The sequence below is a fragment of the Impatiens glandulifera genome, chromosome 5, assembly GCF_907164915.1.
Source record: "Impatiens glandulifera chromosome 5, dImpGla2.1, whole genome shotgun sequence".
In the NCBI taxonomy this organism is placed as follows: Eukaryota; Viridiplantae; Streptophyta; class Magnoliopsida; order Ericales; family Balsaminaceae; genus Impatiens; species Impatiens glandulifera.
In genome coordinates, this window is record NC_061866.1 from 27,650,054 (window position 1) to 27,722,142 (window position 72,089).

General features: G+C 33.7%; 4 protein-coding genes and 1 pseudogene across 5 annotated transcripts in view; 4 read left to right on the plus strand and 1 right to left on the minus strand.

The window, feature by feature from the left end:
- Nucleotides 1-22,762: 22,762 nt before the first annotated feature.
- Nucleotides 22,763-31,405, plus strand: LOC124938678 (AUGMIN subunit 7-like). Its single transcript, XM_047479162.1, has 10 exons — nucleotides 22,763-22,945; nucleotides 27,263-27,561; nucleotides 27,636-27,721; nucleotides 27,951-28,012; nucleotides 28,239-28,330; nucleotides 28,444-28,569; nucleotides 28,695-28,785; nucleotides 29,839-29,946; nucleotides 30,396-30,494; nucleotides 31,142-31,405. Exons 2-10 carry the CDS (start codon nucleotides 27,428-27,430, stop codon nucleotides 31,337-31,339), a joined length of 996 nt encoding a protein of 331 aa, XP_047335118.1. The 5' UTR covers nucleotides 22,763-22,945; nucleotides 27,263-27,427; the 3' UTR covers nucleotides 31,340-31,405.
- A 3,669-nt stretch (nucleotides 31,406-35,074) lies between these two features.
- Nucleotides 35,075-36,878, plus strand: LOC124939165 (annotated as a pseudogene).
- Nucleotides 36,879-38,269: 1,391 nt separating this feature from the next.
- LOC124938065 (ATP-dependent zinc metalloprotease FTSH 12, chloroplastic-like) lies at nucleotides 38,270-51,793 on the plus strand. Its single transcript, XM_047478435.1, has 19 exons — nucleotides 38,270-38,798; nucleotides 38,888-39,072; nucleotides 40,017-40,243; nucleotides 41,210-41,487; nucleotides 42,084-42,161; nucleotides 42,283-42,525; nucleotides 42,607-42,747; nucleotides 42,841-43,008; nucleotides 43,689-43,801; nucleotides 44,044-44,260; nucleotides 48,783-48,854; nucleotides 48,926-49,045; nucleotides 49,310-49,426; nucleotides 49,523-49,699; nucleotides 49,757-49,876; nucleotides 50,016-50,090; nucleotides 50,547-50,654; nucleotides 51,168-51,248; nucleotides 51,426-51,793. Exons 1-19 carry the CDS (start codon nucleotides 38,370-38,372, stop codon nucleotides 51,501-51,503), a joined length of 3,027 nt encoding a protein of 1,008 aa, XP_047334391.1. The 5' UTR covers nucleotides 38,270-38,369; the 3' UTR covers nucleotides 51,504-51,793.
- A 16,939-nt stretch (nucleotides 51,794-68,732) lies between these two features.
- On the minus strand, nucleotides 68,733-70,988 carry LOC124939166 (coiled-coil domain-containing protein 1-like). The gene is made up of 6 exons (XM_047479672.1): nucleotides 70,889-70,988; nucleotides 70,624-70,716; nucleotides 69,804-69,995; nucleotides 69,287-69,702; nucleotides 68,981-69,199; nucleotides 68,733-68,912 (listed from the first exon to the last, which is right to left on the minus strand). Exons 1-6 carry the CDS (start codon nucleotides 70,986-70,988, stop codon nucleotides 68,733-68,735), a joined length of 1,200 nt encoding a protein of 399 aa, XP_047335628.1.
- Nucleotides 70,891-72,089, plus strand: part of LOC124938245 (protein KTI12 homolog) — a 3,311-nt gene continuing 2,112 nt past the window's right edge. For both annotated transcript variants that reach the window (XM_047478654.1, XM_047478655.1), the window contains exon 1: nucleotides 70,891-71,117. The gene's annotated coding sequence lies outside the window, so the exon portion shown is untranslated. The remainder of the gene's footprint in view (nucleotides 71,118-72,089) is intronic.

The window sequence follows — 72,089 nt, forward strand, 5'->3', positions numbered from 1 at the left end:
CACTATGTTCTTTCTTTTCTCTAGTCTTCACCGTATCATTTGCTTTATCATTTTTAAATTTCCAGCACTCGTTTTTCCAATGACCCATTTTTCCAATGACCCATTTTTCCAAAGTAATGGAAAACACCATCTTTCTTTGTAGCTCTAGACTTACTTCTAGACTTGCCCTTGCTCGAACCACTTCTATTATCCTTTGATCTTCCTCTATCTGTCACCAACATATCAAACTTAGAGGGTTTATCCCTCTTTCGATTCTCCTCATCAAGTAAGGAACTGGTGACAAATGTCATGTAGGCAAAGTTCACTTTACCATTTGGTGCTGAGTTGCTGAGAGTGATAATAAGTGTCTCCCAACTTGTAGACAAAGATCCAAAGACTAAAAGTGCTTGCACCTCATCATCAAAGTTTATCTTCATACTACTCAGTTGATTCAAAAAATTTTGAAATTAATTCAAGTGCTCAACAATTGATTTATTATCAATATACTTTAGATTCACCAACCTTCGTATCAGTGCTGCTTTATTCCCTACTGACCTCCCAGCATAGAGAGCTTCAAGTTTGTTCCACACACTATACACTGTAGTTTCATTCTCAACATGATGCACAACATTTATACCAACCCGGGAACGAATAAAGTTGCAGGCCTTTTTATTTGTCTTTTTCTAATCAGCTTCTTTTGTAGTCTCAGGTCTAACACCCTCATTTTCAATTGCTTCATTCAAATCATCTGACCTAACAAATCACTAATCATCAGTTTTCATTGCATGTAGTTTGTACCATTCAAACTCACCATATCAGGTCTAGATTTCCCCATTATTACTGCCTTAACAACTGACAAAACCCTAGCAAAGAAACTAGTTGATCTCTTCTTTGAATTTCGTCAAATAACTAGCAAAGCACTCTACTCTAATATTAAAACAGATAACCAATCAATACTGCTCTGATACCACTATTGGGTTTTGCAACAACAACACTACATATCTTCTTAGAAATCTAACATGCCCTGCTCTCAAATGAAAAAAGTGATTACACTAAGAATGATTGGAATACTCCACAATAAAAAAATTCCCCCAATATTTCTCTCTAGATCAGGCAAAGAACAAGAAGGAAACTAGAAAACCCTAGATTTGGTCACTCTCTCTCAATATTACGGTGTTATAAGAAAAATACTAAAAACATGTATTTATACTCTAACTCGTTTTCATAACAAAAACCCTGACCCGTTTACTCGGAATTTAAAACCCGCTCGCAATGGCAAGGAACACCTCAACATCTAGTGTATCAATATTTACATCGATTTTGTTATGTTTTGTGGGAATCAATAAACCTTAATATGTATGCATATATTGGTTCAATCTTAATTAGAAGTAATTAAATATTAAGAGATTAAGGGAGGTAAAGAAAATAAAATTCATGTATTTAAAACTTTAAAACTATCTTTTAAGTTACAATAATTGTCTATGTTTGAGAAAATGGATGGATGATAATGTTCTCCACTATGTTAGTGAAAAAAAGATAATTGTGAATGCTCTATGGAGCAAACTTGAAGAGTTATATGTTCGTAAGGCTGGAATGTAATGTTGATTCCATAAAATCTATTTCAGGAATTTTCTAATAACTTTTGTAGGGTAGTTATTTCATGGAAATCAAAGCTAAAAAAATGTGTTGCGTTGTCCACCACAGAAGCTGTGTACATTGCAATCATTGAAGGTTACAAAGAAACTTTGTGGATGAGAAACTTTTCGAAGAGTTGGGTTTGAACCAAGAGAAATTTGTTGTGTTTATCGTAGCTAGAGCGCTATCAAATTATTCAAGAACTCATCATTTCATGACAGGTAAAAATATTGATGTGAGATACCACTTAATTCGAGGCATGCTTAAAATAAAACAATTACATTTGGTAAAAGTGCACACTAGTGAGATCAGATCGGACAAATTGACAAACACTTTGTCGAGTGAAAAACTTGAGACTTATCGACAAAGAGCGGACCTATTGGAGCCCACCATATGATTTAGAGGAAGAATTTGTTGGAGTGTACGGTCTATTGGGCTTGGAATAATAATATATTATATATTATTATATACTATATTATACAAAGAAACAAGATAGAACAAAGAAGACAAAGGCAGCTAGAAATATTTTTTTCAACTACTTTATATTCTTTTCCTAGATACCTAGGTTTAGATATCTTCATCATTGGTGAAGATACATTCTATATATACTATCTTTAATGATAATGTTATTTTTTAAAGTTAAGTTAATCGATTAGATTGTAAACATCAATGTGTAAAACCATTGTCTAACATATTATAAGTGATATAATGGATAGTTTAAGCGACTTAATAATCCCATTTTATTTTTGTTGAAATGTTTTTCACGCTAAAGTCCGTGTGTTTTATGTTATCTTATTTGATTGAATACTTATTATTTATAAACATGACACTAAAATAGAAAAAATAATTTTCACATTATTATTTATGTGCTTCTTTTTATCAACAAATATGTTCTACAATTTGCTTAGTAATCTTCAAAATGATGTATACAAATATGGACAACAAAAACTTTTTCAGAAGTTATTAAATTTGCAATCCTTACCTACTTATCTAATGAATGTTTATAAATTCTCACATACATGCTTAAGAAAATCAATTATATTGTTAACCAATAATGGTAGAGGTTGTGTATGTGGCTTATATACATAGTTAATTTACTACTCTATAAATACCATGTAATATAGGGTTTTAACTCTAAGAGTGAAATAACATATTTGACGATACTCCCGAAGACGTAGATAGTTTGACCAAATCTTGTTAAATCTTGTGTTATTTCTTTTACTTTCTCTATTTTTATTAGTTTACATGGTTACTCGAATCAACAATTGATATTAGAGTGTCATTGAGATTTAACCTAAACTAATTAGAGGAGGAAGGGGTTGTGTTATGTGTTCGGGTTCGGATACAATTTTACCTTCCAATTGTTTGGTCATGTACGGTGGTGCATCCTATATCCAATTTTGTATTTCATGAAGGTGTGTCTCTAATGCCTTGTTTGATATAGGCTATGAATAATAAGATTAATCATAATTATTAGAGTAAAAGGACATTAGGTGTATAAATATATAATGAATGCATAATTTATAAAAAAAACATATAACTTATTTTAGTATTTTGGGTAATGATTCAGAATTATTTGTTAGTTTTCCAGTGAACTGTTCATTGGATAGTGGGTTATTTGGAAATATCTCAAACAACATCAACAAGCTCTAATTTATCAAATCAATGTCCATGAGGAACAATCACCATTGAGGAATCTATAAAACATCCAAGATGGAAATCAAATGTCCATGAGGAGATCACAACAGTTTAGAAGAAGGGTACATGAAACATCTCACACTTACCAAAGGGAAAGAATGTTGCTCAATCATAAATATATCTTCAAATTCAAACATAAGTGAGATTGTACTATTGAGATATTGAAATCTTGACTTATAACAAAATGGTTCTCACATTCTTAGAATATTGTTTATGATCCATTTTCCAAATTCAACACTGTCACGGTACTTATCTCACTTGTAGCCAACAAAACCGACATTTGCATCAACTGAATGTGAAATGTACTCTTCTAATAAAAAAATTAAGAAGTTTATATAAAGGTTCCTCCTTACTTTAAAACCTTTTTTCCCATCAACAAAGTTTGCAAACTCCAAAACTATTATATGGCTTGAAACAGTCTCTTAGTGCTTTCATGGATTGCCAAATTCACAAAGAATAACTAGTAAACTTAAAATGGCTTCTCAGACAGTAATTTGATATCAAAGATATTGGAAGCCCGAGCTTTTACTTACCATGGAATTGGCCTTGCCAAAACAGGAATATTGATTCACAATGTAAGTACAACGTGGACTTACTAAAAGAACAAAATGATGGGTTTAGGCCGACCCACTCTCGAATGGATCCATACAAAAGGTTCTATAGAGATAAAGATTCACTCTAATTGATAGAATAGATATAAAGGACTTTTGGTTGCCTCATGCATTTGTCTTATACACAACCTAACATGGAATTCTCAACTAGTTTTGTAAGCCATTTATAGAATTTTGAGATACCTCAATATGACTCTAGGCAATTGGGTTACTTTTTTGGAAAGAATGTGTCAAGGAATCAATGTATATTCATTTGTTGATTGGACAAGATATAACTTAGATTGATGATCAACTTTAGGCCATTGTGCATTTTCTACCACAACATCTCACTGCCATAACGATTATAGTGTTGGTGTTTTGAGAGAGAATCAAACTTGAGAATTCAACCTTTTAATTTCAAGACTCTTACCAATTAAGTTGTTCTAGATGTGTAGAATATAGTACTTATGTATGGACTAATCTTATCACTTAGAGAAGCAAGAAGTAACCAGTTGTTTCAATAAATTATGTGTGGAAATACAAACTAGGTATATTCCTAAAGTTCATTTTCCTTCGAGGCAATTATTAGGGTAGAATCTAGGTACATGGTAAAACCTAGGGGTGATCAAATGGGTAAAATCAATCCGTTTTGTCCGATCCGTATTAAATCCAAACTAAATTTATTCAATCCGTAATCCAAATCATTTTACTAATTAATACGGATTGGATACAGATTGGATTTAAAATGGTTTGGATAATCCAAATTAAAAAATATTTATATATATCAACTTGAAATTAGTCAACAATTTTTTATTTATTTATTTTTATTTATTTATTTTTATTTATTTATTTATTTTTTATTATTATTATTTATTTTTTAAAAATTCCGAATTTTTTTTATTATTATTAAATTTGAATTTAAAAAAAAATAATAAATATCGTTGTTAAAGTGATCATAAGTAAAATATATATTATATTGAGATGAAATTTAATTTAAAGAAAAATAAATTAAAAAAATATTTTTATTTAGATAGTTTGGATAATTTGGATAATCCTAATCCAATCCGATTTAATCCAATCCGAACTCAATCCGATCTGATCTCAATCTAATCCGAAATATCCAATCCGAATTAGTATTGAGGATTCGGATTGGATTGAATTTCGGATTAATCCAGTTAATGTTCACCCCTAGTAAAACCTAAGTACCTATTGTTGTTGGGGTGACAGACCCCGTGAGATGGACTATTGTGAGAGTGAAATATTATAAATAAAAATTTATAAATAACTAGAGTTTTTTTTATTTTATTCTTTTTCAAAATAACAATGTCCCCAACATAGTCTCCAAGAAAGTTGTAACCCCCACGATCTTAGTCCCGTTTCATAGCTTAACACGCGTCGAAGGACTCGTGGTAATATGGAGGGACTATCGCTGGGAGGCTCGAGGTTCGCTGCGTTTCAACCTTTATTTGTGTGACAAACATCTTTTAAAATGAAACATTTAGTTTTGAAAGATATTGAAAATACCTGGAGCGGTAAGAAATTAAATTATGTAAAAATAATTAATCTTTTGTTTATAATTTTAAATAATTTGGGAGGCTAAATAACAATTTAACCTGAGCCTGATTTAAATTAATTAAACATAACTAATTTAAAGATTATTTATTTGAAAATCAATAAAATGATATGTGTACAAACGTATTAGACTAGAATTTCTAAAAAAATGGTGATTCGTTGTCTGTTTACGCTCGGGAAAGGGCTTTTGTGCTATATCCACTACGCCCGCCTAAGAAAGGTTTTTGAATTTTTTTCTAAAATAAACAAAGTCTGACTTTTATAAATCTCATTATAATATTCATTACCTTTAATTAGTAGTCTAAGTGTCCTAAGTAAGGATGGACTTTAAATAATTGTACAAAATAATTTAAAAGGGGTGTATATTTGTTGCGCTGGTATTCAGATTTAATAAAACCTGAAAATATCATAAGAGAGTGTTTGAATTTAAAAATAAAATCCAAACAGGGCCTTATCCAAAATATTAGTTTAGGAAATATCTCAAAAATAAAAAATAAAATATCAGTTTATGACATTTTAGAATTATTTGAAAATGGGTTCAGGTTCCAAAATTATAAAAATAATTTTGGATTTTTAAAAGTGGAACTAAACGGGTCTTAGGATCGGAGTCGTAGGGATTGGGTTCGGTTTGGCCGATCTATGCTCGGTCGGGCTCGGTCAAGACCTGGGTGGTCCAAACTAGGGCTCGATCGCATGGTTCAAGGGAGTGGAGAGCTTGGTCATGGGTTCGGGAGGCTCAGTTCTAAACTCGGGTGGCTCAGTCGTGGACTTGTGAGGTTTAGTCCCATGTCAAGTCTACTAGTCTACATGCTCAGTCATAGGGTTAGGTCTACTAGTCCTAGGATAAGTGAGGGATTGATCCTAGGGTTAGAAACACCGGTCATAGGTCTAGGGTTAGGGTCAAGTTTACCGGTCCTAGGTTAAGTGAGAGCTCTATCCTAGGGTTAGAAACTTAGAAACATCGGTCCAAGGCTAAGTGAGGGCTCAGTCTTAGGGTTAGAAACATCGGTCCTAGGTCTAGGGTTAGGGTCAAGTTTATTAGTCCTAGGTCAAGTGAGGGTTCGGTCCTAGGGTTAGAAATATCGGTCCTATGCTAAAGGGAGTTCTCAGTCCTACCTGAAGAACACTAGTCCTGGTCATCGGTCTTAGCTGAAGAACACCGGTCTTGGGTCAAAAAACTTGGTCTTGGGATTCTCGGTTTTATGTGCATTTTCTCGGTCCTAGGTCAGAAAACTTGGTCTTGGAATTCTCGGTTCTATGTGCGTTTTCTCGATCCTAGGTTTTGACTTGGGGATCATTTTCTCGGTCCCTACTGAAGAATAAGAACGAGAATCACCGGTCCTAGGTTAAAACCTTAGGACCGTGTGTTCTTATTTTGGTCTAAATTTCAGAAATCCATAACTTTTGATTGGGATCATGAAATTATGATCCGTAAGGTATAGTAAGTTCATATGATCATGAAGAACAAAAGCCTTAACATAAATCACGATTTTTAAGTTCTTACAAAGATCGATTTTAAAACACCATTTATAGGTCAAATTTTGGGATCTTTCAAATTAAGTCGTTTCAAGGTCAGATTTTTATCCATTAGCTTTGAAATGATGAATATAGTTGAACACAACCAAAACAAGAACATCATAACATTATTAAATTAGTTTTTGAAGATTGAATCAAAATCCAAAAAGAAAATCAAAAATAAGATTTGATCATACATTATCAAAGTGATGAAACAACTGCTTGGAATTCATTCTAACATGTTAAAAAACATGTATAACAGCTAATTAGATCGACAAATCCGGATTAAAAACAAGAACACGAAATTTCAAAATTTTAATTTTTAAGCTTGAATTTTAAAATTTCAATTTGATTAAACTTGATCAAAACGTGATTACAATTACTTGGGATTCATTCTAACATGTTAACAAACATGTATAGAAACTAACTGAATCAAAAAATCGGATTAAACTCAAGAACACATAATTTTTTAAAAATTCAGTTTTAAGCTCAAATTTCTGAAATTTTTGATTTAAGTGAATTTGATCTGATTTTTTCGACATAAAGTTTATATATGATATATAGAATGATTCTAAACAAAGAAATTCCATAATAAAGCTTAAGAATGATATCAAACCGATCAAACTTAAGAAATCTAGAAAAATTCAAATCACAAATAATGATACAAATGATTTTGAAGCATACCAACAGTTAGAGAACACTCCTAGGAGATGTTGGATGCTTTCCCGAAGCTTGGATCACGATTGGGATCGATGAAGATAGTTTTCAAATAAACTGTCCTTGGCCGGAGTTTGAATCCCTCGTTTAAAGTGGTAAGGAGCTATGATTATTTAATGATTTGGTAGTGAAAGGGTGAGGGAGTATTTATACTGCCCTAATGCCGGTCGAGGATAACAATCCAAGTCAAATTTACCCTCCGACGAGCTTATCTTCAAAGTTCTATCCAGCAGCTAGCAACCTTATCCAAGGCAGGTTAAGGTTGGAGGATAAGGGCGAAACGTAGGCGTCGATGAGGGGATCACGTGGCCAAAAAATCAATAGATTTGATTGCCTGTGGAGGTAGCTATAGCTTTTGGAATATTGCACACTGGCGAGTTGCGAGTTCAGTAAAGACGACGAAGGAAACGGCGTCATTTCGGCTAACGGAATGCGGGGTTCCATTGGAGCTCCGTTGACGATCCGCATTGAAGACTAACGGGTGTTAGCTTGCCCATTAGTTGATATAGTAAGGGAGCGCGCGTGGCTCCGCTACATCCGGCTGCGTGGGAGTGTCTGGGTTGTTGGATGAAGCTTGGGAGCTCATCTGATGGTCCAGATTCCTACTGCAAAGATTAACAGTAATTTTTATGCTGCATCAGATCATTAGATTTTATTTTTATTTAAAATGTTATTAAAATTTGATTTTTAATTACTTTTAAATTTATTTCTTCACAAAAAATATTTCAAGAATCATAATAAAAATTATGATTATAATTTTATTTTTGTATTTTTGAGAATTTTTGGGTATTTTATTTAATTTCTTTAAGTCATAAATTAAACATAACTCATGATAAATCACAATTAAATATTTTTAACCTTTTGTTTAATTTAGGTAAAATAAATACAATATTTTATCTTCAAATTAATTTTTGAATTTAAAATAATTTCCTTAATTAGAATTTAATTATCACAATAATTAACCCTTAATTAGGTTTTAATTCCTTCTTTAAGTTATTTTGAATATAAAAATTCAAAATATTATTTTAATATTATTAAAAATAATAATATGATTTGAAAATAGAGTAAGTCAAATTTTCATGTTTACAATAATATTAAAATAATATTTTGAATTTTTAAATTAAAAATAACCCAAAAAGAAATTAAAAATCAAATTAAGAATTAATTATTGTGATAATTAAACCCTAATTAGAAAAATTAAATAAAAATCTAAAAATAATTTGAGGTTAAAATATTATATTTATTTTACCCAAATTAAACCTAAGAAGTGGTTAAAAATATTTAATTGAAATTTAATCATAAATTATGTGTAGTTTATGGCTTAAAAAATATTAAATAAATATCCCAAAATTCCCAAAAATACCAAAAAAATAAAAATATGAACATAATTTTTATTATGTTTCTAGAAATATTTTTGTAAAATTTTTGTTAAAGAAAAACGTAAGGATTAAAATTCAATTTCAAATAACACTTTTATTAAAAATTAAATTGATAATCTGGTGTAGCCAAAATTATGTTTAATAGGTTACAGTAGGATTCTCAACTATCACATCAGCGCTAGATGATGCACATAGGAACGCGCCACACATCCATTGTAAATAAGCTAGCGTGCGCCCGCTCCACCAAATCAACTAGCAGGATGAACTAACCCCGTTAGCTAAGATCGTCGAACACAGACGGAATGCCAAACAACGCCATGAAACGACGTCGTTTTGGGTCTTCTTCTTCGCTGAATAGGGACTCTTGCCGGAATCGCGACCCTCACCGGCGATTCTTCTAGAAGATCTAGCTCCGCCTACAGTCAACCTTATCTTTTGATTTTTCTACCCTTATCATCGCCTTATCCTCACCAGCACAACCCCTTTACTTATTGATCTTATCCTACCCTAGATCTATGCTGCCACGAATTAGATAAGTTTAGGAATAAGAACTTCGATCATCAAATTGGAGTTGAATTCGTCCATCCCCAACCGACCTAACCCACTATAAATAGTCCATATGTCCCCCTCTACCAAAACATCAAACAATCACAGCACATTACACTATAAATCGAAGAATCTAAATTCCGGCCAAGAATAGTTTTTGTAAAAACTTTCTTCGGTGATCACAGCTTCGATCGAAGCTTCGGAAAAGCTTCCAACGTATATAGGGAGTGTTCTCTAGCTGTTGGTATGAATCCAAAACCTTTGTATATCGATTAGTGATTGAGAATTTGAATTTTTTTACAAAATTTTCAAGTTTGATATGTTCTAGGTCTTAGTTATGTGTGTTATTTATTTAGAATCACTTCTCATGTCATGTATGAACTTTCTATTGAAAGAGAATTAATCAAATCAACCTAAAATAAAAATTTCAAAAAATTAGTTTGAAAATTTGGATTTTTTGAAATTGATGTTCTTGAGCTTTTAAGCTTAATTTTGATTCAAATAGTTGTCTAACATGTTTTTAAACATGTTAGGATGATTTCCAGATGATTGTAACATCATTTCGAACATGTTTGATCAAATTGTATTTTTGAAATTTTTGAGTTTGAATTTCATCTTAAAAAATCGTTGTAATGATGTTCTTGTTTTGGTTGTGTTCAACTATATTTATAATTTCAAAGCTAATGGAACAAAAATCAGACCTTGAAATGGCCTAATTTGAAATATCTCAAATTTTGACCTAAAAAATGGTTTTTAAAAATTGATCTTTGTAAAGATCGAATGTTCGTGATTAAGGTTAGGGTTTTTGTTCTTCATAATCATATGAACTAACTGCAACTTACATTTCACAATTTCATGATCTGTATATAAAGTTATGAGACCTGCAATTTCTTCACCAAATGAAGAACACTCGATCATATGACCGAGATCGAAAACTAGTGTTCTTCAGCTAGGATCGAGGATTGAGACCGATGTTCTTGAGCTATGACCGAAGATTATGACCAATGTTCTTGAAAAAGTACCGAGCAATCCCTTTAGACTATGATCGATTTTTCTAACTTATGACTAAGTTCCATCCCAACCCTAGGACCGAGTTCTATCCTGACCTAGGACTGAGAACCATTTAACCCTAGGACTGAGGACCTAAACTGATAAACTAGACATGGGACTGAGCCTCCTAGGCCTATGACTGAGCAACCCGAGTTTGGGACCGAACCTCCCGAACCCAAGACCGAGCCCTCTAGTCCTTTGACCCATGCTCCCGAGTCCTAGTCTAGAACACCTCGGTCTTGATCGAGCTTATCCGAGCCTAGATCGGTTAAACCGAACCTAGACTCTAGGACTCCGGTCCTAAGGCTTGTTTGATTCCACTTTTCAAATTCCAAAATTATTTTTGTAATTTTAGAACCTGAATCCATTTTTAAATAATCCCGAAAGGTTAGAAAATAATATTTAAATATTTTCAAGATATTTCCTAAACTAATATTTTGGCTAAGGCCCGGTTTGGAATTTATTTTTAAATTCTAACTCTTTTCTGATATTTTTTAGGGTTTTCACTTAGTATTATATCAACGCAATCGCAGGTACTCCCTTCTAAATAATTTTGTATAATTATTTACGCAATCTAAACATATCATTGTTTAGGACTCCAGACTACTAATTAAAGAAAATAAATGTTATAAATAAATTTTAAATATACAGCCTTTGTTTATTTTAAAATTTTTAAAACCGTCATTTGAATGACGCGAAGGATATAGCGTAAAAACCATTTCCCGAGCATAACCAAAAATACAAACCCCTTATAGAAATTCTGGTATAAATATATTTATACACGTATCATTTTATTGATTTTACTAAAATCATTTGGCGACTCTGATTTTAAATAAATAATCTTTTAAATTAGTTATGTTTAATTAATTTAAACTGATTTTTTTAATAAATTATTATTTAGTTTCCAGATTATTAAAATTTGAACAAAAATTAATTATTATTAAATGATTAATTTCAAAGCTCCCATGTATTATTTTAAAAATCTTTTAAAATAAAAGATGTCTAACACGCAACCAAGGTTGAAACGCATCGAACTTCGAGCCTTCACGTGATATTCCTCATATTGTTACGTGTCTACGACACGTGCTAAGCTACGGAGGGAGCGATTCCTGGGGGTTACAAATTTTAAATTTTAAAATTCAAACTGTAAATATGAATTAGAGGTTGATTGAAACTTTACCAAGTATTTGAGAACACTCTTTGATCCTTAAGAAAGCTTTCTGGATGCACAGATTCAAGTTTTAAGGCCTTAAATAGAAAATTAGAAAAATCTGAACCTTTGAAGCTTTAATGATGGATTTTAATTTTCTTCGATTTAAGGTTTGTGTGTTCCTTAGTTTCGAAAAGACTTGAGGGTGGTATTTATATTACTCCTAAGTCGGTTGAGGAAGCCAAGTGAGCTGAATTAGTCAAAAGCCAATATTGGGTTGTAGTTGTCGGAGTAGGGAGAATACTCACCATCGTAGGGTGATCATTCCGGGCTTTGAATCAGTCAAAACCATCTACCAATGGCCGAGTTCCAAAAATCCAAAATCATCACGGATCTTCAGAGCTTATCTGCTCAGCCTCGCGATGAAGACGAAGATTTGAGCCAAAACGACGTCGTTTTGATGGCATCATGGCATTCTGTCTGCGTTGCGTCCAACGCCGTTAGCGTTTGGGCGTTTTCGGCTAATGGGGTTGACGTTCCTTAGTTGATTCGGTGCTCATCAGCGCGCGCTTCCTTCGGTTACAACCGGCTACGCGTGCGTTCTTGGGCGCTGAATGAAAATTCAACGTTGATTCAATGGTCCTAGCGTGCGCTGCAACCAATTTTCTGGGTTTCGGTCATACAATATCACAAATATATTTTTTTTTTATTAAATTCTTATGGGTTTATTTGAAATTAATTTTTTCTTTCACCCTTATAGGTTTAATTTTGATCTTTTTAAACACAAAATATTAAAAATAAATATGAAAAATATTTTACTAATTTATTATTATTATTATTTTTATTTTTAAAATTTAAATAAATAATTCGTTTTAAATTAAATGGATACAACAATTCATTAAAATTATTTATTTTTGTCCTTTAATTTTCTAAAATTATTTTAAGACACTACCAGTACCACATTCATCCAAAATAATTTTAATATTTATCCAAAATAATTTTATATTTTATTTTGACCTTAATTCTTAATTAATTTGATTATTTAAGGCAATATAGTTTTTGACTATATGATTAATTATTTTAATTGTATTTATTTAAAAATATTATAAATTATAGCTTAGAGTTTACCCTCACATTTTAAACTTAAATTTTATAATTTAATCTTCTAATTAAATTTAAAGAAAATTAAATTTAAATAAATCAAAATTTAAGATCATAAGATGTACTTAAAAGTGAATTTTATTTGAAACACACCATGCTTTCATCCGGTAATTCCAAAAACACATCATTTCTTTACTCGATTTATTCATGTTTTTGTTCATTTTTGGGTTTTGTTTCTTATGGTCTTCGAGCCGTTTTCGTTCATTTCTCATTAATAGATTTTGAGATTCACGGTGATTATGATGTTTATGACTACCCGATTCAGTAAAACCCTTGAAAATTTCGAATAATTAGGTTTATGGGTTTCATTTTGATTTTATGTGGTGTTATCACTTTCATTCTGATTCTATTTCTGGTTCTTGAAACTTCTGCTAGGACATTGTACCATCTTCCTAAAAAGGGCGGAGCCAGGATTTAAAATCTACCCGAACTAAATTTTATTTTTTATAGAACCAATATAACACAATAATAAAAACTGCATACATTTATAACTGAAGTTAAGATCTACGATTTTTGTAGTATATTAGAGTACTAAAACCATTAGATTTTTTTAAACCAATATTATTGAAATTGACGTTATTGTTTTCGAGATCAGATCTCGAATAGGTTGATATGACCACATTTCAACTTAAGCTCGTCTAAATTTATCATGAATTAACAAGATGTTGTCACATAGAAATACGTAAATCAATATCTTTGTTCAAGTAGTTTCATCAAAACTTAACTCTTTGAGATTTAGAATAAGATTCTAGATTCTCATTAGAAATTACTATATTTGTTTTGATCGGCTCAAATAATGAATGATTGTCAAACTTTTTAATTTAAATAAAAATAAAATATTATTTTTTCTCTTCCTTTTTTAATTTAATCTTAAAAATTATTGAATTTTAAGATTCTGTATATATTTGATACTAAAAAATTTATTATCTAACCATAAAAGAAACATAAAGAGTATAAAAATAATTCACATAGACACATAAACACTAATCGTTATAATACTACAAATATCAATAAAATAATAGATAAAAAAATATTGCCTTACAAATTATACAAGTTTAGTTAGAGAATAATTTCAATAATGTAGAACCGACAAATTAAAACTTTTAATTTTAGCTCTAGAAATTATAGGAATATTAAAATAATAAATTTTAAAATTTTAAATTAGGGCTATTTATTAATATTATAGTTAGAGTGTTAATATTTATTAATTAAAAATCATTTATATAAGGACAATTAACTGTTTTATTATTATATAATAGTTATATAATTCTTTGTTATGGGTCATTTGAATTACTTTATTATTATATAATTTTTAGTTATGAGCCATTTAGATTGCTTTATTATTATAAATGAAGTTAATACTATTTTTGGATAAAAAGCCCATTTACTCTATTTATGAAATCAATATTTCTGCATAGGTTTGTTTTAATCTTACAAAACATCATCCGGGCTGTCCTCTCGGGAAATTTGAGGAAATGACCCCAAAATAGGGGCTAAATGCGTTTGGTGTGGGCCCATGTTTTTTATAGCGCTGGTGACCCCCAAACTTTTTAATGACCATTAAACCCATGCGTCACGCACCCTCCAGATGCGTGACGCACCCTGAACCCTATAAAGACTTAATTTTTTTTCATTTTCGATTCATTTTCTCTCTCATCCAGCCCCTTTCTTCCCCGTCTTCTCCGCTCCGCCGTGAACCCTAATGGTGGAAGAGAAGATTTTCTCTTCTTTTTCAGCGCTGAAGAACGAATCGAAGAGGCACCGTCGACCATGGCACCATATTCAACGACCTATAGCTTCGAAGAACTTCCAACGGAGACGAGTTTGCACAGCGCTGAGGATTTCGAACAAATTGACATTTCATTCGACCATTCCACTATATTTTGTGTTTATTTTGTTATTGTTTGTTTCGATTTCCTATTCAGTTCGTGTATATTTCCTTTATAGAACGTTCCTCATTGATTCGCTGATTCGTTGAATGCAGGTTGTTTGTTTGGTAGGATGCGTCACGTAGGATGCGTCAAGATGGATGCGTCAAGATGGATGCGTCAAGATGGATGCGTCATCTCGGATGCGTCAACATGGATGCGTCAACATGGATGCGTCATCTCGGATGCGTCAACTAGGATGCGTCAACTCGGATGCGTCATCTCGGATGCGTCATCTCGGATGCGTCAACTCGGATGCGTCAAGTAGGATACGATGCGTCACATTTATTTTTATTTTATATAAAAACCCAAATAAGCCTCGACCACTATTCATGCTCTCTCTCTCTCTCTCGCACCCGACGACGCACCTGCCTCGACGTCTCTTCCTGCTCGTCTTCGTCTTCTCGTTCATTCATTGACTTCATCGGGTTAGTTTTAGTTATGTTGGTTTATGTTATGGTTCGTTCATTCATTGATTTATGTTCATATTAGGTTTTAGGGTTGGTTGTTTCTTGTTTGCAAATGGTTCATTCATGGTTTATGTTAGGGTTTAGGGTTGCTTCATGCTTGCAAATGGTTCATGCATGTTTTATGTTAGGGTTTTAAGGTTGCTTCTTGATTTCAAATGGTTCATGCATGGTTTATGTTAGGGTTTAGGGTAGGTTTCTTCTTGCTTTCAAACGGTTCATGCATGTTTTATGTTAGGGTTTAGGGTAGGATGCTTCTTGATTTCAAATGGTTCATGCACGGTTTATGGGTTGGGTTGCGTCTTGCGGTTGCGTCACTCAGTTTCGTGACGCAGTTGCGTCACGTAGTTGCATCACGCAGGCTGCGTCACGCATCTGACAGTTGTTTCTAGCTATTTTGACGGTTGCTTTTCTTCTCGTTTGTTTATATTTGTTGTGAAAGGTTTTCACAAACATTGTTGTTTTTGTTTTCCCTTTTGTTGATGGCAGACTTCACGGTTTATGATTTTCCTGGTAGGATTTCATTGAAATCTGTCCTAGCCCTGAAAAAAGTATCTGATAGGTTTGAAGCGCTGGGTCTTATGGAGAGGGCTCTAAATTCCCAATTTCAGTATTTATTGAAAGGAGTCCCAGACTTGTTGTTCTCAGGGACCATTTTACATCAGTTGCTGCTTCGGAAGGTGAAGGCCAATTTGAATAGGATGATTTTCAACTTTAATGGGGAGGAATATACTTTTGGTCTGAAAGAGTACGCATTGATTAAAGGCCTCAACTTCGACAGATTGCCTATATACAAAGATGAATGACGAGGTTGTCCACCCTTGCTGATAAAATATTTCAAAAGGAATACGTCAATTCGAATGATGGATTTGGAATCTATTTTCATGAAATGCACCGATAAGGAAGACGCATGGAAGATCGGGCTGATCTGCTTGATTAACCAGTACCTCTTCTCATATGACCCAAAACGGATTTTAAATCTCAAAATCATCCATATGGTTGAAGATGTTGAAGATTTCCTCTGATTTCCATGGGGGAAGGTGTCCTTTAGATTCACCATGAGGGGTCTTGACCAGGACATGAAACACCACAGGTCCGTATATATGTCCAGGAAAGGGAGTGGAGTTACTAATTCTTTTGCTTATAACGTGTATGGGTTTGTACTAGCACTACAAGTGTGGAGCTATGAGATCATTCAAAACTTGGTCCCTAAATTCGCCACAAGGAAAGACGTTGATGGCCCTTTTCGCCCAAGGATACTGTTGTATCAATCCAAAAGGAAGAAAACATTTCAGGAGGTACAATCTGCCTTTAATAGCGCTGTGTTTTCTAAGATGGAAGAGTCCTCCGAGGAGACGAGTTTGTACAGTGGGGAGGATTTTGAACACATTAACAATTCATTCGATTATTTGTTTGAGGGAGTTACTGATGGGGGAAAAAAGAGAAAGGCTGATGAAGATGTTGATGAAGATGATGATGATGAAGATGTTGATGAAGAACTTACTACTGTCCAACCTTCCAAGAGGAAGAGGGAGGTTGAATATGATGATATATCCCCCCAGCAAAGCAGCCATCAAGCGTCGTAGCCTGCGTAACATGAGTCCCCCATTCGCAACTTCAACACCTCCATCATCACTTGCACGTGAACTGGCACCGGCATCTCATGTTCAGATAAAGGATGCCGAAGTGATAAAGAAGGATATCGAAGAGATAAAGAAAGATGTCGAAGAGATCAAGAGAGACATAAGAGACATCAAATTGAATCAACAAAACTACTTTATGAGGTTTGAAAAGATGATTCTCAGTCTAAGCAACCAGTTCGCCAGCCATGTCACCAACCAGGTAATTCTGTTAGAGCTTTCTGTTTTTAACTAATTTATGTCTTGACGCCGCTGCTTGACGCAACTGTTTGACGCAGCTGCTTGACGCATCCTGAATATAAATTCTTTTCACTTTTGTAGCAGGAGTAGAAGGAGAATGACATCGGTCTGAATGACATTCGTGACGAAGAAGAGGAAGAAAAGCAGAATGACATTCATGACGAAGAAGAGGAGAATGCCATTGGTCTGAATGACATTCTCGATGAATTGGAGCAGAAGAAGATTGAGAATGAGAATGATCCGCCGATAAAGAACGTTCTTCATGAGGCCGTTGTCGAGAATGAGAATGTTGTTGAGGATCCGCCGATAGAGAACGTTATTCATGAGGCTGTTGTCGAGAATGAGAATGTTGTTGAGGATCCGCCGATAGAGAACGTTCTTCAAGAGGCAGTTGTTGAGAATGAGAAAGAAGAAGTGGAGATTGAAGAAGGGGAGAAGAAAGAAGAAGTGGAGATTGAAGAAGAAGGGGAGAAGAAAGAAGAAGTGGATATTGGAGAAGAAGGGGAGAAGAAAGAAGAAGTGGAGATTGGAGAAGAAGGGGAGAAGAAAGAAGAAGTGAAGAGAAAGCCTATACAAAAGACTTTTCAGAAGAAGGTGGGGAAGAAGGTGGGGAAGAAGAAAGTCGAAAATGATGAAGATGAACTGAAAATAATGAATACTCCTCCTCCTCTTCCTAAGAAAGTCATATTGGTCACGAGAAGGAATAGGAGGCCGAAGCATGATCCAGATTTCACCGACCCTAATCTGAAACAGCCCAAGTTAAAAGATCCTATCACCGTCAATCCACTTCTAAAATATGACGATCAACTTCTTCATCAATTGCAAACATGGCTTAAAGATCCAAAAACTGACAACACAAAAATTGAGCTCCATACTACGTTAGGTGATAAGGCATTATTTCGCCGATTGCTAAAAAGGTTCACCTGGCTGAATGATGATGTAAGTAATATTCATGTTAGAATAATTTTAGATTTGCAGATTGTATTTTAAATGTTTTTCTCTCGTGTAGGAAATCGATGCAGGTTGCTTCATTCTGAGAAGAAGAGCTTGGCTATATCCAAAGACATATAAAAAGAACTTCTTTATTGGAGATTGTTGGCTCCACACCAGGTTCACTGCTGATTACCCTGAGTTTAAGAAAAGTCGTATTGAGTTTGACATTGAAAACTTTTTCGAATACTTCTTGGGCAATGAAAACAACTTTAGGAATAGTTGGAAAGTATGCGATGATATATATATTCCTTTGAACATCAAAGACGTCCACTGGATACTTTGTGTTGTCCGTCTACAGCAATGGCGCGTAGACGTATATGACTGCGATCCTGGATGTTATGCTAATATTGATGAGTTTGTGCTACCGATGTGCGAAATGATTCCGGTTATATTTGACAAGGCATTGCCTCTTAAAGATAAACAAAGATTTCCTCTGCTCAACCCTGATTCCGTTTTGCCATACACAAGACTTCCAGAGTCAGAAGTTCCCAAAGCAACTAAGAGTGGAGATTGTGGTGTCTTTGTACTAATGTATATTGAGTACTTGACTGCAAACCTGAATCTAGCAGAAGTGACCTCAAATGAGATGAAAGCTTGGAGAGAAAAGTGGGCAGTGAGGTTATTTCATGGACTTGTAGATCCATAGGTTATTTATGAAACTTTTGTACTGATATCAAAATTTTGTAATGTTAATCTCAAACCTTTGTAATATGGTTGATTTAATGATATCAAACGTTGTTAATGTTATATATGTTATTGTAATTAATTTAATGTCTTAAGTACACAGTTATATAAACCATGTCTAATGTAATAGGTTCTGCACTAATGTAAACCATGTTACACAGTTTCGTCACGCAGTTTCGTCAAGCAGCTGCGTCACGCAGTTTCGTCAAGCAGCTGCGTCACGCAGGTGCGTAACGCAGCGGCGTCACGCAATCAAAAACTTTAGCAGTAATCTGAATGCACCCTGTCCCTGTATTACATTCACCAGAAAACAACATTGACTACAAAAACACCAGAAAACAACATTCACTGAATGCAAAGACAACATTGACTGAATCCTTGTTACAATACACTTTACTGAATCCTTGAATCCTTGATGCAAAAACAACATTAACACCTCCACACAAGACACATGGTAATAAGTCTACAAAAACAACATTAACACCACAACACAACACTAACAAGTTCATTCTAAGTTAATGGCTCGTAAGGTTGAGATGATGGCTCGTACAGTTGAGATGATGGCTCGTAGAGCTGAGATGATGATGGCTCGTACAGTTGAGATGATGATGGCTCATTCTGCTGAGATGATGAGGGCACATGCTGCTGAGATGATGAGGGCTCATGCTGCTGAGATGATGCTCTTGCTCTTGCGGTAGACGGTGCAGGCATCACTACTTTGCATGTTGCTCTATTATGTCCTAGACCTGCACATGAACTGCATCCGTCTCGGGACCTTACGGACCTCACCTTGGGATGTCCTACATTTAGTTTGTGGCCGACCTTTCTTAACCTTCACAGGTGGTTTTAGACACACGCGTTGTTTGATAATATCGGGAAGATCCCAATTCTCTTCATCACCAACCGGATAACATGTCTCCGCATATGCATTCAACCAAGATACAGTTGTATAATACCTATGAGAAGGAAAATAAAACGATTAAAAATAGGTTAAATAAATAGGTTCAAAACGATTAAATACCTTGAGCATAAGTCGTAAGGAACCACATTCCTGTGACGGGCAGCAGCCAGTGCATGTGTACAAGGAAGACCGGAGACTTCAAATACCCTACAAGTGCAGTCCTTGTCCTTCAAATTGACTTTATAATGTGCCTCATTATCATGCACATACAACTCAAATCGGTTAAGGGATGATACGGTATAGAATCTTGCTTTCTCAAAACCATCACATAATAACTTTTCATACGTTGGAGATAAAAATTCTTGGTGGTTGGACGCTTTTTCTCTTCTATCATTAAACCACCCTTGTAATGTTGTTCTTAAAGACTCAAGCATTGCTGAAATTGGATACTTTCTAGCTTCCCTGCACTGACTATTCAAACTCTCTGCATAATTGCTTGTGAGTTGATTGTATCGCTTACCGGGGAAATATGCTCTACTCCATCTTTGAAACCCAATTTCTTCCAAATAGGCAGCAATCCTATGATCTTTAACCCTGATCTTGTTAAAAAACCGATTAAATTGGGGGATAGTGTACGCACGAGAAGCCAAATCAAACTCGACATGACAATTATCAGTTTTGAATTTGGCATTAATATTCATCTTTATGTGATATGTGCACGCATTGTGGTCTGCTTCTGGAAAAACAGCACACAAGGCATTGGCTATGCTTGGGTGTCTATCGGATACGAAGACGAGATCATCAACTAATCCAATTGCTTCTCTAAGTTTTTGCATAAAATAAGTCCACGAGTTATTATTCTCTAAATCAACAACGCCGAATGCAACAGGATACAGTTGCTCATTGGCATCCAATGCAACAGCCACCAATAGTTGACCTCCCACCTTGTGCTTGAGAAAACTTGCATCAACACACAATACGGGACGACAGAAGGCTTTGAAACCCCTAATTGAGAAGCCTAGAGACATGAACATATACTTGAAGTGGCCGTGCTCGTCTGTCTGAATATCTGTTATGATACCCGGATTATTCTTCTCCAACATGTATAGGTATGAAGGCAATTTTCCATAGGAATCCTCTACCGTTCCTCGCACCGCCGTTAAAGCTGTTTCCCTTGCCCTCCAAGCCTTATTATAAGTCAAAAACATCCCATAAGTTGACTGCATGTCTTCAATTATTTTTTTAGGAAAGTGGTTATGGTGATGGTCCATGTACTTACCCTTCATGCACTGCCCAATAACCCATGCCGGTGTTTGCATTTTTTTTTTCCGGCCTCGACAAAATTGAGCATGAGTGTTGTCGATTGAATTTCCGAATCTCAAACATCTCGGAAAACTTACCTTTCACAGCACGTAAGCTCCACTTGCATGTCTCATCCATACATTTCACATACCAAAGATGTTTTCGAGACTTTTTCACTTTGAATTCAAAATGATAAGTCATCGCATATTTATATAGCGTCAGTTGAAGTTCTTTTTTAGTATCAAATAACGTACCGACTTCCAATACGGTTTCACTAGTTAACGCCAATGCAAATGAAGGGTCTGTCGGTGATACGTCTGTCGGTGATACGTCTGTAGGGTCTGTCGATGGTGTACCCATTGATGGTCTTGCACTAGATGGTGTACCCATTGACGCTCTTGCACTAGATGGTGTACCCATTGGTGTAGGTATTGACCGGTGCGGCGTGCGTGCAACTGCTGATGCAGGACTAGTAGTAGCTTGGAAATCACTAACCCGTTCATAATTAAAGTCAATAACGCGTTCATGATTAATCAGTTCATGATGAGCCCGTTCATCTTCTTCTCCTCCTCCTTCATTTTCACTTTCAAATAAAATCTGTTGAGAAACAACTCGAGAAACAACGCCGGGTATAGTTTTTTGAGTAATGATTGGTAGTGTACTATCTTGACTTGGGTACTTCTCTACTAATGAGACACAAAGTGGTGACGAAGATGACGAACTTCGACCCGATATCAACCGTGATAAATACATGCCCACATCTCTATCTCCCTCAATAACAACAGGGGGAAGTTTTGCAGAAGGATCATACATGACTTTAATCACTAAATCATATGCAGACTTTTGCACGTTAATCGTCTCATAGATTATATCAACTAATTCAGCAAATGTAGTACATTGGGGTATATCCATGGTTTTGCATGATTGTCTAGAGAAAGACCTGGTACCATTGGCTGCAATTTGTCACTCTCCATTGTACACAACAAATACGTCAGCAAATACTTCAGCTGCAATTGAAAAAATGATAGTATCAATCGAGAGACACCGTAACAATGAAATGCAAGTAATAGTTATAAATGGTCTGGGATGCATTACGCATCTGCGTAACGCAACTACGTGACGCAACTGCGTTACGCAACTACGTGACGCAACTGCGTTACGCACCCGGTTTCCGCCGCGACGGTGATATTCCACCTACTCATTCCCTAATCACTATACCCTAACAAACAAAGCGTGGAAAGAGAGAAATAAAGGAAGGAGGAAGAATACCAGTAGCAGCAGAAACAGACATTGTGAAGGAAGAGAAAGGGATTCCGCCGTCGTCTTCGTCGGTCGGTGGTTGTCTTTTTTAGAGAGAAGGAGGAGAAAGGGAAGTGAAGAAAGAGAAGAAGAAAGAAAGAAATGAAAAGAACTGACATTTTTTATTATATAGTAAGGGCATTGTGGACTTTTCACAATATCCTCGGGTGCGTCACACAACTGGAGGGTGCGTGACGCAATGAGGGTATTTTCGGCAGAAAAATGTTTGGGGGTCACCAGCGCTATAAAAATTATAGCGCGGCTATTTGCCCCTATTTTGGGGTCATTTCCTCAAATTTCCCGTCCTCTCTCCTTAAACAAAAATCACCCAGCATCATCAACCTTAGCCCGGATACCTCTGAACGTGGCTCCGCCCATGCTTCCTAGTCGAGCCAGCAATAGTAATCGTAAATCTCTTCAGCCATTTCGTCCTTACAATATTGCACATAGAGGAGGTTCAAATGGGGAGATTCCTGAAGAAACTGCTGAAGCTTATTTGGTAAGCAAAATCTGGATTTTTCTTTTTTTCTTGTTCTTAGCTGGAACTAGATTGGAACTTAGATTGATTACTAAACATGCATCAATAGCTCAAATTACTTTTATTCTGTCCATTTTTGGTGTTCTTAAGCAAAAGTAGGACAGTTATAAATATAATAAGAAAAAAGAGAAAATAAATAAAAGTAGGGTTAGATGTTCAGAGTTTTGGGGAGAGAGGATCTTAGCTTTCCAGGGCTAGAGTTGATTCTGAGGTTCAATTGGAGTACGTTCAAGGGTTTGTTGTTAAGAAGTTGTCTGAGTTTTTAAATATTGTTCATTCTTCAGGTAAATGATCTGGTTTATTAAGAAAAGTTCATTCCTCATGTTTTGGCTTTTCATGTTTCAATTTCATGTCCTAGTTTAGTTCTAAATGATGCTCCATATAGGGGTGAGCAAACGGGTAAACCCAACCCGTATTACCCAACCCATATTCAACCCAAATTAAATTTACTCAACCCATAATTCAACCCATATTATTTACTAATATGGGTTGGGTATGGGTTGGGTAACCCAAATTTTTATTTTTTTTATTTTTTTATTTAACATGTATTTGACTCATTTAACATATTTGTATTCGTTTAACACGTTTTTCACGTTTTTGACATTTTTAATATGTTTTCATACGTTTAACACGTTTTTGACACGTTTAACACGTTTTTGGCACGTTTAACACATTTTTGACACGTTGAACACGTTTTTTCATATTTTTGGCATGTTTAACACGTTTTTAACATGTTTAACACGTTTTTGACACGTTTGACACGTTTTGACATGTTTTTTCATGTTTTCGACACATTTAACATATCTTGACACATTTTGGCACATTTAACACGTTTAACATGTTTTTCACATTTTTTACACGTTTCACACGTTTTTGGCACGTTTTGACACGTTTTTCACGTTTTTGACACGTCTTGACACGTTTAACACGTTTTCACGTTTTCGACACATTTAATACGTTTTTCACATTATTGACACTTTTCACACGTTTTTCACATTTTTGGCACGATTAACACGTTTTGACACGTTTAACACGTTTTGACACGTTTTTCACGTTTTCGACACGTTTAATACGTTTTCGACACGTTTAATACGTTTTTCACACATTCAATACGTTTAACACATTTGACACGTTGTACACTATTTTCATGTTTTGACATGTTTAACACGTTTTTAACACGTTTGACACATTTTTCACGATTACGACACATTTAACACATTTTGACACATTTTTCACGTTTTTAGCACGTTTAACACGTTTTAACTTGTTTAATATGTTTTTCACGTTTTTCACATTATTAACACGTTTAACACGTTTGTAATATGTTTAACATGTTTTCCACACGTTTTTGGCACGTTTAACACATTTTGACACATATTCCACGTTTTTGGCACGTTTAACACGTTTTCCACGTTTAACACGTTTTCCACATTTTTGGCATATTTTGATACGTTTAACACGTTTTTGACACGCTTAACACGTTTTTCACATTTTGACATGTTTAATATGTTTTCACATGTTTGATGTCAAACGTGTGAAAAACATATTAAACGTGTCAAAAATGCCAAAAACGTGTTAAACATGACAAAAACGTGTTAAAACTTATCAAAATGTGTTAACGTGCAAAAAATATGTTAAACATGTCAAAAATATGTTAAATGTGTAAAACGTGTTAAAATGTCAAAAACGTGTTAAACGTGCCAAAAACGTGAAAAACGTGTTACAAACGTAAAACATGTTACAAACATGTTAAACGTGTTAAGAATGTGAAAAACGTGAAAAACATGTTAAACATGTCAAAAACGTATTAAACGTACCAAAATGTGAAAAACATGTTAATGTGTGAAAAACGTGTCAAATATGTTAAAAACGTGTTAAACATGCCAAAAACGTGAAAATCATATTAAACGTGTGAAACACGTGTTAAACGTGTGAAAAACGTGTTAAACATATCAAAAACATGTTAAATTGTTAAAAACGTGTTAAACGTGTTAAACGTGCCAAAAACGTGAAAACCGTGTTAGACTTATCAAAAACATGTTAACATGTTAGTTATGTTAAAAACGTGCTAAAAACGTAAAAAAAAACGTGTTTAATTTGTCAAAAACGCGTTAAACGCATTAAAATGTCAAAAACATGTTATTAGTATGAAAACGTGTTAAACATGTCAAAAATTTGTTAAACGTGCCAAAAACGTAAAAACGTGTGAAAAACATGTTTTTAGTGTGAAAACGTGTTAAAAATATTAAAAATATGTTAAACGTGTGAAAAACGTGTTAGATATATCAAAAACGTGTTTCAATATCAAAAACGTGTTAAACGTGCCAAAAAACGTGAAAAACGTGTTAAACTTATCAAAAACATGTTAAATATGTTTAAAACGTGTTAAACGTGTCAAAAACGTAAAAAAACATGTTAATTATGTTAAAAACGTGTTAAACGTGCCAAAAACGTGTTAAACTTGTCAAAAACGCGGTAAACGTATTAAACATGTCAAAAACGTGTTCAACGTGACAAAAACGTGGAAAACGTGTTATTAGTGTGAAAATGTGTTAAACATGTCAAAAACGTGTTAAACGTGTCAAAAACGTGTTAAACGTGTCAAAAACGTGAAAACGTGTCAAAAATGTGAAAACGTGTCAAAAATGTGAAAACGTGTTAAATGTGTGAAAAAACATGTTATAAGTGAAACGTGTTAGATATATTAAAAACGTGTTAGATGTGTGGAAAACGTGTTAAACGTATGAAAAATATGTTAAACATGTCAAAAACGTGTTCGACTTAAAGTTGGAAGATGATTAGTTTATATTGGATTAATAATAGAGAATTAAACTAAATTTTTATAATTTGGGTAATTTGGGTAACCCTAACCCAACCCAAATTAAACTCATACTCAACCCAACCCATACTCAACCCAACCCATATTAACCAACCCAAATTAATATTTTGGGTTTGGGTTAGGGTTGGGTTTGGGTAAACCCATATTATGCTCACCCCTAGCTCCATATAACATTTCTGAATTGATTTGAATGTTTGAGGTGAACTAAAACACTGAAAATCATATTCTGAAAACTTTTTTGGATCTATGTTGAAGGTTTTGTTTTGGTTTGTGTCCTAGTCTGGCATGTTCTATGTTGAAGGTTTTGTTTTGGTTTGTGTCCTAGTCTGGCATGTTCTAAGTAGGGTGAATCTGCTCTAGTAGAAATGAATGCCTAGTGCACTTGCAAAACCAGTTAGTTACATCTTCCTATCCAAAAGTCAAGTTTCTAATTGATTAAGGAAATCGTTTTGTTATTTGAGGATCAAGGATATGATGATGTTTGTAGTTTTCTAACTCATTAAAGAAATGGTTTTGTTGTTTGAGGACCAAGGATATGAGGATGATGTTGGTAATATATTAGGGATAGTGTTTTGATCTTGGGATAAAGTTCAGGAATGAGCAGAGGTTGATTTTAGGTTTAAAAAAATGATTTTTTGAAACGTTCATTCCTCATGTTTTGGCTTTTCATGTTTCGATTTCATGTCCTAGACTAGTTTAGTTCTAAATGATGCTCCATATAACATTTCTGAATTGATTTGAATGTTTGAGGTGAACTAGAACACACACTGAAAATCATATTCTGATAACTTTGGATCTATGTTGAAGGTTTTGTTATATCTCCACCTTCCAAAGGGGTTTATTGTTATATCTCCAAATTAGTTTTTGTTTTGGTCAATATATATGAAGTACATATTTTTCTCCATCCTAGTAGTTCACTCAATTTGTTCATGAAAGTTGTTGCATAGACCATATGATAGAATATTTTACTAGTGTCTAATTATTATTATTGTTGTATTTTTGCTTCATTTGATATACAGATCAACTTCTAAATCTCAAAATTGCAGTTATTTGTTTGCTTATTTTTTCTACATCTCTCAATTACAGTTTATTTGTTTGTTTAATTTGATATATAGATTTTTTTCTGATACATTATGAGATTATTATTTGGATCATATGATTAAATCATTGTAATTTTTTTACCAACATAACAAATATTGATTCTTGAAAAATTATTACTAACATAAAAAGTCCTAATACAAAACCCGGTCTAATCAAATATCAAATCAATTGTGACTTAAATGATTAAAATATCAAACAAACTAGGATTTAATCTCATTTGTTTACTCTAACATAAACGTAGGTTACAAAAACCTAGTGATATGTGAAAACTAGGTTCTATAATTAACATATACAACATATTAACATTGGTTTATAATGTTTTTCATAATTTTACACAGAAGTCTAGGAACCAAAGAAGACAAGGAAAAGTGAGAAAAAAATATCACACTCCTCTTTTCGGTCCGCCATATACGAATACAGAACCAAGTGATCGTGATCTCCCCTGGTTCGAATCCGACGAGTGAAGGACTGAGAAGAAGAAGAAGAAGGGAATATTCTCAGAAATGGCGGCGAAGCAGATGGAGGAGGTTCAGAAGAAGCTAGCTATGTTGAATTATCCAAGAGCCAACTCCCCTTCTCAGTCTCTCCTTTTTGCCGGCATGGAAAGATACTCACTCCTCGAATGGCTCTTCTTTAAGTACTTTCTCTCTTTCTTTCTGACTCCATTTTAGGGGATCCTTTTTTATTCTCACATTATCAGTTCCATTGCAGATTGTTGGGCGATAAATCACCTTTTTCTCAGCAGAATTTACATGGCGAGGGCATGGATCGAGATGAAGAGACTTCTCGTATTCAGTGTAAATCTATATCCCCCACTACCTTCCATTACTAATATGAACAATGTGATAAACTACATACCTCTTGCTAAGAATTACCAATTTGGCTGCATATACAACTGTCCTGTCCTTTCAATAGAGAGACTATTTCTTCTCTGTTTAGTACCAAACAAATTCAATTTCTTATACGAATATCGTTTTCTTTACATATGATGATCATTCTTGCTAATGATGCCATTTTATTTTGCAGATTTGGCTGAGATCGCCAAGTTTCTTGGTTTCACCACTACCGTTGACCTAGAAGCTATACAAGTAATTCCAACACTTTTCCCTTATCAACTTCGTAACTTGATATAACAAGACACAGTGTTTTTTGCTAGTGTATTGATAACAAAAGCAGAACAATAACTCTGTCAGTTAACTTACTCTAGACTAATTTGAGGCAACAATTCGATCAAATTTTCATTCTTTCGCTTTTGATATCCTGTATCATTTATGTTTGAACAATTTTTGTGAGACTTATTTCTGTCTGTTACAGGGACGTGGAAGTTATGAAGATCGCACTGAAATGCTTCGGCTTATCGTAGATCTGGTTGAAGCTAGCATCTATGCTGACAATTCAGAGTGGAGGTGCCATTCATCTCTTTTATATATGCTTGGGATTAGTATATGTCGTTTCATTGGTTATCAATCTCTTTTATTGGCTTGATTCAAATCTAGTTTCCCTCTCTTTGCTTCTCAAGTGTTGATGAGCAGGTTGCCAAGGATATACAACTAGTTGATTCCATTGCTGAAAGACAGGCTCAAATCTTCTCAGAAGAGTGCAAGTTGTTTCCGGCAGATGTGCAAATCCAGTCCATATATCCCTTGTAAGAAGATTGATTCCCTGCATTTTCTACATCTTGAGGACATTAGTGAACATATTTTGGTCTTTTTTTTTTTGTTTCTGAATGATTTATAGCGATCTTTTGCAATAATAGAAGCATGTTTGCAGGCCAGACATATCGGATTTGGAAAAGCAGCTTGCCGAGCGTTCAAATAAGCTCTTGAATATTCAGGAGATGGTTAATGATTTGGCATCCAAGGTTTGACATAATTTATTCACACTCATTCTGATATCTGTTTATTAGATGGTTAATGAGATATGGTATTGATTTCTGAGATCACTTGAATAATTAAATCATACTCTTATTATTCATCTCTCTCTCTCTCTCTCTCCTTCCTGCATCCATGTAGAAGAGGAAGGGAAGAAAAAATATCCCTAGAAGCCTTAAGAGTTTATAGTTTAGGGATTTTTGTACATTATTATCTGCGTATAAATTGTCTGATTTTGCTGGCTATACATATATTGACCCTTGCATTCTCTTGTTGGCTATATGTCATTATTGTTGAACTCATGGACTAAGGTATGTGAACCTGATTATAAGTCCTTATGTGAATTTAATAGTAAACAGTGGCTAACCATATCTTCATGAATTAGAAGTAAAGTGTTTAGTACGGTTAGGCATGAGGTTGTTTTGTTATACACTTTTTCATGTTGATCATGATTCAAAAATAATATACATTTGTTATGTTTTCCAAAAATCACAATGATCTATAAAATAATATGGATTATGATCCAAAATATAATTTGATCATGACGAATGAATAAAGAAATTACACTATAACTTGGATAATGATATATAAAATAATTTGGATCATGGTCAGAAAAAATCTTATACAAAAAAAAAAAACAGTTTTGAAATGGATCCACATATTCAGAGCATATTGTTTTTTGCTGACAGTATTCAGAACATTTGGCATTACATAATTTATATTTATGTAACATCGTTATCATCGTTCTCTAGATTATATTTTTAAATTCATATGACCAATTTTAAGTGCACTTATGGAAGCATATGGGGATGAACCCCACTATTTTGTCCACTGGGTGGAGAGTTTAAGTTATGGAGATGACTAATAATCTCAGAATTAACCAATCTTCTACTTCATGTATGTTTTTTATGTTGTTGTTCATGTTATCCCTACCTATTGGTTGTCTAAATGTTTCAGACTTGTTGATACTTGGATATCTGTACCAGGGAAATGACTACCTAACTTTGTGTTTGTCTGTTACTTTTTTTGTCTCGCATTTGCAGCATGCTTATAACCCAGATGAGGATTACAGAGAGGCAGAAGCAAAATTGCGGGAGTATTTGGAATCTTTTCTAGAAACTGCAAGAACGTTCAATACAATCTATACCAAGGTTGAGAATTTTCTCTTGCCTTTGTTGACTGCTCTAGTTCATTCTCAAACCAGTATGGGGTATCCAATCATGCCACAGTTGCTACATTTCTTTAGTTCATTGTAGGATGAATGAGATTTGTGAAGGATTTTACAGCTGAAACTTACAAACTCTTTATTATTTATTTATTGGTAAGAGTATTGAACTTAAGAGATTGAGGTCTCAAGTTCAATTTTCACTGAACATTTTTAATTGAAGTGATGGATCATCGCAGTGGGGATGCTATTCTAGCCTCTTCCTCCAGGGAAAAAACTCTTTATTATTAACAATTAATGTTAAAAATTCTCTCCCCATGTTGGAATTATGCATCCATCAATATGCAGAGCTGAGCATGAAGTTTTTCCAGGCTCGCATGCTTTCTGTTTCATGTGCTATTTCTCAATTCTCTCTTTTACATTTTATTTGTGCAGGAAATTCGTCCATGGACACACATGATGGAGGTACCTCAGCTTCATGGTTTTGGACCTGCTGCTAATCGATTGTTGGAGGCATACAAAATGCTTTTGAAGGTAACTTAACTTATTTAAACTGTTTACTTATGCAGAAATGCAATTGTTAGACCTTGAGTAGTTGAAAACCTCTTTGCTATCTAGACATAAAAACTACTTCACTGCTTCAAGTGAGGTTTTAACTGTGTTCCCCCGTGTTTCTTCCCTATTCTGTACAAACTTCCTTAAGACTAATTATTTTTTTCTGCTTCAGTTTTATAATCTATATCTTATTGTTTTGGCAAAATAAAACTCATTTTGCTTCTTAATTCCAGAACTTGCATTAAAAGTCCGGCTACTCATCATTTGGTTAACTATGTTATTGATGTCTTGATATGCATTAAAAAAACATGTGTTAGTTAGTTCAAGGAGCTGCAAAAACGGGGTAGAGATGATTTAATGACTTAACTGTATTTTGAGCCATTTTTAAAATCACGTCAAGTAAAACAACACAAATTAATGAAGTAAAGAATGTCTTTAATGCTAGTTCAGAAAACAAAATTAACTACAGTATAATAATCTTGACAAGAGTCCCCCAATTTAATTATCTTATTATTGCATGATAGAAAACAAGATACCCATCCAGATCCATGGATAATGTGTAGTCTATTTTCCGTTTTCTGAAATTCTTGGTTAGAGATTCAATTTTTTTTCTATAATTTTGGCAGTTCTTGGGGAACTTGAGGAACCTTCGTGATTCGTATGCAGCAGTAGCTGCCGGTTCATCGGAAACAGTCTGTGGCCAGCCTTCTTCAGTTACAAGGATAATTACAGAGTGTGAGTCGGCTTTAACTTTCTTGAACCGTGATCTTGGAATTCTATCAGCTTCCATTGCCCGAGAGCAAGGCCACGATTTGAGTGTGTGAAACAACAAAACACTATGCATTCAATCTAGATATGTAGTTATTTTTATGTTGAACAATTTTTATTTTATTTTTCTTGTATTGATTTATAAAACAAACTTGGTCCAAATGAACATCTAACCTAGAACCTTGTACATTGTAGGCAGATATAGGTGGGCCTGACTCCAGACCCCAACATTATATATATATATATATATATATATATATATATATATATATATATATATATATATATATATATATTATTAAAAATATATATAACCTTAAATATAGACATGTGTATGTGGATTAACAAGCTTTTTTCATTCTCATATTACTTACAAATATAGACATTGAAATTCAGATGGGTATTTTGATGTTTCCAAACAGATATAACCCATTGGCTATCACAAATTCCTTAAGCCACCCAAATTTATTTTCGGGTGCTAACTTGACTCCTCACAGTTATGATCCTTTTTTTTTTATATAAGAGCGTTCTTAATGGGAATTGAATCAAAATATTTGGTTACTTAGGTATATATGACAATTTGAGTTACCCTGTATTAATTAAGTATGAAAAGTGTCGTTATCATTTTCATAAGCAAATAATCTATATGAACAAAATAGGAGGTTAAGCAATGTAAACCTCTTTTTGTATAATACCATGAAAAAATATATTATTGGTATCAAATCATTGTATTTAAATTTTCTCAAAGTTTTATTTGTTCTTAGTATAGTTTTAAAATACGCGGTCCGATTGGTGGTTTAACTGGTCCAACCGCGAAACGGTTTAATGGACGGTCCGGTTTTTAACTTTGATACGGTAACTTTTTGAGCTAGTCAAAATCCGATCCGACCAGACGATTCTATCGAAAAATCAAACCGGAAATATCCGGTTCGAAAGATACTAGTGATTGTGTAGTATTCTTTCTTCTTCTTTTTCAGTCTGCACCAATTATTCTGAACCCCGCAAGCAGAGAAAGAGAAAACCAACGAACAAAGATTTATGTGCAAAGAGAAAACCAGATCAACGATATGTGAGAATAGAGAGAAAGTCTTTCGGTGCAAAAATGTGAAAACAAAAGAAGTTTTTACCTCCATCTACAGCTGTGAAAGCATCATTATCCATGACCCAAAAATGGGTCATGATGCTGGTTATAGTTGATCTTGTGAATTTATCATGAGCAAATGGTTGGTCATTCCATGACCAAAATCACAATCATGTCATTGGGTCTTGATTTTTGTCAAATTATGACAAAAATCACAACCAAACTCATCCAATAAAATGCTGTCATTTGTCAGCATCTAATTGGTTGCCCAAATTTTCTTTATCTCTTATCTTTAAAACCCGATTTTAATATTATTTATAATTTAAAAAATATATATATATCAAAATTCATAATTTTTCGAGATCTATAAATAGAGACTACTCTTGCTATATTTTAGAGCACAAAAAAATCACCATTTTCTCCATTTTTACTAATTATCCTCCTTTGTTTACAATTATCCATAATTAATACTAAATTATTATGGATAACTACAACAATAATCCAAACACTTCCGCTGATTTTGATCCCGAATATGAAAGTTTTCGACAGTTCAAGCGTAATAATCTAACCGGGTGGCAAAATATGATGTCGCCGGGAAATAATTACGGTATATCTCAGAATTCGTCTCAAAACTTCTATTAAAACTCCCAATAAAATTTCGATACCTACCCACAAAATTACTAGAATTCCGAAGATAACTATTTGCAGTCATACACCATAGTCCCGGAGACACAAAATTCGTACGACCAATATAACGTAAAAGACGATGCCTCTGACGTTAGTGTTGGCCGAGGAAAGAAAGCTCCAGTGAAAAAGAAAAACAAGGGCAAAGAAGCTACCGGCAAGGAAAAAATTGTATGGGAGAAAACGGAAGATGAAGTGTTCATCGCTTCGTTAATAAAACACAGCACCGATGCTATTGCATCGACTAACCAAAAGGCTACCCAACTGTGGAGTAAGGTGCAGAAGTTATTTGAGGAGGCTCAGAGACAACGACCGTACGAAATCCACATACAAAATGGGAACATGCTTCGAAGTCGGTGGAGAAGAATTGTTACCGCAGTAACCAAGTGGGTTCTTGCATATGATGCTGCGACTAAGAGAATGAGTAGTGGTTAGAATGAGGGTGATGTCCTAAAAAACGCTATAAAGATATATGAACACCAGCACGGTTCTTGGGATTTTGATCATGCATGGCGTCTTTTTGCGGAATTTCAACAAATGGGAAGAACTAGTCAATTCTAGAGAAAAAACACCGAAAGTGAACAGCCTTCTAGCGGTAGCGAAAAGCGGAAAATTATCGATGGTGGTTGTGCGACGCTAGAGACACCCACTACTGATGATGACGTCTTTGGTGGTGCTAGCAGCCGTCCAATTGGTATTAAGAAATCCAAAGAACTGGCTAGAGGAAAGTTTAAGGAAGATCCAAACATTACAAACTTTGCCACCAGACTTCAACTACATGACGAACCTGCAGCTAAACGGGAGGAGATGAGACAACAGAGACTAGGTTTGAGATGGAAAAGGAAAGGAAGAGGAAAGAAGAGAGAGCACAATACTTCCAACTAAAATAAGAGAAGTTTGAGTGGGACAAGAAGAAGATGAAATTGACTGCTCTTTATCAGCTTATTGCCAAGTCCAATTTGACCCCTGGAAGAAAAACTCAAGGATAAACTCATGTGTGAAGTTGGTGATTATCTTTAATTGGTTTGTTTCCGCGCTAAGTGTTGAATTATGGTTTTCAATTTTTGCAATGTTATGTAATTTCCGTAGTGTGTAATGTGTTGTAATCTTCTCTTTAATGTTGTAATTTTCTGTTTGTAATGTGTTATATGTAATGTGTTGTAATTTTCACTTTGTGTTGTATTTCCGTGTTTATTTCAGTAATGTTGATTTATTTCAAAAATATTTTCACAATTATGACAAATCTGAAAAATAAGAAAATGAATTGACAACACCAACACCATTATTATGAATCTGAAAAGTAAGAAAATAAATTGACAACACTAACACCATTATTACGAATCTAAAAAGTAAGAAAATGAATTGACAACACCAACACAATTATTACGAATCTGAAAAGTAAGAAAATGAATTGACAACACCAACACCATTATTACGAATCTGAAAAGTAAGAAAATGAATTGACAACACCAACACCATTATTACGAATATGAAAAATAAGAAAATGAATTGACAACACCAACATCATTATTACGAATCTGAAAAGTAAGAAAATAAATTGACAACACCAACACCATTATTACGAATCTGAAAAGTAAGAAAATGAATTAACAACACCAACACCATTATTACGAATCTGAAAAGTAAGAAAATGAATTGACAACACCAACACCATTATTACGAATCTGAAAAGTAAGATAATGAATTGACAACACAACACCATTATTACGAATCTGAAAATAAAGATAATGAATTGACAACACCAACACCATTATTACGAATCTAAAAAGTAAGATAATGAATTGACAACACCAACTCATTATAGTAGTATCCAATGTCAATAATGCCAAGTGCAGTAAAGTAGTATCCAATGTTAGTAACAAAAGGAGTAGCAAAAGAATCTAAAATTATATTATTTAGCATATAACACACACAACAAATATATCTCAAAAGATAAAGCCTCCTGCAACACTACTCTCACGAAAATATGTCACGATATGAAAACTACTCTTCTTCATCCGCTAATATGTCGATGTACTATTGTTATTCTTCATCCCCTCCACCAAGTTCTTCGGATGACGATGAAGTCAACGAATTGATTGATGAACGGTGAATTATACTGTCCATGAATATGTGCCGAAAAATTATCCGCAAAAACACATCCGAAATCGCAGTAAGGGAAGAGAGTACTATGAACGAGAACGAGAAGTCGGTCACAGATCCCTCATGAGGGACTATTTTGGAGAAAATCCGACCTATCCAGATTATATGTTTCGACGGAGTTTAGAATGTGCAAAAACTTATTTCTTCGACTAGTGAATGCAGCTGAGGCGCATGATGAATTCTTCCATGAAAACAAAGATGCCACATGTCAGTTGGGTATGTCAGCTTTGCAGAAATGCACGACAGCAATGCGGATGCTAGCGTATAGCACATGCGCGGATAGTGTCGATGAATATTTAAGAATGAGTGAAAGCACGACAATGATTTCTCTTCAGAAATTCACCGAAGTTGTCCTTGACACATTTGGAAGGCAGTATTTACGCAGGCCTACTCGATTGGATTTAGAAGAACTATTGCGCAAAGGAGAGCGACATGGATTTCCAGGCATGATTGGGAGTATTGATTGCATGCACTGGGAATGGAAAAATTGTCCGACTGCTTGGAAAGGCCAATATCAAGGTCGAAGTGGGAAGGCAACACTAATATTAGAAGTGGTTGCATCTGAAGACTTGTGGATTTGGCATGCTTTTTTTGGCATGCCAGGATCATATAACGACATTAACGTCCTTCATAGATCGCCGGTGTTCGATGATGTTCTAGAAGGTCGAGTACCAGATTCCAACTTTGTGGTGAATGGTAATCATTATGATAAGGTATATTATCTCATAGATGATATCTATCCACAATGTGTTGGAATTATTTCCAATATTTGGGTACATATATTATTTAATAATTGTATATTAGTTGTTATCATAATAAAGATTAAAGCCCAAATAAAGTGATCTATTAAAGTATAAAGGTTATGGGCTTATTTAGACATCTATAATAAATATGGGGACATATTTGTGTAGAAGCAGAAATATCATTCATTATTTCGTTGATGGGCCGAATAATAAATGGGTATATTAGGGCTAGGTCCCCAACCCATATAGATAGCCTACCGATTTGTTTCTCTCATCGAACAATAAGGATTTAGTTCATCTCTCAAGAACTCTCAAGAAGGCTATCGATATAGGGTTGGAAGACTTAAACCCCACCCACATCAAATATTCCGATCCAGGTCCAGATCCAGAACGAGAAGATCCACATTCATATTCAGGTCCAGATCCAAGATCAAGAAGAAGAGAATAACGAAGAATGGCTTAATGAACCGTTCTTCATTAAAGATCCAGGTACGTTTCCGCAACATATGTTTATCTTGATTTATCGACATAGAGTATTAAGAATATAGATTTAAGGATTAAAGATCTAGACTAAAGATTCTAACACAATGGGCTACATTCATCCAGTTAATAACCCTTCCCCATACACCAAAAGAAAAATTGTTTGCAAAACACCAAGAGGCTGCTAGAAAAGACGTTGAGCGTGCATTTGGAGTGCTTCAAGCTCGATTTGCAATAATTCGTAAGCCATCGCTCGCATGGAATCGAGATGTTATTAGCAAAATCATGATGACTTGTATCATTATGCACAACATGATAGTTGAAGATGAAAGAGACACATATGATGGTTATGATAACCCGTGGTCCCGTAGGAATTCATGGAAGATAATTCCGCAAACAAACCGTAGAGGCGTGCAAGTAAGATCGGCAGAAAAAAGAAGTTAAGCATGTTGTATGTTGAACAAGACGGTGATTTTGAGTTCTTGAGTGAACGTATTGTGGATGTCAATACATATTTGGCCAACAAGGACGATGTTGTAGATAAAAACACGCACCTGCTACTGAAATCGGACTTGGTCGAAAACATATGGCAATTATATGGAGCGACTGATATGTGAAATATGGTTGTTGGTGTTGTTCTCTTAATTATCGCCATCTGTTTTAATTTCTACTATATTTAGTTTGTAATTTTTACTATGTTAACAATGTATTTTAATTTGTGTTTATTATCATTTAAAAATTAATTATTATTTTTAATTTAAAAATTAATTATTATTTTTAAAAATTAAAAAATATTATTATGTATAAAAATTAGAAATTAAATATTATTATTATATTTAAAAATTATTTATTATTTTTTTAATTTAAAAATAAAAATAATATTTTTTAATTTATGATCAAGATTTTGTTAGTCGTGGATAAACATAATGGGCATAAAGCTCTTTTAATGATCATGACCAAAAAAAATGGGTCATGGACAAGAATACTCTGAATGTAAAGAAAATTTTTACATCTATTCGCAGTTATTAATAACGGTCATTTCAGAGATCCATTTTGTTTCTTTCTGATTTTTACATCCTATATTATTTTGACTTTTGATTATATAATATATTTGATTTGATATTAATTTAATAGAAAAATATTTAGTTTAATATTTTAATTAAAATATATTTTATTATTATTATATATATATATATATATTTAATTGATTATATATATACAATTTAGATAGTAATATATTTAAATTTATTTGTATTTTTTAGAATAATGATTCTCACACATGTTGTACTAACTGATTTCAACCAATCTGATTGGATGTAAAATCGATTATAAATATTAGATGTAATATAACTTAATTATTTTATAGATATATGTTTTTTTTTTGAATATACAGAATTTCTTATACTTTGTGAATGATAAAAATAATTATTGTGTGGTTAATGAGTTTGAGAATAAAAAATTTGAAAACATTTTTAAATATTAAGGAACTACAAAACCCTCCAAGGAAGTTGGGTATAGAAATCCATTCCCAAATATTTGAACTTGTGGAATTTCGACTTAAAATCTAATGGGTTAGGTCTCTTAATTAATTTAACTCATTTTCAAATATATTATGTCTATATCTAAATAACTACAAATAACTAATTTTATAAAAAAAATCAAAATCCAAAAAGAAGAGGTAAATAGAGGGTATTTTATTTTTGAATTGATAAGTAAAATAATTTATTAAAAGATGTGATAGTGAAAGATAAAATAATTTTAGATTAATAGATTTGTAAAAAATAAAATAAAATAATTTCTGTTTGTTATTGTTCAGCATTTTTCAGAGAAGATAAACCCCTTTTTAAAACCTCACTCTCGAGTTTCAGGACGGAATCCTTCCATTGCTGCTTAAACAGCAGCTAGGTGAAGTTTCTTCTCATCGAGAATTCGAAAATGGATATCAAAATTCATTACAACCCCAATGCATTTCAGTTCTCATCGAGAATCTTAGTACCCAATCAAACCCATCTTAAGCTTCACCCTCGTAGACAACAACAATACGCGCAATCTCCTTCTAAGTACAGACTCAAGCTCTCTCGCCAAAAGCCATCGTCTTTTCGAGCTTTTGCCTCTTCCAATCCAAATGGGTCTGGTTCATTCTCGTGGTCGAGCTTTTATGAATCAATTCGCCGTGGTTCTGACCCCTACTTTTCGAAATTTAGTCAGTTCTTGAAGAAAGAAACTGGCTTGGACTTGGAAGACACTACTTCTAAATTCGCCGGATTAGCTAACAGGCTTCAAGAAGCAGCCAAGGAGAAAGAGGCTGAATTTGACCGGTTCAGGTCGGAATTCATAGATTGGAATAAGTTGGAACGTTGGAAGGTCATTTCTTTTGAATTTACATGCTCTTTTCCTTAAATGAAAGAATTCCATTATTTGAAACTGTATTATTTATACTATTTATTTCTCAGGATGTCAAGAATTGGGAGCCCAAAAGGTTTGGTGCATTGGTTCTATATATCATTGTTGTGGTTTTTTCTTCTCAAATGTTATACATGGCCATTCGAGCCCCATCCATCAACCGTCAAAGAAAAGAATTGGCTGATGCCTATATGGAAACAGTTATTCCCGAACCAACCCCGGATAATGTTAGGAAGTAAGTCTTGTTCATGTTTGTGTAAAGTTAAGAAAATTTTACATCCTAAATTTCAGGCTTCCTTGTGTTTTGTCATGTATTTTACCAATTTCTTACTACATCAAGTAACATATACTTTTATTTGCATGTTTAGTTGGTTGATTATTCTCATGTTCTGAAAACCAGCTGATAGATATGAAGGAAATTTGCATATCATATGTGGATAGTGTGTTTGGCTTTATTGTTACATTTTTCAACATTAAAACATGAAAATAGCTACTAACTAGGTCATCCTATATGATTATCATACAAGACATAGATTATGGTTTCATATTAGAATTGGAATTACCCTTAATACATATATGGGGGACTTGTGTTATCATTTTAATTATACAAATGAAATTATGAAAGAATTATATACTTCTTGTCTCAATTCTCTTGGCCTCTTACCTCTTTTTATTGAATTGTTTGTTTTGGTCATTAAGTATAGATCTTTATATATTAAACATATAAGTATACACAATATTGATTAGTTCAACAAGAATATTAAAAAACATAACAACATCTTCTTCTCCATATTTTGCCACCCAATGAGCAACTCCATTAGCATTCCTTGGAATCCATCTGAGAGACGTGATTTCTTTGTAAACTTGTAAATCATCAACAACTTGAGGTTTAATTATTCACTTTGAATTCATGCCATTACAAAAATTAGACAATCAGATTCAAATGAAACCTTTGCAATCCCAAGTCTTTTGCCATCTAAATAGGCTTTCCTAATTGCATCAGTCTTTGCAACTAAACGGTCAATAACTTAAAATAAGTATGATTTATTGGATTGTTTAAACCCTATAGTTTAAACAATATCATATTATTTTTTCTTTTTTCAGGTTCATGGACTATCTTGCTTTTTATCACCAAAATGGGCTTTAAATCAATGTTTTTGTTCTCATAATTGTTATCAGGTTTAAAGCAAATATGTGGAGGAATTCAACTCCCAAAGGTCTTAAAATGAAGAAATTTATTGAAGGACCAGATGGAACTCTTATTCACGACAACTCTTACATAGGGGAACATGCCTGGGAAGATGATCCTAAGGATGTTGGTAGGAGTGTGAAAGAAATTATAGAAAACGATGTCAGATTAAACACTGAAGAAAAGAAGGTTCTGATGAAAGATTTGGAAATATCTGGTTAGTTAAAAATATCCAAATGTTTTTTTCTTTGAACATTGTGTTTCCAATTTCTTGGGTTTTGTTTCTCATCTTAAACTTCTGTTAAATCAGAAGTTATGGAACATATGTGATTTATATCATCTATGAAGGGAGGAGTACTGATATGACTAAACCACATTTTTGCACACAAAGATGCAGATATTACATGGAAAAGTATGAATTAATATCATGTCTCCATTATGGGCCTGTATACATTTTATAATTGCAAATCATGATCCAGAAAAATGTACATTTGTTATGTTTGATGTAACAAAAACAATCTTTATACCAAATGAAACAAAAATTACATAATAAGATGGTCAATAAAATAATCTTTATACCAAATGGAACAAAAAAATCAAACTATAATCTGATAATGATTTAGGTAAAAAATTGGTCATGATGGAGAAAACAATCTTTTCCAAACGAATAAAATCACTTTAAATTTAAACTTGGGCAATTTTTTAATGGGACTGTGATTGTGACAAAATATGAGTTTTACAAATAGGCTCTACATGTTTGTGCTATTTGTTTGTTTAAATAAGATTGCAGCTACTGGAGTTTTGTTCCATAAAATTGGAAGTTGTCACTCATGTGGATAAAGTGGAGAAAAACATGTTCTCTTTGCACTAGAGACAATAGGGTTTGTTTTCTATTTGTTTACTATTTTTTGAAATAAATATGTAACAGTTACTTTTACTCTTAAATTGAACTTAAAAGCATATAGGAACTTGATAATCACAGTATCCAAAAATCAAATTTAACAAAAAAAGCACTGCATTATGTAGCATATACTTAATTACACATTCACCGAGTATTCAACCTCGGGTATAATGCTTTTCCTATTGCATTGTGTGGGTGAACTGCAGTAAATGCATTTCTACATCAGTTTCCTTTTTTTCCTTGGATCATGTAGTCATCCTTGTTGCAAGATTTTTTTTTCAGGCGAGACAGAAGAAAGTGAAGGAACATGGCGTGAAAGACTCGTTAAATGGAAGGAAATTCTTAAAAATGATAATTTAGCTGAGCAAGCGGCTTCCTTAAATGCTAAATATGCTGTTGAATTTGACATGAAAGAGGTTGAGAATAGCCTTCGTAAAGATGTTTTAGAGAAGGCTGTAGATGGTCATGGAACCCGTGCATTGTGGATTGGTAAAAGATGGTGGCTTTACCGCCCTAAACTTCCATATATTTACTTTCTTCAAAAACTTGATTCTTCTGAGGTATTTTACTTTGTTGGTTCATTTTATCCCTTTGTTTTTCTTTAAGATTTATTTAAACTTTTAGTTAATTACATCCATTGTTCCATGTTTTCTTATACACGCATACAAGTTATCTTGACTTTATTACATGAATACATAAAACTATCATTGGGCCATCTGGAAACACTTTTTTTTTTGGATCGGAATCTGGATCCAGACATCAACAATTTTTAATTTTTTTTGTGAGGTATCTCATATGAATGTGGATCATATGAGATCACATTTGAAAAGAGAACTTAGCGAGACATATTAAAATTTTGATTAATGATTTCTTGTCTGAATCCCAATTAATCCATACCAAGAAAGTATTTCCAAATGGGACACATGTTGTTATTGTATAGAAAAAAGTTCTTCAAGGTAAATGTTTTTTGTTTACAGAAATAGAGCTTGTCTATCTTAAGGGTATTCATATAGGAAATATAATAATGTTTCGAAACACTCTGGTCAGAAAATTCCAAGTGCGGAGATCATAGAATTGTGATGTCATTTGCTATAATTTTTACTCACTATATAGGAGAGTTTGATTAACAGTACTGTTTACATGAATTTGTGAACAGGTTGCTGCTGTTGTCTTCACAGAGGACCTCAAGCGAGTTTATATCACAATGAAGGAAGGATTCCCATTAGAATATATTGTAAGTGGAGAGCTACAAATGTGTTTTGGAATCTCAAAGATTCTGTTTGTTTTTTCCCATATAGTCAGTTGCATTAGATATCTTTTGGTCCCTTAAACTGCTCCACTGGTTTTCAACACAGGTTGATATTCCTCTTGATCCTTATCTGTTTGAGACTATCTCAAGTTCTGGAGCCGAAGTGGATCTTCTCCAGAAGCGACAGATTCATTACTTTATGAAAGTACTAATTGCATTATTACCTGGAATACTGATTCTTTGGTTTATAAGGGAATCCTTAATGCTTCTTCACATTACCTCTAACCGTTTTTTGTATAAAAAGTACAATCAGCTTTTCGATATGGCTTATGCAGAAAACTTTATTCTGGTAAGTTTCCGGTTTGGGGATTTCTTTTTTCTTCTTTTGGATTAATCATATGATTTCCTCATACTGTTTTCATATATTCAGCCGGTTGAAGAAGTGGACGAGACAAAATCCATGCATAAGGAAGTTGTCTTAGGTGGTGATGTTTGGGACCTTCTTGATGAATTGATGATTTACATGAGAAACCCGATGCAGTACTATGAAAAAGAAGTCAAATTTGTTCGAGTAAGGATTTTTTTAGAAGAGTGACAAGAGTTATAACCATGCATACCATGTTAATCTTCAAATTTAACGTGGTTCTTATAACATGTATGACAGGGTGTTCTTCTTTCCGGACCTCCTGGAACAGGAAAAACGCTTTTTGCAAGAACACTCTCTAAGGAGAGTGGGATGCCATTTGTTTTTGCTTCTGGTGCAGAGTTTACAGATAGTGAAAAAAGCGGCGCTGCACGAATTAATGAAATGTTTTCTGTAGCTAGGAGAAATGTAAGGTCCTTTGTGCTAGCCTTTTTTATTCTTTTCATGCATTTTATTGTTAGAAAAGAAAAGTTGTCTCTGCATTATTTAGAAACTTGTAATTTGTTACAATCACGATCTCATTTGATAATCACCAAAGTTAAAATTGAAATTGATTTTTTTATTTGGTATAAGACTTTTTTGGATCATGATCATACACATATTTTTTATCATGATTATAATCCAAAATATAGTTTGACTTTTTTGGTATACAAATTAATTTTTAGATTATGATCCAAATTATAGCTATAATATTTTGCTTCATTGTGTAGAGATTTTTTTCACCATAATGGTAAGCTTATTTTTGGATCATGATGAAATTATTTTTGAGATCATTGTGATTTTCACAAACATAACAATTGTAGAATTTTCAGCTTATGATCAATGTGAACTAAAAGGATAACAAAAAACTGTTTGAACTTGGACTAGAGATAAAATTTTGGATTATATCTGCTGAATTTCCTTATGTGATCATAGTGTTCTTATGGTTCAATATCCTTTTAAAAAAAAATTAAGGTTAATGGAATTCTAGTGTTTTAATGATCTGTAATAGGACCTTGATATTGTCACAAGATGTGATCCTTGATTACAAGTTTTTCTTATTTTTGATGCTTAAGGCTTTAAAGACAACGCTTCTATGATTTCAACAGGCTCCTTCCTTTGTTTTTGTGGATGAAATTGATGCTATAGCTGGAAGGCATGCTAAAAAGGATCCCCGCAGAAGAGCAACATTTGAGGCTCTGATTTCACAGCTTGACGGAGAGTCAGTATCTTGCTTACTATTATTCCTCTCCTATTTAGTGACATTATTACTTCTTTCATTTATGCCTTTTAGGATATGGACTTTATATAAAGTTTGTTTATCTGGGTTCTTATTTACATTAACTCCTGTTTGAAAGTTAAGATTTAAGGTGTAATTATTTTTTCTACCTTCTAGCTACTATTTTTTGTTTTGTTTTGTTGTTTTGTAAAGTTAGTTATTTATAATGGTGTGATAATGCACAGGAAAGCGAAAACAGGCGTAGATCGGTTTTCCTTAAGACAAGCTGTCATATTCATTTGTGCTACAAATAGGCCGGATGAACTTGATATTGAATTTGTTAGCCCTGGACGAATAGATCGCCGCCTATATATTGGACTACCTGATGCAAAGCAACGCGTTGAAATTTTTGGCGTACATAGTGAAGGCAGGCAGCTTGCTGAAGATGTCGACTTCAGACAGGTAACTCTTTGGTTATTCTTTGTTTCATTGTACCATTCAAAAGGTTGTATTGGCCTATTTTCATTTTCTACAGGATGTACTTTTGGTGATTGTAGTCTGAAATGTAAAAAAAAAATAGGTCCATGGTTGTATTGTTTGGGACTCGTTCAAGAAAACAATCAGAGTATTAAGGTCATGCTGCATATATGACTAAAAATGTGCTATTATGTTACTTTACTGCATTACAGTGGAGACGTCTCTCAAACTTGTGTTGCTTAAATTTTGCATTTAGATGTTACTCTTTAAAGCTTGTCATAATTTTGTAAAGAGGATGAATTTCATTTTGATGATATGCAAGCTTATATATACAAGTTCTGAATTTGGAATGATATTTACCTTTATTCCAAGGGGTTTTCCCTTCAATTACAATTTACATGAGTTTGCATTTTAGATAACTCTTACTCCCTAAACAACATGGTGTAACTATCGTTTTTAGATCACGAATAATTACCTCACTTAATTAGGAAAACTACTATTTCCTATTTATCCTAATAACATAATTTTACACAATCATATTCCTATTCCTTTTATTTTTGAATGTAGGAAGCTAGCATAACCCTAGAGTCATGACCTCCACTTCAACTTAATGCGTTCTAAGTGGAAATCATAGTCTTATTCTGAAATGTACTTTCTAACTAAAAAATCCTTCAACAATTATAATCCTTTTAATATTAGAAGGAATATTTCCTAAAGATATACAAATAATTACATGAAATATTCTACTCTATCTAAAGAAATCAATAAACTATGTTCATAGAAATAAGGGATTTTTCCTTGGTTGATTTTCTAAACTCTCCCTGAAGCTAGGTGATATATGTTACCAAGAATTAAATGTAGCTTGGTTATGTTAGGTCAAAATAGGGCCATGGTTTTGCTGTTGTGAAGGAACATGACTGAGAATGAATGACTTTTTTTCAATTTTTTCATTGACTAACTATGTCAATTTTCACATGTTTTTGATAATCATGAACAAGATTCTTCGCAGTAATGTTCGTCATATAGAATTCATACAAAATTCCCTGTTCCTATCTTGAGCTCATCAAATACCCATTGTAGCTAAAGTCCTTCACAAATGCCTAAAGCTAGTGCTCAGAATTCAGCATCGACACTACTTGGGGACCAGAAACCAGTCTGTTTTTTACTACTCCATGCTAAAAGACTACCCAACTGAACGAGATCTGAATGTGAATCGTCTATCGCTTTGTGATGTGTCCAATAAACACAAATAAAGACTTCTAGAATTCAAATTCCTGTCTTTTTAAACATTAATCCCCTTTCGTGGATCCTTTTTGAGAGTGATCAATATAGGGATTGCCAAATAATTGGCTAACACGCTAACAACTGAGCTCATGTCTAGACAAGTGTGAGTCAAGTAATTAGTTTCTCTACCCAGTGTTATCGTCTTTTGTCAGCTTTCAGTTCTTGTTGAAGTATATAGATCCCAATTCAATATTGGGATTAACCTAATATGAATTAGGTAAATAATGTTACGGATAATTATCCTAATATGAATTGGGTAGGTTAAAAGGATAATTATCATGGAAGCAATTATCCCATAATTCTAGAAATAGTTCTTTATCCTAGAATTCTCTGTGCATTGATAATTATCCTAATATGACCCGGGAATAATAAACAACACAATTGAACACTCTTTTATTTTCGTAGTTTGAGGCATCAACTTTGTATAGGGGTCCATATGAATCTCAGTTGGCTTGTATCCACTTGTTTCATGTAGTAGACGTCTAAGAAATATTTGAGATCTCCCAAATATTTTATTTGAACTTAATAATAGCAACTTTAGTCTTCTAATCATTTTCTCAATCAATGCATACAATTAGTTTTATAATTCTTCCAATCAGGAAAGTGTTTTTTACAAGATTTTTTTTTTTCATTATTCAAGATAAAGCTAAAATCACATCTACTTTGGAAAAACCAAACCATTACAAAAGGTAAGTCATGACATCATTTCTCGTTTAATCGAAGAACATAAAAAAGTGGACACCAAAAGATGGAAAGTCCCTACAAAAGACTCAAACTCTAAATTCAAAGGAGCTGAGGCCAACTTGGAGCTCAACTGTCTTGGCGGATGCTTCGCTTCGCGAGCATCATCTGGCTTGTCTCCCCTTCACCCGTCGTAGTTAACACCGCTATAGAGTTTGTGTTTCACTTTATCTAGCGGATTAATTGTTTTCATTTCTTTTTCTCAGCACTCTGTCACAAGAAAATAACTATGTTTATGGTTACGAACCCTAGAGTAAGATGGCGGGTAATTAGTTGGGCCAGCATAACTATTGGCGGGAAAACAATAAGGCAGTTAGGAGGATATATATATATATATATATATATATATATATATATATATATATATATATATATATATATAAGAATAAAAAAGGAAGATGGAGGTTATGCCATAATTGAGAATCCTTGAATCTTAATAGGTTCCCTCTCTATCTCTCTATCTCACCTCTCCCAATTCTCTCTATATCTCATCCTTTACCATTCAATCTCTTCTCATCTCATCCTCTCTTCTAGCCTATCGGCAACAAGAGGTGGATATTCCCCATGCCTCCCTGAGTTCCTGAGTTCGAGCCCGTCAGGCGGTAAGTTTTGTGTCTGGTTAAATGGTTAAGTGTGTTTGCGGGCTATGTGCTTAACCCGCAGAGATTAGTCACACTCCAAAGGAGCGGTAAAACCCATCGTTCTCAAAAAAAAAAAAAATCTCTTCTCATTTCAATTGTAGGTTATCACCACAATTAACGTTTTTCCCTTCCTAATCTCATATTCTATTATTCTTTTATACCATATTTTGACGCTAGGTTTAGCTTCTATTCTAGTTTCTATCATAACACACTTTTCAGTGGCCAATAATTTTCTTCTCAACCTCATCCTTATTCTGCCAAAATTCAAAATCAACGTACCATGAAGAAAGTGTTGCACAAGTAAGATGTGATATGTTTGTACCTTGGTATATCCATCATTTTTAAGAACCTTAGATTTGTCAAACGTACCCCTCAAATTCCGATAGAACATCCATGTAACTATTGATAGTCAATTTCGCAAAATTGCATATATTCTTTGAGGTAGCCTTGTATCTCTATACTTCCATCTGTGTTACATTTCAATAAGAATATTCATTTATTTATTACCCACAGTTCTGTATGATATTTGTTCACGTGCCGTGCTTTTCTAAGGCAATATATTTTTCTAGAATCACTTTCTACCACTTGGGGATCTTTAGAGCTTCATACATTGAATTAGAAATACTGATATTGCCCAATGAAGCCACAATTTCTTGTAATCATGAAAACAAACTTGAGTAGGAAATATAATTGTGAATTAGATGTTGAGTGCATGATCCAGTATATTTTCTATGAGCAATCAATTTATTCAATGTGGGATGATCCGATTGTAGACTAAGTTTTGTTGTGTCTTGTTGGTTTTCACGTTCAACTCGGCCTGTAGATTTCTCATGACATTGTTGGGTTTCATGTAGTGTCACGCAGTTATTTCTCTAAACATAGATTTTTTCAGGTGGAAAAGGAGGAGAAGGTTGATTATAATCTAGGTTGTGTGAATTGTATTGAACATTTGTGTGCTCTAAGATGGGTGATGAGAATGGTAAAACAGGTTCAAGAAGTGATATCCACTCCAAATGCCACAGTTCTCTTGATTTACTATCCCCTTAATTTGGAGTAGTATGGACCATCTTTAAAGAATGTGAAGTGCATAGAGTGGTAGAATTTATGTGTGATAGGAGAGAAACACTTAAACCATTTTTGTTGGCTTATCTTTAAAAGATGCACTTGTTGGCATTAAATTCCCAGTAATGAGAGTGAATGTGTTGAAAGACAGTGCAACCAAAGAGTTGAGTGGTATGATAGATATAAGTTGGAGATTAGTAAATAAGCTTTGCATAATTTTGGATGAAGAAGCAAATTGTAAAAACTCAGAAGAGAGATGATTGATTAGGCAGGCTTCTCCCCCAAAATCTAGTTGAGGCACAATCTTGGAATTGTAAAGAACGAGCTAAAGATATGAGTTCATACGTTAGATAATACCGGTTTGTTGTGTCAACACAGGAGCTCTTCAAGGAAATAAACCATTTGAAACTCAATCGGCTAAAATTTGACGCTAATCTGACTAATTTGAGGATCCCATTTTATTTGATTCTGTTAATTTCTTACCATTTATGTAGAAGGAAAGTAAGTAGTACACATATTGCAATGTCACAATGTACATTTATTCATTCAAGAATACAATGAAAAGCCAGACATTTTGTCTGCCTCATCAGATGTTTTTCTCTCATTGTGTTTCTTATAAACAAGCATTCATCTTCTTCTCTATTGGCGGATTCTTCACATAGGCATCAAATTTATTTCTTATATATATTAGAGTAAACACCCTTAACATATGTACAAGTTGTTTCTTTGTTATGTTATTACGACGCCTTCTCTTATTTTTTTTTATCTCTAATGTGCAGTTTGTTTTTCGTACTGTTGGCTATTCCGGAGCAGACATCAGGAATCTTGTAAATGAAGCTGCTATTATGTCTGTAAGTTATTTCAGGAACCTTCATCTTTCACAATTCGAAGAGTGCCATTTAGCTATATGTTGAATTTGCAGGTGAGAAAAGGACATTCTAAAATTTACCAACAAGACATCATTGATGTGTTAGACAAACAATTGCTTGAGGGTATGGGTGTGCTTCTTACAGAGGAGGAACAACAGAAATGTGAACAAAGTGTATGTACCTTCTCCACAAGCTTATTTTTCCAAGTTTATAATAATACTTGGGCCTTGTTTGATGTGAGTTATTTAGGATTTAATTTCAAATAAAACACTATCCAATCAACAATTTACATATCATTAAAATACCTATGTATTTTTAATTATATATTTATAAATGTTTTTTTACCCAAATAACCTCAAATAACATGTTTTTTTTATAACATACATCAAACAAGGTTATTTTGGAAATAACCACTTGATATGAATACTATTTAACAGGTTTCACCTGAAAAGAAGAGACTCCTTGCAGTCCACGAAGCTGGTCACATTTTGTTGGCTCACTTGTTTCCAAGATTCGATTGGCATGCATTTTCTCAGCTACTTCCTGGTGGCAAGGTGGAATATGTTTTAATTATTCTGCATTCCGTTTCAAATTTGTCAAGAGGAATACGTTATAGCTGAAAACTCTTTCTGTTATTGGACTTTGGACAGGAAACTGCAGTTTCAGTTTTCTACCCCAGAGAAGATATGGTAGACCAAGGTTATGTAACCTTTGGCTACATGAAGATGCAAATGGTAGTTGCTCATGGTGGACGATGTGCTGAACGTGTTGTATTTGGAGATGACGTGACTGATGGAGGAACAGATGATCTAGAAAAGATCACAAAGGTAAGGAATTTGTCATGTCTTTTAAAATGTGACGGTTCATCACATCATTGTTTTCAGCTTGCTCGGGAAATGGTGATAAGTCCTAGCAATGCCAGATTGGGGCTTACAGCTTTGACAAAAAGAATTGATATGGCGGATCGACCTGATAGTACAGATGGTGAACTGATAAGATACAGGGTATAGAATTTTGGTTTTTCGGTAACAGTTATTTGTATATCATAATTTATGTTGCTCATAGTTTAATGGTGCAATGCTGTTTTCCCAAAAAATAAAATAAAATTATGTTGCTCATGTTTTAATTGATAATGACTCTTAGTGGGACGATCCTCGGGTTATTCCGGCTGATATGACGGTTGAAGTTTCTGAGCTATTCACTCGAGAATTGACCAGGGTAAACATCAAATAACTGCTCTTTGTTGTTTTTACTTTTATGGATTGATTTTGCATTATTTTCAGGCTTGAATACACCATATATTATAAAAGCTTGTAATGCTAATATATCTTTAATACTCATTTGCTCAAGTCCTTGCACTACTCTATATGGTAGAATCCCTTAGTTCAGTTGTATATTGTTTATTGTGCTACTTGGATAAAAACCCTAAAAAAACATTGTTTTTAGGGATAAGAGGTATTCTACCTAAACTTTCAAGTAAGTCTGATTTTGCTCTCTATAAATAGACTCTGTCTAATAATTTTCTCTTGAATCTCCCTTATATTAGTCCTAAAACACCAAATCATTGATTGCCAGAGACAAGTGTGAGTTTGTTCTTTTGAGAAAGTATGTTGGTTGAATGTATCCCAAGTATTCAGAGAAAAGAAAATCAATAATAGTTGGTATTTGACACAGTACATTGAAGAGACGGAAGAACTTGCATTGAAAGCATTGAAGGATAACAGGAAGATACTGGATATGATTGCAGGGGAGCTACTGGAAAAGTCTAGAATAACTGGATTGGTGAGTCAAAACTAATAATTTTCATTGCCTCCTTTTGTTGACGATGATTTTATCTCACCAGGGGTGAGATTGGTGATGGCCTTTTCATTAAGCCACTAGTCTTTCTTTTGATTATATTGTTTAAGGCTCCTTTGATGTACCCACCCAGGGTAGCTCAAGTTCAAGATACTTGAACTAATGAGCTTACAACACTGGGTCACATGTTCGATATTCATTAGAAGGATCAGATCGAATTGGGAGGTCATGGTGGTTGGTTACCGTGTTAACCTTCATTGAGAAAAGCTAGTCTTTAACACCCTGGTTAAATTTTTTTTTTGATGTATTCATAATTTCATACTGGTTAATGTTTTTTTGTGGGTTTCACTCTTTTTTCATTCTATTTTGATTTTTTTTTTCTGTTTTTGTAACAAAGGTGCAATTAAGCTTTTCAGTTTTTCTGGTTGGATTTTCTCATTCTCATCTGGTCCCCATGATTTTTACTGCAAAGATGCACATTTTCTTCTATTTTTTCAGGAGGCCGGAGATAAAATAAAGGCATTATCTCCTATTATGTTTGAAGATTTTGTGAAACCATTCCAGATAAATCCCAATGAGGTACACCTTGTTTTTCTTTATCAGTAACTGTAAATAGAACATTATGGTTCTTGGAATTCATAAATCTTGACGATCTAAGATATAATTTGGCAAAAAATGCATATTCTTAGCTGATAAGTGGTGATAATGGATATTTAATAATGTCTAATTAATGAGAATCTTGATCATATCTTTCAGGAGGGGCCTTTGCCTCACAATGAACGGTTAAGTTACAAACCACTTGACGTATATCCTGCACCGCTGCACAGGTGTTGAGGTGTTTGAAAACAAGGTCATTTTTTGGATCTGAGTTTGAAAGTGAAAGTCTTATTCCTGATCTGATAGAACAGGGTGGGATTTGTAAAATCAATCTCCCCAGTAGAAAATCACCTTGAGTAGTTTTTACTGTAATTTCTATATGTGAAATGAGAATAGAATGAAGTAGTTTTTCCCTATTTTCACTGGCATTTGACAGCAGATTGTATAGATCCTAGCTACCTTTAAACACTAGAAAATACTAAAAAAAAAAAGATATAATAATCTCAATTTTAACTCATATTCCAATATATCTCAATTTTAACTTATATGATATACTAATTAGTTAAATAAGTTTTTAGTATGGATAAAATTATTATTTGTAATGTCATCTAGATAAAAAGACAAATCTTTCCCTGTTAGACATCAAGGACCTCTAGTGTAGAGAGACCAAATCATATACTAAGTCTGATTTATTATTTACAAAATTTGCAATTTATTATTTTCAGGACAAACTATTTACGGAGAATTAGCAATGCAAATTCAAATTTTGTGACTCTTAAAATAGTAAATAATTTTATTTTATTATTTTTTAAAATTTTAATAATATAAAATGAGATATAAATAATTAATATATTATAATATAGATATAAAGAAATTAAAAAGGAGATAATTTTTTTTATATAAATATTTAATATGAAAGGAGAAAAGAAAACTAATAATATAATATATAATTTGTCAATGATGAAGTATGTTTAAATCATGAACTCACCTGATTTTGATAATTTAACTTAAATGATAAAAAAGAAAAATTGTCAAATTATTTTGATTAAAATAATTAAGAGATTAAGTCTATTCTATGCCAACTTTATTTTGATAATATATGATTAAAACTTAATTATGATTAAAACTTAATTATGATTAAAACTTAATTGTGATTAAAACTAAATTTTGATTAAATCTCAATTTGAATAAAGCTAAGTTGTCTAATTATTTTTGTGCAAGTGCATCAAACTTGACTAACTTAGACGTGGTCTAAGAAGACTAATTAGACGTGTTGCGAGATTAGATGTTGAGGTCTAACTCCATTAGACGTTGTAGTCTAATGGGTAACGTAGTTAGACATTGACGTCTAACTCCTTCAGACAAGTCTGAAGTGATATGTAGTTAGACGTTGATGTTTAACAGATACGTAGTTAAACGTTGAAGTCTAATAGATACGTAGTTAGACGTTGACGTTTAACTCATTCAGACAAGTCTGAAGTGATACGTAGTTAGACGTTCCAGTCTAACAGATACGTAGTTAGACATTGGCGTCTAACTCCTTCAGATAAGTTTGAAGTGATACGTAGTTAGACGTTGCAGTATAACAGATACGTAGTTATACGTTGGCGTTTAACTCCTTTAGACAAGTCTGAAGGGATGCGTATTTAGACGTTGAGGTCTAACTCCATTAGACTTATCAGTTTAATGAACACACTATTATACGTTGACGTCTAACTCCCTTAGACTAGGCGGTCTAATGGAGCACGTCTAATGCCTCGCTTTAGCAGTCGTTTGAAGTTCGCATACGCCTACCTACGATCAACTAGCTGTCTGCTACTCTACTCCACTCACTCTTGTGCAGTCTGACAAACCAGTTAATTGCATCTAATTAACGAACGCCACATATGCAAATATCTTTTCAACGATTTTTCCAGTACAAGACAATATCAAAGAGGATATTCGGCGCACTACCAGTTCGGTACGGCCACGATCCATTTGCTCAGAGTCTGTTGTACTCTTGTCCTATGGGCGGCCTTCCAATGGACGTTTGCCACGTGTCCATGAAGAAGATTTGACCGTTGGTGTCCTTCTACTACAAATATATGCTCAAGGACAACGGTTGAATCTCTCGATCTATTAGTGAACTTGCTTATTTGCTGATCAATTCACAAGCCTGCTCTTGCCTTACTGATTTCTATCATTTTCTAAGTTCAAGAGAAAAAGAATCAAAACACTATCTAGCTGTGAGAATATTGTTCTTAATATTGTAAGTTGAACAGAGGTTGTTCTGTTCAACAGAGTGATAGCTAGTTCAGTAAACTGTATTTGATTCAAAGAGTTTAGTGAAATCCTTCCGATTATGGAAGAAGGGGTGACGTAGGAGAGTTTGCTCCGAACATCCATAAAAAACTCTTGTGTTCTTTACTTTCTGCCATTCTTTTTTCTTTGGTTCAAAAATTCAAATCCGACGAACACTTCCGCCTTTGAAACCGTTTCAAGAGTTCGAAAGATTTGTGAAGAATAGAAACAGATTTTAACTTCTAACAGAGTTAAAATCGAATCGTTTTTCATAAGTTGTTATCAGTAGTCAGACCCTAGTCTCTATTGGTTACATCGATCCTATCAATTGGTATCAAAGCCTCGTTTTCTATTCTCAAGCAACAAGAATCTGAATCATGTCGGTCATCAACCAAATCCCCGTGTTTTCAAAAGAAAATACGATTATTGGATGATGAGAATGTAAGTTCATTTGGCTGCTTTTGATTGTGACATGTGGAATGTCATCTCTAATGGTCCTATAAAGATTGAGAAGTCAAGATGTAAATGGAGGACTGAAAATAAGATGATGAACAATCTGGACAACGTCGCCAAAGATATCTTGTACAAGTCGATCGACATAAACATATTCAGTAAGATCAAGTCATGCTCATCCGCTAAAGAAATTTGGGAGAAACTGATTCAAATATATGGTTGTAAAACTCAAGTAAAGGAGAACCGAAAAGAGCAGAAGGTTCTTATGAGCATAGAACGCAAGTCAAAGTGGGCCGATAGCGACTCAAATGACTCACATAGCGATTGCGAGAATGAAGTCGTCACATGCTTGATGGAAGACGACCAATCCAAGGTATTCGACTTCTCCTCAAAAGAATTTACAAGAGATGATTTAACTGTTGCACTCAATTACATGGTCATTGAGTACAAGAAGTTATCAGGCTCATTTAATGAAATGAAATCAAAATATGAGACCGATAACTCTCTTTCATCTCAAGTTTTTGAACCAAAAGTTTCTGAAAACAAAGTGTTTGAGCTCTTATCTGAGAATGAGACGCTCAAAGAAAAGATTCAAATTCGTTCGTCTGAAAACCTTCATTTAACGTATGTAGTCAGTTCTTGGACAAGGTCTAGAGATGCTGTCAGACAACATATTTGTATGTTGAGGCCTGCCGGATGCAAATCCAGTTTAGATTTTGACAAAGCTAACTCAGACAAGTCTAGTGAAAAGTTAAACTCATCAATAGACAAGTTTAAACCTATAAACTTTGTCAGAGTGAGTTTAATCGATAAAAGAACTAATTTAAGTTGTGAGGACTTAACTTTAAAGGATGAGATGATTTATGTAAAGCCAACTTCAAGTTGACTGAATCCTGAGAGAAGGGTAGCCAGCTGGTATGCAAAAGAAAAAAACTTAACTGAAAGTCAAGAAGTTTTTACCAAACTTCATCTGTCAAATACTCTACACACACACAACAGGAAATCCCTAAAAATAATCAAAGTATGGATTCCCAAGGGACTAATAAGCCACGGACCCAAAGAAAACTGGGTACCAAATTTGTTATTGTCTTTGAATGCGGGTAAAATAGGAAAGCAACTTGAAAGAGTCAAATGACAACTGGACAGCCGGCTGCTCGGACATAGCATATGACAAGCAACAACTTGAAGTGACTGACATCTTCACAAAGCCACTTCCTGAGTCTAAGTTTCCTTACCTTAAAAATATTTTTAGGATTGTTAGATTACGATAATGCCTAGATTATGTTTAAATCATTACTCACATAATTTTGATAATTAGCTTAAATAATCAAAAAGGGAGAAATTGTTGGGTTAAGATTTTTAATGATGAAGTATGTTTAAATCATGAACACACCTAGTTTTGATAATTTAACTTAAATGATCAAAAATGGGGAAATTGTTGGGGGAAATTATTTTGATTAAAATAATTAAGAGAATAAGTTTATCTTATGTCAACTTTATTTTGATAATATATGATTAAAATTTAATTATGATTAAAACTTAATTGTGATTAAAACTAAATTTTGATTAAATCTCAATTTGAATAAATCTAAGTTGTCTAATTATTTTTGTGCAGGTGCATCAAACTTGACTAACTTAGACGTGGTCTAAGCAGACTAATTAGGCGTGTTAAGAAGTTAGATGTTGAGGTCTAACTCTATTAGACGTTGTAGTTTAATGGGTAACGTGGTTAGACATTAACGTCTAACTCCTCCAGACAAGTCTGAAGTGATACATAGTAAGACGTTGATGTCTAACAGATACGTACTTAGACGTTGAAGTCTAACAGATACGTAGTTAGTGTAGAAATTTTCTTTAGTCCTAAATTCATGATTCTAAACAAATACATATTAGATTTCTTTTCTTTCAGGCTTTAATCTATAATCTTATAGATCGATAATATCTAACATGGATGAATCACAATCCTAATACATAAATTTCTCTATGTCCATAAGTTGATTAAACAAGCGGAAGCGTACCTGAATTCATGATGAAGATCTTTGAGTTTGGGTTTGCTCTTCCAATTCTACAAGCGGTTTTCTCCCTTCTTCTCTCTTACGATGGAGGTTAATGAGAAAATGAAAACTGGCTACTTGTGAATCGGGGAACCACAACCCTTTTATATTTATTTATTTATTTATTATTTAACCATCATAAATAATAAATAAATTGACGGTTTCTACACATAATAAATCGTACCATACTAATAACCAAACATGACTTAGCCCAATAACCAAAATACTTTAGTGGATCACTTTATCAATTGGGTTCTGAATAGACAATAGCCCAAACACATTATTTATATATATTAGTCCAATAAATCTAACAATCTCCCACTTGGACAATATATATAATTACATGTGTTCATCTTTATGCGCAAATAATGTGGCTATCATAATTTAAAGTCACTCCAAATCAATCTCGTCCATTAATCATATCAACATTGAACCAAAGCGGTTTAATTACATTAGTTCGTAATTCAACCCATCAATGATCACGAATATCAATATAATTAAATGACATAGATCATAGTACGGATGTGTAGCATAGAAATGACATCCAGTGTGATCCATCATGTCAACTTCTAACTGGTCCCTAATGAGATCAAAATTTTCTATAAACAGAGTGTAACAAAATTCTTTATTATCCATAAACTGCAGTAATCAATAAGTCTTTATAACATACATATATATAGAAACAAACTCCCACTAAATCTGAATATCTTCAAATAACATAACACCCATTTGAGCAGTATGCTCCAAAAAGACCTTGGGTGGTAATCCCTTAGTTAGCGGATCCGCAATCATAGAGTTTGTACCAATATGTTCTATATATAAATGACCACTCTGAACTCTTTCTTTAACAACTAGGAACTTGATGTCAATGTGCTTTGACTTAGTTGAACTCCTATTGTTGTTCGAATACATGACTGCTGATTTATTGTCACAGAATAACTTTAGTGGTCTTTCAATTCCTTTCACAATCTTTAGCCCAGTGACAAAATTCCGCAGCCACATTCCATGATTGGATGCCTCATGACATGCTATAAATTCAGCGGCCATAGTGGAAGAAGCAATGAGTGTTTGTTTAACACTTTTCCATGAGATTGCTCCTCCAGCAAGCATGAAGATATAACCTGAAGTGGATCTCCGACTGTCTTGGCATCCAGCAAAATCCGAATCTGAATATCCAACGATCTCCAGTTGGTCCGATTTCTTATATGTGAGCATGTAGTCTTTAGTTCTTTTCAAATAACGCATAACCCGCTTGACTGCTACCCAGTGATCCATACGGTTACTCAGATATCTGCCTAACATTCCGACAATGTATGCCAAATCTGGTCGAGTACAGACTTGTGCATACATCAAACTTCCTACTGCAGATGCATAAGGAATTTTCTGCATTTCTTTAACTTCAAGATCATTCTTAGGACATTGTTGAAGACAAAATTTGTCTCCTTTAACAACGAGGGTGTTTCCTGATTTACAATCCTGCATGCCATATCTCTTTAGTACATTTTCAATGTAACTCTTTTGTGACAATCCAAGTATACCTCGAGAACGATCTCGATGTATCTGAATTCCTAATACAAAAGAGGCATCACCAAGATCTTTCATTTCAAACTTAGTTGAAAGAAATCTTTTAGTTTCATGCAGTAAGCCTGTATCATTGCTAGCGAGCAATATATCATCAACATATAAAATCAGAAAAATATGTCTGCTCCCACTAAATTTGTGGTATACACAATCATCAATTAAATTACTCTCAAAACCAAAGGAGATAATAATTTCATGAAATTTGTGATACCATTGACGAGAAGCTTGCTTGAGACCATATATGGATTTCTTTAGTTTACAAACCATTTTGTTTGGATCTCCCACCACAAAATTTTCTGGTTGGTTCATAAAAATTGTTTCATCAATGTTTCCATTTAGAAACGCAGTCTTAACATCCATTTGGTGTAGCTCAAGATCAAAATGCGCCACTAATGCCATGATCGTCCTAAAAGAGTCCTTTGTCGAAACAGGGGAAAATGTTTCTGTAAAATCAATACCTTCCCTCTGAGTGAAACCCTTTGCAACAAGACGTGCCTTATATCTTTCTACATCACCCTTTGAATCCTTTTTGGTTTTAAATATCCATTTACAACCAATAGGTTTCGCACCTTCAGGTAATGAGACTAGATCCCAAACGTCATTGTCTTCCATAGACTTAATTTCTTCATTCATGGCAATAATCCATTTATGAGAATTAGAACTATGCATTGCTTGATGTAAGTTTATAGGATCATCTTCCATCATTTCAACGCTATCTTCATGTTCTTGGAGAAATACAATATAGTCATCCGAAATAGCATTTCTCCTTTCTCTCGTGGATCTCCGTAATGGCATTTGTTCTTGAGGTTGTTGAGTTTGTTCTTCAGGAATGTTTACCTCATTTTCAATGGGAAGATTTGTATTATTGTCTTGAAGTTCTGGAATTACTTCTTGATTAATATCATAAATAAATTCATGATTATCATCAGTAGCAATTATAGGAATTTGAACAAATTCCTCTTCAAATACAAATTCCTTAGTATTTCTCCCCTCAAACTCAATATCCTCAAAGAACACTGCATTTCCCGTCTCAAAAATAGTTCTGTTCGTGGGAACAAAAAACTTATAACCCCTTGATTTCTCAGAATATCCAATAAAGTAACAACTAACTGTTTTGGAGTCCAATTTCTTTTCATGAGGCTTATAAGGCCTTGCCTCTGCTGGACATCCCCAAATATGAAAATGCTTTAGGACTGGCTTTTTACCGGTCCAAAGCTCATAAGGAGTTTTAGTTGTTGCTTTAGTTGGAACTCTATTGAGAATATATGCTGCAGTCTTTATTGCTTCTCCCCAGAGAGATTCCGGTAAAGTAGAATGAGAAATCATGCTTCTTACCATATCTTTAAGAGTTCTGTTTCGTCTCTCAGATACACCATTCATGCGATGAGAACCTGGCATAGTGTATTGAGGTACAATTCCACATTCCTCTAGGAATTTAGCAAATGGTCCTGGACGTTGTTCTCCTGATCCATCATATCGACCATAGTATTCACCACCACGGTCAGATCTGATAGCTTTAATTCTTTTACCAAGCTGATTTTCTACTTCAGCTTTGTATGCCTTAAACACGTCCAGTGCTTGGGACTTCTCACTAATGAGATAAAGGTAGCCATATCTTGAATAATCATCTATGAACAAAATAAAATATCGTTGACCATTCCAAGAAGCCGTAGGGAATGGCCCACAAATATCAGTATGAATGAGTTCTAAGACGTCTGTAGTTCTGTTGGCACCCAATTTCCTTACGTTTGTTTGCTTTCCCTTAATACATCCAATACAAACCTCAAAATTGGAAAAATCAAGAGAATCAAGAATTCCATCATTTACAAGCCTTTCAATTCTGTGTTTAGATATATGACCTAAACGCTTGTGCCAAATTGATGCAGAATTTTCAGTTGTTAATTTTCTTTTAGTACCGCGATGACTTGTATGCAAAGTTTCATTATATGAGGCAATTGTATCAAGTAAATATAGATTATCATAAACTGACAAAGAACCATTTGCAATAATATTTGAATTTAAAGAAAGACTAAACTGACCATTTCCAAATGAACAATAATAACCAAATTTGTCCAAAACGGAAATAGAAACCAAATTCCGTCTAAAAGACGGTACAACAAAAGTGTCTTTCAAATCCAAATAAAAACCTGTTCTTAATAATAATCTAAAATTCCCAATAGCCTCAACTTCAACTGATTTGCCATTGCCCACAAAAATGAATCTTTCATCATCACTTGGCTTTCGGCAGCTCAGGCAACCATGCATAGAAACACTAATGTGAGTAGTAGCACCAGAATCTACCCACCAAGTGTGACTCGGTACTGAAGTTAAATTAACCTTAGAGCAAACTAAAGTAAGAGATTCACCTTTCTTTGCACGTCATGCGTGATATTTAGTGCAGTCCCTCTTCAAGTGTGTGGATTGCCGACAAAAGAAACAACTAAGTTCCTCATTTTCTTTAGTTTGTTGTTTCTTTTGCACGTGACCACCTGCAGCTTCTTTAGGGTTCTTCCTTTTATTCTTTTTATCTCTGAAATTACTTCCTGAAGCCAAATGAGCACTTTCAGTCCGATCTTGCTTCAATCTCTCTTCTTCTTGCACACAATATGAAATTAACTCATTAAGAGTCCATTTCTCCTTCTGACAGTTATAACTGACCTTAAACTGATTAAATTGTGCAGGAAGAGAGATCAAAACCAAATGCACGAGCAATTCATCAGAAAGCTCTAACTTTAGTGCTTTTAGTTTTGAAGCAAGGTGAGACATTTCCATTATGTACTCCCTTATGTTTCCTTTTCCCTTATACTTCATTGAGGTCAAACTCGCAAGAAGCGTGCTTGTTTCAGCCTTATCGTTTTTTGCAAAACGTTTCTCAATTTCCTCAATGAATTCCTTAGCATTAGTGACTTCAGAGATATCACCCCTAAACGTTTCTGGAATTCCTCGCTTAATGATCATTAGACACATGCGATTTGATCTTTCCCATTTTTCAAGGTCCTGTTTTTCAACAAGGGAACCTTGATCCGTAATAATGGGTCGATCAATCCTAAGCGCAAGGTCTAGATCCAAACACCCGAGGATAATCAAAACATTATCCTTCCAATCCTTAAAGTTATTTCCATTCAGTATAGGAATAGAATTGACATTGGCAGATATTGTAGATGCGGAAGCATTAACTGAAATTAAACAAAAAATACTATGAACACATTTTTTCACATCTTGATTAATAAATTCACATTGAGATTTTTTCCATCAACAAAAAAAAAATATCTAGCACAACATTAATATTTAGTCTTTGGACAGAAATATTAACTTGTAAGTGATATTTTGTGCAATGATCAAATACTGACAATAAATCCTGTCAAACAATGATTCTATCTTTGGATTGAATTATTGTTCACATGGAACCGAATAATCGTCACATATTCATCATCACAAGTACTTCTGTAATTCGGCCCGACAATATTAATCTATCTTTGGACCGATATAATATCCGCATGAATTACAGACGTATTTATCATTTAAAATCTATATACCGAATCAACATTCACAAGATAAATTACTTTGGTAATATATTGTTTCAATTGATTAGTTAGAATAATAAACTCCTTAAATCTCAAAAGCCGAATTGAATTTATTAATTAAATTCTTAATTCCTTAAATTCTTAATTATTTTCTTAATATTATTATGAAAAAGGTATATAACCCGTATATATATTTTAAATATAATTCTTTTAAAAATATATATATATATATATATAATTCTTTAATTATATTTTTTTATGTTCCAAATAAATAAATATATATCACATAATGATTAACTATTTTATATATATTCAATAATATATATCGGTTACAGTTTTATGTAAATATATATTTAATAATATATATATCCTTAATTAGAATTCAATAATATATATCAGTTACAGTTTTCTGTAAATACATATATTTAATAATATATATATCCTTAATTAGAGGTTATAAAATAATTAACTATTTTATATATATTCAATAATATATATCGGTTACAGTTTTCTGTAAATACATATATTTAATAATATATATATCCTTAATTAGAGTTCAATAATATATATATCTCAATAATATATATCGGTTATATATTTCCTTAATTGAGGTTATATGATTTATTTATAATAAAATCTTTATTTATTAAATAAATAATTAAATTTTTGAACTTTTCAAAACTTAATCTTTAATTTATCATTTAAATAATAAATTAAAGATTTACAGAAAATAATAATAACCAGAATCGCAAACCCAAAAAATCATTCTTCTTCAAATCATCATTACCCTAAAAATCATTCTTCTTCAAATCTTCTTTACTAGATATCTTAATTCATGATTTAATCATAATATGATATCATAAAAAAAAAATCTTAATATCAACAAACTAACATAGAGATTGGCTCTGATACCAATTGTAGAAATTTTCTTTAGTCCTAAATTCATGATTCTAAACAAATACATATTAGATTTATTTTCTTTCAGGCTTTAATCTATAATCTTATAGATCGATAATATCTAACATGGATGAATCACAATCCTAATACATAAATTTCTCTATGTCCATAAGTTGATTAAACAAGCGGAAGCGCACCTGAATTCATGATGAAGATCTTTGAGTTTGGGTTTGCTCTTCCAATTCTACAAGCGATTTTCTCCCTTCTTCTCTCTTACGATGGAGGTTAATGAGAAAATGAAAACTAGCTACTTGTGAATCGGGGAACCACAACCCTTTTATATTTATTTATTTATTTATTATTTAACCATCATAAATAATAAATAAATTGACGGTTTCTACACATAATAAATCGTACCATACTAATAACCAAACATGACTTAGCCCAATAACCAAAATACTTTAGTGGATCACTTTATCAATTGGGTTCTGAATAGACAATAGCCCAAACACATTATTTATATATATTAGTCCAATAAATCTAACAGTTAGACGCTGAGGTCTAACAGATACGTAGTTAGACGTTGATGTCTAACAGAAACGTAGTTAGACGTTGACGTCTAACTCCTTCAGACAAGTCTGAAGTGATACGTAGTTAGACGTTGCAGTCTAACAGATACATAGTTAGACGTTGCAGTCTAACAGATACGTAGTTAGACATTGAGGTCTAACAAATACGTAGTTAGACGTTGGCGTCTAACTCCTTCAGACAAGTCTGAAGTGATATGTAGTTAGACATTGCAGTCTAACAGATACGTAGTTAGACGTTGACGTCTAACTCCTTAAGACAAGTCTGAAGGGATGCGTAGTTAGACGTTGAGGTCTAACTCCTTTAAACTTGTCGGTTTAATGGAACACGCTATTAGACATTGACGTCTAACTCCCTTAGACTAGGCGGTCTAATGGAGCATGTCTACCTCGCTTCAGTAGCCGTTTGATGTTAGCATACGCCTACCCACGATCAACTAGATGTCTGCTACTTTACTCCACTCACTCTTGTGCAGTCTGACAAACCAACTAATTGCATCCAATGAACGAACACCACGTATGCAAATGTCCTTCAAACGGTTTGTCTAGTATAAGACAATATCAGAGAGGATATTCGGCACACTACCAGTTCGGTACGGCCATGATCCATTTGCTTAGAGTCTGTTGCACTCTTGTCCTATGGGAGACCTTCCAATGGACGTTTTCCACGTGTCCATGAAGAAGATTCGACCGTTGGTGTCATTCTACTACAAATAGATGTTCAAGGACAACGGTTGAATCTCTCGATCTACTAGTGAACTTGCTTATTTGATGATCAATTCAAAAGCCTGCTCTTGCCTTACTAATTTTTATCATCTTTTAAGTTCAAGAGAAAAAAATCAAAACACTGTCTAACTGTGAGAATATTGTTCTTAATATTGTAAGTTGAACAGAGGTTGTTCTGTTCAACAGAGTGATAACTAGTTCAGTAAAATATATTTGATTCAAAGAGTTTAGTGAAATCCTTCCGATTATGGAAGAAGGGGTGACGTAGGAGATTTTGCTCCGAACATCCATAAGCAACTCTTGTGTTCTTTACTTTCTGCCATTCTTTTTTCTTTGGCTCAAAACTTCAAATCCGACGAACACTTTCGCCCTTGAAACCGTTTCAAGAGTTCGAAGGATTTGTGAAGAATAGAAACAAATTTTAACTTCTAACAGATTTAAAATCGAATCGTTTGTCATAAATTGTTATCAATAGCCAGACCCTAGTCTCTATTCATTACACCGATCTTATCATAATTAATAATAAAAAAAATGAGGCATATACAAATGCATATGTTGTCTTACCCAAGAGTCGACCCTAATTATCTAGATAACATAAATAAACTAGGTAAAATATTAAATAGAAAGAAATGTATAGCTTCAATAACTTAGAGTTTTCTAAGTTGAGACTAAAATTTAAATAAAAAATGATGAGTGGGGTGATTTTGAAGTTGTGTATATTTTTTATAAAATAAAAAATTAAAGAGTTTTATTTTATTAAAATTTTAAAATAAAAAGTATTTAAACTTTGAATATTGAATTAAGTGATTCATTAATAAGAGATTATATGAAATAATATGTAATATACTATAGTTACTTTTACTATTATAAAAGATGTGATGAAAAATAAATAGATAACACATTTTATCTCTTAGAAAATACTATTGCCAATTGAACTATTTAAGTAGTTTAATCAAATTATTGTATTTAAATTTTCAAGCTTTATTTGTGTTATTGGGATAAAACTTATTTTTTTTATCTCAAAACATATGAATAATTTAATAAATTAATTTTATCAATTTAAATATCAAAATTATCATTTAATTAAATTTAATATTAATATATACTAGGAAAATTCCTACACGAATAAAAATATTAAAAAATGAATTTAAAAATAATAAAATAATAATATAATAATATGTATTCAATGTTTACATTTTTTAATAAATCACAAATAATATATTAAAAGAAAAAATAGAAAATTCTCATTTCATATTTTATTCACTTCGGTAAAACAACTCATTTTCTCACCTATTTTTTTCAATGAACATCTCATTTCGTGACCTTACACTTTCACTTTACTCTATCAAATATCTGATTCATATTTTTTTTAATATTTAGCATTGTGACATCACATTTTGGTCAATCAAATATTTAATTTATGTTTTTTAATTACTTTCAATTGTTACCGGCCTATTATTTCTCGGCAAACCATATCTCAATCACACTTGGTTAAAGGGTTGTAATTGTTTTTGTTAGGTTGCAAGTTTGAAACATACATAACAATTTTAAGTTTATAAGCGGGTTAACCCACAATTCAACCCAAATATCAATTTATTCTCACATATATATCCAAATTGATCACAACTCTCGACCCGGTAATCCGAACCCTTTGAAAATTAAGTACACTTATATATATAGATTAGTTAATTAAAAAGTTGAACTTATATTGTTAAGAATATCACACGTTCATCAAATTTGGTGTTGAATTTAAAATATAAAGTCTTATTAGCCTAATTGGTTAAAGAGTTGTACTTTTTTTATTAGGTTGCAAGTTCGAAACATACATATATTTTTATTTTTAATTGTTTAAAGTTTATGGGAGGGTCAACCCATAATCCGACCCAAGTATCAATTTACTCTCACATATATATCCAAATTAATCACAACTCTCATCCCGACAATCCGTAAATTTTGAAAATTAAGCATCATTATATATATATATTAGTTAGTTACACTTTTATGGTTAAGAATATCTTGTATTCATCAAATTTGGTGCTAAATTTAAAATATAAAATCTTATTAGCTTAATTAGTTAAAAAGTTGTACTTATTTTTGTTAGGTTGCAAGTATTTTAATTTTATTTTTAAACGTTTTAAGTTTATGGGCGGGTCAACCCATAATTCGATCCAAATATCAATTTACTCTCACATATATATCCAAATTAACCACAACTCTCGACCCGACAATCCGGACACTTTAAAAATTAAGTATCATTAATTATATATACATATAAACAAACTAATAAATAAATTTTATCAATTTAAATACCAAAATTATCATTTAATTAAATTTAATATTAATATATATTAAATAAAACAGTAGTCTCGCATCTTATTTCTAAATTTAGCATAGGCCACATAATATTTGCAAATATAACTTTTTGCTAGGGGTAAAAAACCCTTTTACCCCTCAAATAAAAAAATAAAAAATGGGTCCTTTTCAATTTCTTTTATTTTATTTTCCTTTTCCCTCCCTTTCCTCGTTTCAGTTTTTCCTTTTCTCCCATTTGGTATTCCCTTTCATGATCGCAATGATCCAACATTAATCATTCATCATTTCAGGTGAACCAATAAAACGAGGGAAGCCAAGGCAACGCCGAAACATCTTCAACATTTCAGGTTAGTTTTCCTGTTTTTCCGTCGTTTTCATTCTGAAATGAAAGAATAGTTTAAGGTTTTAGCGTTTAGAGTTTAGGTTTAGGTTAGGTGGTGGCTAAATAGTTTTAGAGCGTGGCTGAATGGTTTTACGGTGAAATATACATCTGTCGAAGGCGAAGATGCATCTGTCGTAGGCGGAAAATGCATCTGTCGTAGGTGAATATGCATTATTCGTCTACAACATATGCATATTTCGTCTACGACAGATGCATCTTCGCTTGCGACAGATGCATATTTTGGCTACGACAAATGCATTTTGCACAATTAACACTCACTTCTGTGAATTTTTATCAATTGCAGATCACATGTATGTGAGTGGTTTTCTTCTCTTTAATGGAGACAGGAAAACTAATGATGGTGGTGTTAGTTCTTTTGTCTCAAGTTCATGTCGTGGTGTGAATGTACTCCGAAATGCTACATATGACGAATTAGTTGTCATTGTCTATGATGCTATTGGTGTGGAAAAATTAAGATATGATTTAGTGTTCAAAGTGAAGTATAATATGTTTATGATGAATTCTCCTCCTGCAACAATCATTCGAGATAGCAATGTGGCATTCTATTTTCAAGAACTTTCGACTTCATTGTCCCATCATCGCGCTCCACTGTGTGTCTCTTTAGTAGAGAAGTCAATACCTTCAACTCAAGAAAGACCATAAAATGACATATTTGAGCAGCGAGATGTTCTTTTTAGCAGTAAGATGTCTTCCCAAGGCAGCGGGATGTATGTGAGCACCAAGATGTCTTCCCAAGGAAGCAAGATATATCTGAGCAGCGAGATGTTTTTGAGCAACGAGATGTTTTTGAGCAGCGAGATGTTTTTGAGCAGTAAGATATTTTTGAGTAGTAAGATATCTTCCCAAGACAGAAAGATATATCTAAGCAGCAAGATATCTTCCCAAGTCAAAACCATGCAGAAGAAGTACAAGCCCAATGTTTGTGTCCGAGACAGTGTGCTAGTACAAGAGTAGATCATTCACCCCGAGAACCAAACACTTCCCATGCTAGGAAAACATTCAGCCATACTGAGGGAACCAAGCACTCTCATATAAACCACTCGAGATTGAAACACCTACTCAATTAATTGAAAATGGATTGGAAGTGGATACGTTTTTTTATAACAAAAAAGAAATACAATTGAGGTTGCATAGACATGCGATGTCTAATCATTTTATCCTCAAAGTGGTGAAGTCAACAAAAGATCTTTGGTTTGTAAAATGTATGGCTGAGAACTGGAAGTGGAAATTGCGTGCTAAGAAAGGAAAATTCTCGGAGATATTTGAAATCATAAAATTTGTATAAGAACACACATGCTCAATTTTGACGAGACAAGAGAATGTGAGGCAAGCACCATCATGGGTAATTGGGGAGTACATCAAACGTAAATACATGAACCATCACCATGACCACATGCCTAAGAAAATAATGGAAGACATGTATACAAGTTATGTGTTAACTCTGACATATAATAAGACTTGGAGTTCTAGGAAAAATGCCTTAATGGCGGTGCGAGGAAATGTGGAGGATTCCTATGGTAAATTGCCATCACATCTGTTCATGTTGCAGAAGAAGAACCCAGGGACCATAACTGACATCCAGGAGGATGAGCAAGGTCACTTCAGATATATGTTCATGTCCCTAGAGGTCTCAATTAGGGGTTTCATAGGTTGTTGTCGTCATATATTGTGCGTCGATGCTAGCTTCCTTAAGCACAAGGTTGGAGGTCAACTACTGGTTGCGATAACATTAGATCCGAATGAACAACTATATCATGTTGCTTTTGACATCGTTGATTCGGAGAATAATAACTCCTAGACATATTTCATGCAACAATTAAGGTTCATAGGGATATATATGATGTCTACAGTACTCCAACAAGTCAAGAATATGTCAACATCACCCATGAAATATTCCATGAAGGTAATGTCGAAGTTGTAATTTTTTGGATCTTTGGCAAACTTTGCATAATGAGACGCAAACTTCGTAGCGATATGACAGTCACATATTGTGAAATTCATCGGATGATAAGTCTTGGGGAAATTGGCAACCCTTTTTCTAAGAAGGAAACATGCTGCATCTATCTCCTGCACAAATTGAGAAAATGAATTAAGCACAGATAGAACATAAAATGAATTAAACACAAAATTGCATTTTCCGACTACGACAGATGCATCTGTCGCAAGCGAATATTCATTTGTCGCATGAGAAAATGTATATGTCACAGGCAAAAATGCATATTCGCCTGCGACAGATGCATCTGTCTTACTATATTATTGAATCTGCCAAATAAATCTTACATTATCATGTAGCCAATTCTGAGGCTTCAGCATTCTGCCAAACAAATCTCGACCAGCTAAGCTAGTAACTAGATCTTTCATGTCTTCGTCCTCCAACTTCATCCAGTTGTTCAACTCATCCATTTGTTCAATGTCATAATCTAAAAGAGGATTGACAGTTACTAGATCATTGAGTTTAAAAATTTTTCCATTAGGGTCTGTGTAGTTCCCCAATTTTGTGGACTTCTTCTTTCTCCGAAACTGCTTTCCCAAAAAATTTGTTGGAGTCATTTTTAATACATCATCATCCTTCTTCTTCTCCAACTCCTGATCACCATCCTCTTCTTGGCCAACTCCTCCTTCCTCTTCTTAGAAAACTCCACCTTCCTCTACGTGCCCAACTCCTTTTTCGTGGCGAACTCTTTCTTCTTCGTGGCCAAATCTTCATTGTCGTCCATCTTCAACTCAACCTCCTTCTTTTTCAACTCATTCAGGACATCAACATCATCATCTTTGTTTTCCTTCTTTTCCAAGTCATTCAGAACATCAACACCATCATCTTTGTTTTCCTTCTTTTCCAAGTCATTCAGAACATAACATCGTCATCTTTGTTTTCCTTCTTTTCCAAATAATCAACATCAACAATATCTTCTTTCTTCTCCAATCCATCATCAACAAACACATCAGCAATATCTTTTTTCTTCTCCAATCCATCATCAACAAACACATCAACATCTTTGTTTTCCTTCTCAACATCAACATCAGAAATATCTTTGTTTTCCTTTTCAACATCAAAATCAACATCAACAATTTCGTTGTTTTCCTTCTCAACATCAGCATCAACAATATCTTCTTTCTTATCCAATCCATCATCATCATCAACATCAACATCAGCAATATCTTCTTTCTTCTCCAACCCATCATCATACAACCCATCAGCAACATCTTTGTTCTTCTCCAACCCATCAACAACATTTTTATTCATCTCCAACCCATCATCATTCAACCCATCATCAACATCTTTGTACATCTCCAACCCATCATCATTCAACCTATCAGCAACATCTTTGTTCATCTCCAACCCATCATCATGACTCTTCAACTCCAACTCCTTCTCCACTGAATCTGAATCGACATTTTTCTGTTGTTTTATTTCACTCAATAATTTGATTATGTGATTGAACATAACACGTTGATCCTCTTTGATGATCTTCATTTCAGTTTTAAGCTCATTTACATCCCTTGTCAGCTCCTTCATATCCTTTCTCAGCTCATTAAACTTGACATCATGTTGGGCTTGAGTCACTCGTTTGTCTTGGCTAGTTGAAGAATTGTCTTCGTTAGTTTGAGGAGTCGTCGCTGAAGGGACATAACTAGATTCATCACTAAATGACCTCTCGGTCCTCTTGGCTAGTGTGATTTTGGTCTTCTCTTCTTGGGCGCCGGTTTGGAAGTATTGCCATCTTTATTCTTTCTCTTCCTACCATCCACTTCAAATAATTCATTATAAATGTAGCCTCCCATATCTTCAAAGTCTTTCCCACAGTAGTTCCCCTTCTCCTCCTCCTCAAACTCATCAATCTTGTTAAACACATTGCACTTCAGGAGGGTAGTGGATACTTCCTGGACGGTGTTGGTGTTGCTCTTGGAGGCTGTATAGAGCAATATTTTTGGGCATGTAGGTTGTTCTCGGTCATATCCGTAAATTTGGGGACAAATGTCTTGATAGCCTCATATGTCCAAATTTGGAAGCCTATTGCGAACCCACTAATAGTATAAGCGATATCATAGTTCCCCTTGCAGGTTTCCCTCTTGACCATATATACCTCATGGAGATGTTTAATGTCTTTGTCAATACCCTTCAGGGTTGAATTGAAGAACACATTTTCCATGGAAATTGAAGAAACACCTCCATGTCCTCCACCATGCTGAAGATTTTCAAATTGATCCTCCTCCGATTATCAGATCTGAAAAAACACTGGTAAATCAGGTTTATGAGCCCCATCTTCCATGAATCCTCCTTATCATAGCACCGGAGGAAAGTTGTTTAAACCTCATTCACTCTAACAATCGTTTTGTCCCTAAAATATTTGCGGACTAGAGGTGGACATTCTTCAACGACCCAGTTTTCGACCATATGAAATCTTCAAAATTGAGGTCTGTGACCAAGCATATTCCTTCATGCCCTAGAAGAGCTCCGGACCATTGACCAAAAACTTATCCCCTTCTCCATTTCAGCATGCATGCAAGGAAAACGATAGAAAAACGGGCATAACTCACCTAAATGATGAAGACGTTCCGGCGTTGTCTCGGGTAGTTGATCAATCGACTTCCTTCCTTTGTTGCTTCGCTTGGTCAGGTCGGGGGAAAAAACTGAAACAAGGAAAGGGAGAGAAAAGAAAAAGAAAAAAAAATTAAAAGAGAACCCATATTTTATATTTTTTTTGTTTGAGAGATAAAAAAGACAAATATTATGTGGCCTATGTTAAATTTAGAAATAAATTATCAGGTTATTTCGTTAAATTTCCTATAATATCCCAGTAACACTGTTCTGCCGCCGCATCTTCAAAGTCCATTCTTTCTTCTACAAACCCCGAATCTAACACCTCCTCCTCAAAAACCATCTCAATCTGTCTCTCCACCATAGACAAATCCCTCGTGGCCGGCTAGCAAGAAGGATACGATTATTTCAATTGATGCGCACGAATCCATTTGTTGCAGGATCTGATTGCAAATGACATCGGAGGAGAAGGAGAAGAAGAAAAACGACAACGGTGGGTAATTTCGTCTTCAAAATTTCAAAACCAGTTTTTTCCTAGTTTTTATCGCACAAGGTTTTTTTAGGCAAAAACCCAGGTAAAACCCCATTCCTCAAACGAGCCCTAGGAGAGTTTGGTTAACTGTACTGTTTACATGAATGAATTTAGTCGAATATAGATGCATAACTTTATACAGGTACCGATAATTAGTTACATAGAACGGCAAACAAGCTTCATTCTAGTTTCTTCTTTGTGGAAAACTTTTTGAAAGTTAGGTATTCCCATCTTCGTTCACAAAAAACCGCATACACACATTTATAGGCAGAGGCCGGGTAAAATTAAGTACTTCACTCTAGAAGGGTAGAGTTTCGTCATAAAAATAGTGTATGTTTCTCTTTAAAAAAGTTTAAAGCTTGTATAACAGACCATTGTTGCAAAATGTTATTATGTTTCTCCGACCAGCAGTCGATCCGGTTTCTTATTCTCTTCTGATCTGAATCTCGTATCATATTCCTAGTACAAAATGAATCTAAATATACCAAGAATAGGAAAAACTTCAAATCAAACATGTATCCTTAATTTACTTTATTTAATGATCATATGCCATCCCATATATTTCTAGGAAAACCACATAGATCTATAGGCTTAGGATTGTAAACTTTAGGAGCTGTCTTGTCTTGTTAATTCCTTTTAATTGCTGGATGTGGCCTGTCTTGTTTCTCTGATTAGTGAATGTAGAAATCAGTAACACTCTTAGTCACTTAGATTGAGCAAGAATGAGATTTGAACAACTCTGATTTGTGAATGTAAAAATCAGTAAGACTATTAGTCACCTTGATTGAGCAGGAATGGGATGAAGAAAGAAGATTGTTAGGAAGTTAATAGTGAGAGAGATGCCATATTCAAATAAAACTTTTTTTGTTTAGGATTGTAAGACCACCTTAGGAGCAAGGAAAATAACACATTCTTCTGACACAATTGGTAACT

Coding starts and splice junctions, on each gene's coding strand:
- LOC124939166 (XM_047479672.1), bottom strand. CDS start 70,988: ATGGTGGAGAGACAGATTGAGATGGTTTTTGAGGAGGAGGTGTTAGAT. Junction 70,717..70,888: donor AGATGCGGCGGCAGAACAGT/GTTACTGGGATA, acceptor TCCTTGTTTCAG/TTTTTTCCCCCGACCTGACC. Junction 69,703..69,803: donor GAAGAGAAAGAATAAAGATG/GCAATACTTCCA, acceptor ATGTCCCTTCAG/CGACGACTCCTCAAACTAAC.
- LOC124938678 (XM_047479162.1), top strand. CDS start 27,428: ATGGCGGCGAAGCAGATGGAGGAGGTTCAGAAGAAGCTAGCTATGTTG. Junction 28,331..28,443: donor GCTGACAATTCAGAGTGGAG/GTGCCATTCATC, acceptor TTGCTTCTCAAG/TGTTGATGAGCAGGTTGCCA. Junction 30,495..31,141: donor CATACAAAATGCTTTTGAAG/GTAACTTAACTT, acceptor TAATTTTGGCAG/TTCTTGGGGAACTTGAGGAA.
- LOC124938065 (XM_047478435.1), top strand. CDS start 38,370: ATGGATATCAAAATTCATTACAACCCCAATGCATTTCAGTTCTCATCG. Junction 41,488..42,083: donor AAAAACTTGATTCTTCTGAG/GTATTTTACTTT, acceptor ATTTGTGAACAG/GTTGCTGCTGTTGTCTTCAC. Junction 42,526..42,606: donor ATGCAGAAAACTTTATTCTG/GTAAGTTTCCGG, acceptor TCATATATTCAG/CCGGTTGAAGAAGTGGACGA.